This window comes from Heloderma suspectum, chromosome Z (assembly GCF_057233095.1).
Source record: "Heloderma suspectum isolate Gila_16-S chromosome Z, 16-S_ref, whole genome shotgun sequence".
Lineage (NCBI taxonomy): Eukaryota > Metazoa > Chordata > Lepidosauria > Squamata > Helodermatidae > Heloderma > Heloderma suspectum.
In genome coordinates this window covers 3,561,072-3,624,701 of record NC_139476.1, presented here as the reverse complement: position 1 = coordinate 3,624,701, position 63,630 = coordinate 3,561,072, and the positions used below count along the sequence as shown (strand labels likewise).

General features: G+C 48.5%; 1 protein-coding gene across 2 annotated transcripts; it reads left to right on the top strand.

Moving 5' to 3' along the window:
* The first annotated feature begins 13,152 nt into the window (after nt 1-13,152).
* Nucleotides 13,153-63,057, top strand: UHRF1 (ubiquitin like with PHD and ring finger domains 1). Of its 2 annotated transcripts, XM_084826202.1 has the most exons (17): nt 13,153-13,245; nt 40,810-40,975; nt 47,027-47,290; nt 47,657-47,832; nt 49,435-49,650; nt 50,177-50,286; nt 50,675-50,861; nt 52,292-52,415; nt 53,463-53,570; nt 54,065-54,169; nt 55,407-55,513; nt 57,110-57,272; nt 57,419-57,556; nt 58,365-58,470; nt 58,579-58,736; nt 60,525-60,623; nt 61,332-63,057. In XM_084826202.1, the coding sequence occupies exons 2-17, from the start codon at nt 40,823-40,825 to the stop codon at nt 61,476-61,478; spliced, it is 2,361 nt and encodes a 786-aa protein (XP_084682328.1). In that variant the 5' UTR covers nt 13,153-13,245; nt 40,810-40,822; the 3' UTR covers nt 61,479-63,057. The 2 variants fall into 2 exon arrangements, with proteins under 2 accessions (XP_084682328.1, XP_084682329.1); XM_084826203.1 differs by lacking the exon at nt 47,027-47,290.
* The last annotated feature ends 573 nt before the right edge of the window (nt 63,058-63,630 follow it).

Sequence of the window (63,630 nt, the reverse complement as noted above, 5' to 3'; positions counted from 1 at the left end):
CAGTCTCCTCCCCTCCCTGGGACCTCCCCGTTCCCCGTCTCCGTGCTCAGTTTCCGAGCATGGAGACATAGCCGGCATGGAGAGAACCGTGCCGGCTCCCAGGGGTGGGGAGCGCGGTTTCTGGGCTCCAAGGTTGATGTTGACAAGGTGTTACGCCAGCCTTCCCCCAGCTGGTTCTGTCCAGATGTATCGAACTGCGTTCCCCAGCGTTCCCAGGAGTTGTAGCCCCTACACATCTGGATGGCAGCAGGTTGGGGGAGGCTGCGTTGAGCAGACAACCTAAGAGAACAGGCACAGGCAGGAGTGCCCGAGCATAGGGTATTTTTCTTTCGCCTTCGGCAAGGGTCTGCGAGGTTGTCAGGAATAAGCTGCAAGGGTCCTTAGGGTCGTCGGGAAAGCCAACGGTTTCCAGCAGAGACAAGGCGATTCTTCGCGAGGCGAGCGTTCATTTGGCTAAGCAAGGCGCCGTTCCTCATTACGCACCGAGCTCCCCCCCCCCCCCGAAGCGCGGGGAAGGGGGCGGGATGGCAATTGAGCCACGCCCCCTTCCCCAATTCCCGCCACCGCCGGCCAATCAGGGGGCTCCGAGCGCCACACTGCCAATTTCCCCGCCAAACTCCAAAGCCGGGAGGCGTAAGAGAGAAAGAACTCGCTTTTGGCGCGGGCTGCCCTCGGAGCAGGACGCCTCTCCTCGCCAGCTTAATAATAATAATAATAATAATAATAATTATATATATATATAAAATAATATAAATATATATTTTGCCTGATCGCCAAATCAGATCTGCATTGATTAGCCAGAAGCCCCTGGAACTGATTAAGTGCAATTTTATTTTAGTAGCAGTATTTTCCCCCCGAAAGGCGCGCTTTTTCCGCCTTCTCATTTGCAGGAGACCCGGGAGAGAGAAAGAAAGAAAGAAAGAAAGAACAAAGTTGGTTTTGTACAAGGTGAGTGTCTTTCGATACCCCACCCCGCTCCGGAAATCCCGTGAGTGCCGTCTTAATTGCATGCCTTTACTCAGAAGTAAGCCTTATGGAGTATAATGGGATTTACACCCAGGTAAGGGTTGGATATACAGGGCTGCAACGTTTGGGGGCGGGTGGCGGCGGCCACGTTGGATCTGGGGGGGAAATGCCCCCGCCCCAAGAGTGCAGAAGAAATAGCTAAATAAATAAAAAAGTGTGTTTATTGCAATTTCCTGTTAATTCCTCCAGCTTCTATTTTTCAGGTTTCAAAAATGTTATGTTTGTTGGCGCCATTCTGTGCACATTTACTCAGAAGTCAGCCCCATTGAACTGAATTGGGTTTACTGCCGGGTAAGTGGGCATAGGATCCCACTTTCATAGTGCAATCCTATCCATTTCTACCCAGAATTACTACCAGAAAAGCATGTTTTTGGGTCGCAGCCTGAAGCCTATGTATATCCAGCCCTTCAGTTGGAGTGTGGATATTTGTAGTGGAATCCCTTTGAGCGTCTACTCAGAACTAAGCCCCATTGAGTTCAGTGGGTTTTTACTCCCAGGTAAGTGGGTATAGGTTGGCAGCCTCAGAGCAGGTAACAACAAATACTTTAATAAATAAATAAATTACAAAATCCGTAAAACATCAGCTATACAATAGAAATTGTTCCTTGGAAGTATGTTCACTTACTTCCAAGTAAGTCCTATGGAACAGGATGGGTGGATCTGCTTCATATTTATTCAGAAGGAAACCCACCTGGGTTCAGTGGGGCCTACTTCTGAGTCAGAGTGCATTGGATCGGCACCTTTCCAAAGCTTGATCCTAAGAAATATTAAAGATTGCTAATACCCCTTTGAAATTCCCCGAAATTCTCTTTCGCTTTACTCTGCTTCGGATGTGACCTCTGAAGAAATAGGACAAGTAACCTTGTGCTGCCTGAAAGATACAAGGTTTAAAGTGCAATCCTATGCATGTTTGCTCAGAAGTAAGTCCCATTGGGTTTAATGGGACTTACTCCCAGGTAAGTGCATATAGGATTTCAGCCTCCAAGTGTAATCCCACACATGTTTTCTTGGGATAAGTCCCAGTGGGTTCAGAAAAAAATCCTCCAACTCCCAGCATGGCTGGCTGGGGAATGCTGGGAGTTGTAGGATTTTTTTCTGTCTAAATGTGCATACGATTGTGCTGTGAGTTAAGTACAGTACACTGAATGCCGTGGGACTTGATTCTGGGTAAATATACATACGATGTACTCTTCACCAGGCTCCTCCCTCAACTGTCGCCACAGGAAGAAAAGTGTTTTCCCCCACTCTTCCCTCCCTACCCCTTTTTTCTTTTGTGTCATGTCTTTTTAGATTGTAAGCCTATGGGCAGAGACTGTCTTGTTTTTACTTGATTTTTACTCGAAATAAATAATAGGTTGCAGTCCTATGCAGACTTAGACTGCGTCTTATACTCACTTGGGAATAAGCCCCACTGAACTGAGGGGACTTACTTCGGAGTAGACGTCTGCAGGATGGAACTGTTATTTATCTATTAAAAAAAATTATATCTGTATCCAAACGGCTCACAGAGTGCTTCACAGTGATATACATACAGTAATAATCCAAGCAATGAAATCAATGCAGTACAGCAGAGCAAACAAATAAAAATGAAACCAGCAAAAAAGCAGCTGTTAAAATAAGTTAGGGCACAATCCTATGTATATTTAGACAGAAGAAAAGTCCTACAACTCCCAGCATGGCTGGCTGGGGAATACTGGGAGTTGTAGGACTTTTGTTCTGTCTAAACATGCATAGGATTGTGTCCTTAAAGAATTATTGGCTCTGTAGTACAGTACAGGCTTTACATGCAAGACGTCCGAGGGCGTCTCCAGGTTGTAGGGCTGGGAAAGACCCCTCTCTGAAACCCTGGAGTGCTGCTGGTCACTGCTGCCCCTTCTGCATCCCCCCCTCCGAATTGTTTAACGGTTTTCCCGCTTTTGTGCAGTTTCCCCCCATTCTAAAAGGTTGACAGTCCTGTCCTAAAGCTTAGATACCGGCAGTAAGAGTATTAAGCTAAGATAGACTGGTATTATTTTGTATTTTGGGCCACAAACTTCAGCCCCGCCTACCACTGTAATGTTCCCCCCTCCCCCGGCTTCTCTGAAACTGAATCCAGCTCTTAGGCTGAAAGAGATTCTTTATCCTTGAGCTAGTTGGACCAGAGAGCATCCTGTGTTCTTGTTCGCATTATCTCTTGATTTTTGAACTATGAGGACTAGAAACTTACTTTATTTTTAGGGGAAGGGCCATAGCTCAGTGGTTACATACATGCTTCGCAGGCAAAGCATATACAAGTTCAGTCCCCGGCTTCTTCAGACAGAGTTGGGAAAGACCCCTGCCTGAAACCCTGGAGTGCCGCTGCCGGTCACTACAGTCAATATTGACTGGTCTACTTGGCCTGACCTAACAAAAGGCAACTTCCAGCATTCCTTGCCCCATTCAATTCTGTGAGGCTCTCTTCTGAGGAGTCCATACGTGTTGGGTTGCTCTGTTGTGGGCAGACGTTTTCGGGGATATTTTAGCAGGAGGACACGATTCTACAGGTGAGGGAGGGTAGGTTGGTCTGTGTGCGCATGTATTTGGTGTTTGTTGGGCCAAAGAAGCTGCCATTCGGTCCTGCAGATGTGTGTTGGTTGCATGTTTATTAGTCCTATCCCTGCCTTTCTCGCTTCCAATTTCTGTACAGCTCCAGGACGTTGGAACGAATGAATCTCGCATGCCAATAATGGTTCTGAATGCGATTTAAGATAGGGCACAATGAATATATGCTGTTTCCATGTCCGGGGCAGCCTACCTCGCAAGCAAGGCCTTGTACCACCAGCCTTTCCCTTCCGTCTGGTAGTTCGAGGTAGACCGCCACTGAAGAGGGAGGTTCCCTTCAGAGCAATCATAGCTGATGACTGCTAATGTGCTTCCCTTCTATGAATTATTATTGTTAATTACATTTCTATACTGCTGAATAGCCAAAGCTCTCTGGGCAGTGTACAAAAGATGAGAACTTAAAAAAAATACAAAACATAATATAAAAACCAAAACAATTCAAAACCTGATTATGAATCTGTCTAACCTAGCCTTCCCCAGCCTGGCACCCTGCAGATGTGTTGGACTACAACTCCCATAATTCTGGGAGTGATGGGAGTTGCAGTCCAACACATCTGAACACTGGTCTAATCTTTTATGTCATAGTTTTAAGCGTTTGCATTTTATATTATATTTTATGATGCATTTTGTGGTCTTAATTGTTGTGATCCACACAGAGAGCTTCGGCTATTGGGTGGTATAGAAATGCAATAAATAAAATAAAATAATCCTTTCTTTAACAGTGCAACCCTAGGCAAATTTACCCAGAGAGAAATCCCACCATGTTTAGTGGGACTTACTCCGCTAAGGGCGCATAGCATTGCAGTTCTCTAAACTAGATCCAAGAACGTTGGGTAAATTTTACTCCTGGCACACTATGTTGCAGAACTTTCACAAAAGTAGACTGTCACATTGTCCTCCTAGGACCTTTTTCTGGCTGCATGCTAGTGGAGACCTGGTTTGGAGGTCACAACAACCGGGGGGGGGGGGGGGGGGCCTGAAGCAGGAGAGAGCCGACCTGCTGGTTCCCGCCACCCGGTCTTTCCCGCCATGGGTAAACAGTGTCGCTGGTTTGTTTTGCTTCATCTGCTTGCAGTGGAAGCAATCCAGGCGCGGGAACCAGCCCACCCTCTTGCTCACGCTCAGTTTATGACAAGCCAAGATCCTGGTCATGTGCAAACCTGGTCAGTGTCTCCAAATTTCAGTCGCTTAGAGTTTTCTGTCCCTACACAAAAACACCTGGAGCAAAAAAATGTCCTGCCTAAACCCCCAATGGAGTGAGTGCCTGGTTGCTGGATTTTTTGTTGTTGTCTCAGCTGGTATAACGTGTTGGGATAAGATTTTTCCCACAAAAGCTCATCCAGGGAGGCGGATTTCAGTGTCGGCTGAGTTTTCGTTGGGAAAACCACAAAGAGACTGTGGCCAAAAAATCCCCCAAGAAATTGATAGATTTCTGCTATTGGCGGGCTTTTTTGTCCCAGCCAATGTTCAAAGAATGGGTTTAAAAAATGTCCCATAGCATTTTTCAATTAAAACCAGCAGAGGGAAGCAGATTTCTTCTACCATACCCTTTGCTTCGGTTTTGGGACATTTTATACACTGTAAAAGATACACTTGAATGTGGCTTGGGGTAGTAAAATATGCCCTGCCCGACCAATCCGGTTTCTTTGCTTGGGGTGTCCATGAGGGCTAATGACCATGGCATGGTGTCAGCCAATTTTATGTTTTTGTTTGTTTTAAGCTTTAATTCAGGGGCAGGCTGAAGGTACTGGGAATGAAGTCCAAAACATCTGGAGATCTACTTTCTAGCCATCCCTGCTTTAAATTTAAATGCTGCCTTTTTGTATAAATGGCACTTTGAAAGAACTGAGATTAAAAAAACCCAACCTAATGCAGAAAGCAAAGTAACGACACAAAATTGAAAGCATGCAGAGTAGACTCATTGAAATGAATGGGACTTAAGTTAGTTGTGACTAACTTGCCTCATTCATTTCAGTGATTCTTCTCTACGTAGGACTAACATTAGGTACTAACCAATCTTAACAGACTCAGCGTGCCTTTCTGCTTACTAGTCGTTGGGGCCTATGCATGCTCTTCCTTTTTGCTCTGGAAGGAAGCAGTTCCCTTTCCTGAGGCCACCTCTGGGCTGTAGGCCCCGATCCAAGATGTATAGGACTGATGGTGATTGCTCAGCCGGGCTGTGCTTAGAAACTGCATTCAGAGATTCCCCAATTGCAGAGAAATGGCATGTTATTTACATTTATGTAGAAGAGGAGGCCTCCTTGCCAAGTGCACAAAGATATACTCTTGATTAGGCCCAACGTTATCTCCATTAGGTCTTTGTTCGGGGGAACCGCAAGACAAAAATGCTCTCTTTTCTCTAGTGTGTTGACCCTCTGGTAGCCCAAACTGTGCTGTACAAGCACAGGAGGGTGGTCTGAGCAGGCTGGGGAACCCCAAGATTTACAAAAGGGGGGACCCTTTAGGGGAAACAAACAAGTGGAAACCAAAATCATCCCAAAGAGGATGGCATGCTGGCCTACAGCTGGAAGGGAAGAACTGGAAACCTGTGGTGAGGGGAAGTGTGCTGGCTGGAACCCTGAACAGGAGCACGCCATGCCGGAATGCTTTACTGAAGGTCTCTCGTACAGAGAGTTCTTGCCTTATGCTGCCGCTGATGACGATCTAAGCGCCGACGAAACTCCTCATGTTCCTGCACAGGCAGTTCCCCCCTGCCATGTTCTTCTCTTGCGTTTACAAACCACAAATCGCTCATGATGTCTTTCAGATTTCTCTTGAATCCTCTCGCTCTCCCCAAGTACTGCAGACATAGGGGATCTGGTGGCTCTCCAGATGCTTTTGGGACTACAACTCCCAACACCCCTGGCCATTGGCTTTACTGACTGGGGCTGCTGGGAGTTGTACGCCATCAACATCTGGGCAGCCGCTGGTTTCTCAGGGAAAGAGCCATAAAGCTCCCTGTGCATGCTCCCTCTCTCTTTCTTGGCCCAACCTACCTTGCAGGGCTCTTGTGGGGATAAAATATGATAAGATTCCAAATTGCTGTCTGTACTACTTGGAGGAATGGTAAGTCACTAGAGAGGCACACCATCATGGAGAGGATGTGTTTTGCATACTTATCTACAAGTTTTCAACATGTAACTTTGCCAGTCCGATGTCTCCCACATGTGTCCTTATTCTTTAGATTACTGAAGCTGGGAGCGGCTAGCAGACGAACTGGTCCTTCAAGGTTGCCTTTTGCAGGCGCCAACAGAACAAAGAGGCATTGAGGTGGCAAGTCCCACCGCTGATAAATCTGTAACCTGGGTTGGGTTTTGGAGCATCAATCCTGGGAAACATTTAATTTCAATACACACGTGAGATTCCTTTGCTGGCTAGCAGAGGTGTTGCTAGGCACTTAAAAGGTTCCGGGGCCACACCCAGAGGATGTAAATCTGCATAAGATTTGCATATGCTAATCTCTGCGTATGAAAATTTAGAAATAATTAGTAGGATTTATTTAAGTTTCGCAGAAGGCAAAGCCAGCAAATTATTTTCACATCCAGATCACCTCAAATGAATCCAGTTCTTCAGTTAACTTGCACTGCATCCCAGACAATTCCAAATCAGTAGTTCCTCTTCAGTTGTGATTAATTTGCAATATCTCACTTCTCCCATTCCCCCACCCTTTCACTGTCTTCCCCCCCAAAGGAAAATTGCCCCCACCTCATGCAATTAAGCTTAGAAGAAAAGCTTCCATTAACACCAATTGAAATAACACCACTTACCATATTGGGTGCGATTTCAGATTTTTCTGAAATAAACTGACAGTACTTTTCCCCACACCCCCCTATAATGTAGACTGCTGTTAATTTGTGATGATGAAAGAACTATGTGTGATGCCTTTATTTTCCTCTCTTATTTATGATAGTTGTGTTAAGTAGATGCTGATCTACTTTTAATATTTTGTAAGTTCATTTATATTTGGGCAACTAAAGGCGCAATCCTATGCATGATTAGTGTGTTTATGGTGGGAATTGTAGGGCTTCTTTCAGTTTAAACATGCACAGGATCGCACCTTAAATATTATTAATAATAATAATGGAGGGGTGGGAACAAATTGACAGTACCCTAGAGCAGACCTCAAACGTTTTAGATTTGGGACCCTCCTCTAGACCAAAGATACGTTTTGAGAACCTGCTTCTTAAATTTTTATCATATATTGGCATGGTTGGAGTGAGTCTGTCCACCCTTGCTGTACATTGATGGTGTAATAATTAATCTGCAGCTAATACAATGGGAAGTTTGGATTTGAGAATCTGACATCAGTACTGACATCATTATATTAGGGGAGAGCCATGGAAAACACATCACTGGCTGAGTCTTGATACTTAAAATAAATTTGCTTGATTGCTCCGATTTGGCTCCTCCTGGAAGCGGGAGTAGCTGACCAAATCGCAGACCTTCTTCATCATGGCGTGTGGACCAGGAACCGTGGTTGTATCTCCTTAGACAAGTCAGAATTATAAACCGTGATTTGTTCTTGTTAAGGACTTTGGCTTGTCTGGGAAGAGATGTGATGATAAACCAACCACGGATGGCAGTCTGGGGTTTGTTTAGCTACTCCCACTTGCATGAGCACACTGGTTCATTCACAATACACCAGAATTCTTTAGAATGCAGCCAGTGCGGGGAAGCTTTCATCAAGAGGACTAGAAACCTATTTGCAATATGTGGCAAAGAGTCTGTTTGGAGAAGCAGGAGAGTTTTTCCCATACAGTGCAAAGTTAGAGTGTTGAGCTATGAATGGAGAGACCCAGATTCAAATCCCTCGCACTTAGCCCTGAAGCTCACTCGATGATCTTGGGCCAGTTGTTGTCTCCCAGTCTAACCTACTTCACAGGGTTCCTGGGAAGAAAAAAATGTAGAGGGAATCCCACATACGTTGCCTAGATCGCTGTGGAGGAAAAGGTGAGACAGAAATAAATAGGGGCAATTGTTTGTTGAGAGTGAAGCGTAGTGCAGTGGTTAGAGTCTTGGACTAGGAAGATCTGGGCTCAAGTCTCTACTTGGCTGTGAAGCTCACTGGGTAGCTTGGGGCCAGGCCCTGGCTCTCAGTCTAACCCACCTCGCCGTGTTGTGAGGATAAAACTGAGGAAGACCATGTAAGGGGTCCCTTACAAGACCCCGTGGGTCCCTTGCAAGAGGAAAATCATAGTAACTGTGGTAATAAATAAATAAATTCAAACAAGTGAAGCAAGTTTGGTTTGGAGGCTTCATATATGAAAAGCTTCTGCTTGCAGCTGAAAGATTTTTGAGGGGGAGGAGGTAAAACAGCAACATGAACAGCCCAGTTTATATAAGCTGCAATTTACAATGACACACAGGAATAAAGCTGTAATTACCGCTTGATGTCATTGGTGCCTCAAACCCAGAAACCTATTTTTAATGTCAGGGTTCTGCCAGAGAGGTACATCATGCGCATATCTGGGCCGCTTCTCCTAAGATGACGAGCCATGATGACCCACTGTATTTGCTGGACCTCAAAATCGAAGATTCCCACTGCATTTGGCTTGCCACCCCGTCCCCATCCATGTGCAGACTTAAGAACACAAGTTTTATGGCTTTATTGGAGAGACTGGAGACTTAATAAATCTTTAGAGGAAGGGCTGTAGTTCAGTAGTAGTGCTTTATTTGCAAAAATAATCTAACATAAAACTGCCAAGATCATGCTCCCCTTATAGAAGCGTATTGTGTGATCATGCTTGGAATGCTGTGTACAGGTGTGGTCACCACACCTAAAAAAGGATATTGTAGACTTGGAAAAAGTGCAGAAAAGAGCAACTAGAATGATCAAGGGGCTGGAGCATCTCCCCTATGAGGGAAGCTTACAATAGTTGGGATCGTTTAGCTTAGAGAAAAAGTGAGTGAGGGAGATATGATAGAGGTGTCCAAAATTATGCATGGTATGGAGTAAGTGGACAGGGAGGAAAACTCTCAATACTACAATGCAATGGGATCATCTCAAGAATCTGAACGGTGGGAGATTCAGGACAGATAAAAGGAAGGACCTCTTCACAAACTATGGAATTTGTTACCCCATGACGTAATGATGGTATTCTGATCTTCTCGCACTCGTGTTGTATGGGAGGGGAGAGTGCATAAGCCCGAAGCTCATGCACGTAACACTAAACTGGAGTTGAGCATTACATCAGAACATGGCAATTGAGTCTATTGGTTTTTGTTTTGTTTTTACTTTCAGTCTTGTCGCACCTTTTAAGATAAACAAATTTATTAGAGTTTGAGTTTTTGTAGGCTATATTCTACATCTCCCAGAATTCCTGGCCGTTAGCCGTTCTGGCTCGGCCTGATGGGAGCTGAATTCCAAAACATCTGGAGAGCACCAAGTTGGGAAAAGCTGATCTACATCCTCAGATTCATCAAATGCTGACAGTGGAAAAAATGCTAGCAGTGAGATCAGGGGGAAATGCAAAACGATATAGACTCCAATAATTATATGAAAGCGTAAATGTATGTAAAATGGCCGCATATTTTTTGCACTTAACTTCCCTCTGACCTCGCTGCTTACATTCCTCCTGCCCTGCATCTTTACACCCATACCTGCATCTGAAGAAGTGGAATCTAGTCCATGAAAGCTTATGCCTTAATAAACGCTTGTTGGTTTTTCAGGCATGACAAGACCCTTTGTTATATATAGTTGGTTGTTTTTCTTAAAACAAAGTGGGAGCTGGAAGGCTAAGCAATGGAAAAGATCCAAGGATTCTTTCACAGATCGCAAAATGAGTGTATAATCCAATCCAATGAGTACTTGACCTCATCAGGTGGCTGTGACCCATTCCCACTAGTCAGGAACCTGTAGAGCAAGATAGGTGGTGTAATATTAAACCCCTAAAGAGGGATACTTAACTTTAGTTTGCTAGCTGTGGGATTTGGTCCCAGTTCTGGGAATTCCCTGGTTTACTACACTATTATGTTTGATCCTATTCATTTGCATCTGAATAGAGACAATGGCTTGCTGTCCTGTTCCAGATGTTAATTTACTGAGGAACGCTGAGATGGGTGTGTTTTATCTCCAATTACTGCTCTTGAAAAGGGTTCAAGCTCTGTTTGAATTGTCACAGATTGTGGGTTTTGTTTTGTTTTTGCATTTCATTGCTATTCAGTTTCTAATCCCATCTCCCTCTACATTGCCAAGTCAGATTGCGCTTCATATTAGACCCCCAAAGGTTAAGTCACAATGAATGGTTTAGTCTGGAAGATGCCACAAGATTCTTGTTGTTGTTTCTCAGTAAAGCAATTGCTCCTCCTTAAGTGATTGCACTGCTGATCTCACTATTTCTGTTCATTCCTATTCAGCACCAGTCAGGATTGGGTCACGACCCTGTTAATTAGATTCTGTACTCCTTCCTGGTCTGCCTAGGAATGCAAGACACCGCCTGATATCATTTGCCTTGGGCAAGGCACCCTCCGTTGGCCCCCTGGCAATGAGACTTCTTTCTCACTGCCATTGTCACCCGCTGAGAGCCAGGGAGCAAGCAGGCCTCTTGCCACTCTGGGCCGGAGCGAGAGGCAGGGGAACAAGCAGGCTGCAATGCTGAAGAGGAGGAGTAGCTCTTGTCGGTGGGCCCCTGCTGGGGTGTGGGCCTTTGACAAATGCCCAACCATGCCCAGCCTGACGCTGGCCCTGTTAATAATCCCCCACAACCATATACGTGTGTGTGTGTAACATATCTCTGTAACTCAGGATAACATTTCTTGCATCCAGTGAAATGGACTTCAGTCCGTAAAAGCTTATGCCATAATACAGTTGTTAGTCTTTAAGGTGTCATAAGACTCTTTGTTTTTGCTGCAACAGGCTAACACAGCTGGTATCCCTCTGGAAGCTGTAAAGCTGCAATCCCATGCTCATTTGGGAGTAAGCTTCGTTTATTTTTTAAAATTATTTCCAGTGTTTTTTATCCTACACCACAGCCAAAAACGGTTCCCAGAATGGCTTACAGATAATCATTGAAACCAGATAGCCCACAGGCTTGCGATCTAAAAAGACACCACACTAAAGGAAAAAGGGGTGGGGAGGGAAGAGGAAAAACGCAAGTAGTCTTTCACCAGGGCTGGTGAGATGATCTTTTCTCTCTCTGATCTCCCTGGTGGAATGAGCTCAGTGGGGTTACTTCTGAGTAAATGTGCTGGAACATTTTTTTTTGGGGGGGGTAAATGTTCCTCTCTGTCTTGATCTGTGGGCATGATCCAACTAAAATTAAGCAATTAAAGTTAAGCTGGTGTTAACATTCAGAGCCCTTAACGGCTTGGGGCCAGGTTACCTGAAGGATGGCCTCCTCCCATATGAGCCTGCCCGGACCTTAAGATCATCGTCAGCGGCCCTTCTCCGTGAGCCCCTGCCAAAGGAAGTGAGGAGGGTGGCTACTAGGAGGAGGGCTTTTTCTGCTGTGGCACCCCGGCTCTGGAATGAGCTCCCTAGTGAGGTTCGCCTGGCGCCTACATTGTACTCCTTTCGGCGCCAGGTGAAGACCTTTTTGTTTTCCCAGGCATTTTAGCTTTCTAAATTTTTAGCTTTGCTGTTTTAAATCTGTATTTTAAACTCCTGCACTGCTGCTAGGTTTTATTGTGGTTGTATTGTCATGTTGTGGTTTTAATGTTCTATATATTTTAAATTGTTTTATTGTGTGTTGTTTGGTTTTAGTTTTTGTGAACCGCCCAGAGAGCTTCGGCTATTGGGCGGTATAGAAATGAAATTAAATAAATAAATAAATAAATAAATATTTTAGGGCAGAAGACCTAAACTGAATTGAAATTGCCTGGACTAACAATATGCTTGCTTGCTTGCTCAGAAGTAAATCCTATTAGGGATCAGTAAGTCCCACTCCCAAGAAAAGTTCATACAGGACTGTAGCCTTTTTTTCCTGTGGGGGAGTGGGGAGCAGGTATTTAATAACGACGATGATGATCAATTATTTCCTCCAGATCCATGGGACTTAAAGCACTTCTAACTGTGGCCGGACTGCAGGTCTCAGTAGAAACAATTAAAAGTGCTTTAAATGCTAAATGCAAAGACATGTGATTTTGGAAAAGGCATTTTTAGGTGTCTGCTACTGCAGCTGAAATACTGTAATTCCCTGCCTCCGTGTTGCAGAAAGTGCTTCGCGAGCTTGGGGGCGGCTTGCTTGTTTTTAGATGCAAAGACCCGCAATTTGGCGCCTGTCGCTTTAAATCCTTTTTTTTTCCCTATCGCTTTCCCCCCTTTTCCTCCTCCTCCGCGACGGCCCCGCCCCTCAGGTTTCCCTGAATATCGCGAGAGCTCCGCCTCCCGATCCTCGCGCCAGGGCGGTTTTTTTCAATTTGTGGCGCGCGCCGCGAAGTCCGCGAGGAGAGGAAACTTTTCCTCGGGAGGAGGGGCGCAGGCTAACCTGCTCAGCGGGACCTGAAGGGTTTGGGGGAGGCGGCCAATGGGCGCCGCCGCCGCGCTCGCGACGCCGCCAATGGGGAAGCAGGAGCCGGGAAGGGGGCGGCGCCAAGGGAGAAAAACGGGGAGGGGAGGCGGGGAAGTTAGGCTGAGCGGTCACGCTCTGCGGCGTCTCGCCCGCCGACCGGCTTTGAGGGGGGAGTTGCGGCTCGGCTGAGGTGCGGCGGGAAGGGAAAGGGGCCCCCCAGGGGCTTTGTTCCGGGGAGGCGGGAGGGGGAAGGGGGGTCGTTGAAAAGGGGGGGTCTTCCACTAGGGAGTGGTTGTGGGAAAAGGAAACTGGGGGGTCTTCCACTAGGGAGAGGTTGTGGGAAAAGGAAACTGGGGGGTCTTCAGCTACAGAGAGGTTGTGGGAAAAGGAAACTGGGGGGTCTTCAGCTACGGAGAGGTTGTGGGAAAAGGAAAACTGGGGGGTCTTCCACTAGGGAGAGGTTGTGGGAAAAGGAAAACTGGGGGGTCTTCAGCTACGGAGAGGTTGTGGGAAAAGGAAAACTGGGGGGTCTTCCACTAGGGAGAGGTTGTGGGAAAAGGAAAACTGGGGGGTCTTCAGCTACAGAGAGGTTGTGGGAAAAGGAAACTGGGGGGTCTTCAGCTACGGAGAGGTTGTGGGAAAAGGAAAACTGGGGGGTCTTCCACTAGGGAGAGGTTGTGGGAAAAGGAAACTGGGGGGTCTTCAGCTACGGAGAGGTTGTGGGAAAAGGAAAACTGGGGGGTCTTCCACTAGGGAGAGGTTGTGGGAAAAGGAAACTGGGGGGTCTTCAGCTACGGAGAGGTTGTGGGAAAAGGAAAACTGGGGGGTCTTCCACTAGGGAGAGGTTGTGGGAAAAGGAAAACTGGGGGGTCTTCCACTAGGGAGAGGTTGTGGGAAAAGGAAACTGGGGGGTCTTCCACTAGGGAGAGGTTGTGGGAAAAGGAAACTGGGGGGTCTTCAGCTACGGAGAGGTTGTGGGAAAAGGAAACTGGGGGGTCTTCCACTAGGGATAGGTTGTGGGAAAAGGAAACTGGGGGGTCTTCCACTAGGGATAGGTTGTGGGAAAAGGAAACTGGGGGGTCTTCCACTAGGGATAGGTTGTGGGAAAAGGAAACTGGGGGGGTCTTCAGCTACAGAGAGGTTGTGGGAAAAGGAAACTGGGGGGTCTTCCACTAGGGATAGGTTGTGGGAAAAGGAAACTGGGGGGTCTTCCACTAGACAGAGGTTGTGGGAAAAGGAAACTGGGGGGTCTTCAGCTACAGAGAGGTTGTGGGAAAAGGAAACTGGGGGGTCTTCAGCTACGGAGAGGTTGTGGGAAAAGGAAAACTGGGGGGTCTTCAGCTACGGAGAGGTTGTGGGAAAAGGAAACTGGGGGGTCTTCCACTAGGGAGAGGTTGTGGGAAAAGGAAACTGGGGGGTCTTCCACTAGGGAGAGGTTGTGGGAAAAGGAAACTGGGGGGTCTTCCACTAGGGAGAGGTTGTGGGAAAAGGAAACTGGGGGGTCTTCAGCTACGGAGAGGTTGTGGGAAAAGGAAACTGGGGGGTCTTCCACTAGGGATAGGTTGTGGGAAAAGGAAACTGGGGGGTCTTCCACTAGGGATAGGTTGTGGGAAAAGGAAACTGGGGGGTCTTCCACTAGGGATAGGTTGTGGGAAAAGGAAACTGGGGGGGTCTTCAGCTACAGAGAGGTTGTGGGAAAAGGAAACTGGGGGGTCTTCCACTAGGGAGAGGTTGTGGGAAAAGGAAAATTGGGGGGTCTTCCACTAGGGAGAGGTTGTGGGAAAAGGAAAACTGGGGGGTCTTCCACTAGGGAGAGGTTGTGGGAAAAGGAAAACTGGGGGGTCTTCCACTAGGGAGAGGTTGTGGGAAAAGGAAACTGGGGGGTCTTCCACTAGGGAGAGGTTGTGGGAAAAGGAAACTGGGGGGTCTTCCACTAGGGAGAGGTTGTGGGAAAAGGAAACTGGGGGGTCTTCAGCTACGGAGAGGTTGTGGGAAAAGGAAACTGGGGGGTCTTCAGCTACGGAGAGGTTGTGGGAAAAGGAAACTGGGGGGTCTTCCACTAGGGAGAGGTTGTGGGAAAAGGAAAACTGGGGGGTCTTCCACTAGGGAGAGGTTGTGGGAAAAGGAAAACTGGGGGGTCTTCCACTAGGGAGAGGTTGTGGGAAAAGGAAACTGGGGGGTCTTCCACTAGGGAGAGGTTGTGGGAAAAGGAAACTGGGGGGTCTTCCACTAGGGAGAGGTTGTGGGAAAAGGAAACTGGGGGGTCTTCAGCTACGGAGAGGTTGTGGGAAAAGGAAACTGGGGGGTCTTCCACTAGGGAGAGGTTGTGGGAAAAGGAAACTGGGGGGTCTTCCACTAGGGAGAGGTTGTGGGAAAAGGAAAACTGGGGGGTCTTCCACTAGGGAGAGGTTGTGGGAAAAGGAAAACTGGGGGGTCTTCCACTAGGGAGAGGTTGTGGGAAAAGGAAACTGGGGGGTCTTCCACTAGGGAGAGGTTGTGGGAAAAGGAAACTGGGGGGTCTTCCACTAGGGAGAGGTTGTGGGAAAAGGAAACTGGGGGGTCTTCAGCTACGGAGAGGTTGTGGGAAAAGGAAACTGGGGGGTCTTCCACTAGGGATAGGTTGTGGGAAAAGGAAACTGGGGGGTCTTCCACTAGACAGAGGTTGTGGGAAAAGGAAACTGGGGGGTCTTCAGCTACAGAGAGGTTGTGGGAAAAGGAAACTGGGGGGTCTTCAGCTACGGAGAGGTTGTGGGAAAAGGAAAACTGGGGGGTCTTCAGCTACGGAGAGGTTGTGGGAAAAGGAAACTGGGGGGTCTTCCACTAGGGAGAGGTTGTGGGAAAAGGAAACTGGGGGGTCTTCCACTAGGGAGAGGTTGTGGGAAAAGGAAACTGGGGGGTCTTCCACTAGGGAGAGGTTGTGGGAAAAGGAAACTGGGGGGTCTTCAGCTACGGAGAGGTTGTGGGAAAAGGAAACTGGGGGGTCTTCCACTAGGGATAGGTTGTGGGAAAAGGAAACTGGGGGGTCTTCCACTAGGGATAGGTTGTGGGAAAAGGAAACTGGGGGGTCTTCCACTAGGGATAGGTTGTGGGAAAAGGAAACTGGGGGGGTCTTCAGCTACAGAGAGGTTGTGGGAAAAGGAAACTGGGGGGTCTTCCACTAGGGAGAGGTTGTGGGAAAAGGAAACTGGGGGGTCTTCCACTAGGGAGAGGTTGTGAGAAAAGGAAACTGGGGGGTCTTCCACTAGGGAGAGGTTGTGGGAAAAGGAAACTGGGGGGTCTTCAGCTACAGAGAGGTTGTGGGAAAAGGAAACTGGGGGGTCTTCAGCTACAGAGAGGTTGTGGGAAAAGGAAACTGGGGGGTCTTCAGCTACAGAGAGGTTGTGGGAAAAGGAAACTGGGGGGTCTTCAGCTACAGAGAGGTTGTGGGAAAAGGAAACTGGGGGGTCTTCCACTAGGGAGAGGTTGTGGGAAAAGGAAAACTGGGGGGGTCTTCCACTAGGGAGAGGTTGTGGGAAAAGGAAAACTGGGGGGGTCTTCCACTAGGGAGAGGTTGTGGGAAAAGGAAACTGGGGGGTCTTCCACTAGGGAGAGGTTGTGGGAAAAGGAAAACTGGGGGGTCTTCCACTAGGGAGAGGTTGTGGGAAAAGGAAACTGGAGGGTCTTCAGCTACGGAGAGGTTGTGGGAAAAGGAAACTGGAGGGTCTTCAGCTACGGAGAGGTTGTGGGAAAAGGAAACTGGGGGGTCTTCCACTAGGGAGAGGTTGTGGGAAAAGGAAACTGGGGGGTCTTCAGCTACGGAGAGGTTGTGGGAAAAGGAAAACTGGGGGGGTCTTCCACTAGGGAGAGGTTGTGGGAAAAGGAAACTGGGGGGTCTTCCACTAGGGAGAGGTTGTGGGAAAAGGAAAACTGGGGGGTCTTCCACTAGGGAGAGGTTGTGGGAAAAGGAAACTGGAGGGTCTTCAGCTACGGAGAGGTTGTGGGAAAAGGAAAACTGGGGGGGTCTTCCACTAGGGAGAGGTTGTGGGAAAAGGAAACTGGGGGGTCTTCAGCTACAGAGAGGTTGTGGGAAAAGGAAACTGGGGGTCTTCCACTAGGGAGAGGTTGTGGGAAAAGGAAACTGGGGGGTCTTCAGCTACGGAGAGGTTGTGGGAAAAGGAAAACTGGGGGGGTCTTCCACTAGGGAGAGGTTGTGGGAAAAGGAAACTGGGGGGTCTTCCACTAGGGAGAGGTTGTGGGAAAAGGAAAACTGGGGGGTCTTCCACTAGGGAGAGGTTGTGGGAAAAGGAAACTGGGGGGTCTTCAGCTACGGAGAGGTTGTGGGAAAAGGAAAACTGGGGGGGTCTTCCACTAGGGAGAGGTTGTGGGAAAAGGAAACTGGGGGGTCTTCCACTAGGGAGAGGTTGTGGGAAAAGGAAAACTGGGGGGTCTTCCACTAGGGAGAGGTTGTGGGAAAAGGAAACTGGGGGGTCTTCAGCTACGGAGAGGTTGTGGGAAAAGGAAACTGGGGGGTCTTCCACTAGGGAGAGGTTGTGGGAAAAGGAAACTGGGGGGTCTTCCACTAGGGAGAGGTTGTGGGAAAAGGAAACTGGGGGGTCTTCAGCTACGGAGAGGTGGTGGGAAAAGGAAAACTGGGGGGGTCTTCCACTAGGGAGAGGTTGTGGGAAAAGGAAACTGGGGGGTCTTCAGCTACAGAGAGGTTGTGGGAAAAGGAAACTGGGGGGTCTTCAGCTACAGAGAGGTTGTGGGAAAAGGAAACTGGGGGGTCTTCCACTAGGGAGAGGTTGTGGGAAAAGGAAACTGGGGGGTCTTCCACTAGGGAGAGGTTGTGGGAAAAGGAAACTGGGGGGTCTTCCACTAGGGAGAGGTTGTGGGAAAAGGAAAACTGGGGGGTCTTCCACTAGGGAGAGGTTGTGGGAAAAGGAAACTGGGGGGTCTTCAGCTACGGAGAGGTTGTGGGAAAAGGAAAACTGGGGGGGTCTTCCACTAGGGAGAGGTTGTGGGAAAAGGAAACTGGGGGGTCTTCCACTAGGGAGAGGTTGTGGGAAAAGGAAAACTGGGGGGTCTTCCACTAGGGAGAGGTTGTGGGAAAAGGAAACTGGGGGGTCTTCCACTAGACAGAGGTTGTGGGAAAAGGAAAACTGGGGGGGTCTTCCACTAGGGAGAGGTTGTGGGAAAAGGAAACTGGGGGGTCTTCCACTAGGGAGAGGTTGTGGGAAAAGGAAACTGGGGGGTGTTCCACTAGGGAGAGGTTGTGGGAAAAGGAAACTGGGGGGTCTTCCACTAGGGAGAGGTTGTGGGAAAAGGAAAACTGGGGGGTCTTCCACTAGGGAGAGGTTGTGGGAAAAGGAAACTGGGGGGTCTTCAGCTACGGAGAGGTTGTGGGAAAAGGAAAACTGGGGGGGTCTTCCACTAGGGAGAGGTTGTGGGAAAAGGAAACTGGGGGGTCTTCCACTAGGGAGAGGTTGTGGGAAAAGGAAAACTGGGGGGTCTTCAGCTACAGAGAGGTTGTGGGAAAAGGAAACTGGGGGGTCTTCAGCTACGGAGAGGTTGTGGGAAAAGGAAAACTGGGGGGGTCTTCAGCTACGGAGAGGTTGTGGGAAAAGGAAACTGGGGGGTCTTCCACTAGGGAGAGGTTGTGGGAAAAGGAAACTGGGGGGTCTTCCACTAGGGAGAGGTTGTGGGAAAAGGAAACTGGGGGGTCTTCAGCTACGGAGAGGTTGTGGGAAAAGGAAAACTGGGGGGGTCTTCCACTAGGGAGAGGTTGTGGGAAAAGGAAAACTGGGGGGGTCTTCCACTAGGGAGAGGTTGTGGGAAAAGGAAACTGGGGGGTCTTCCACTAGGGAGAGGTTGTGGGAAAAGGAAACTGGGGGGTCTTCCACTAGGGAGAGGTTGTGGGAAAAGGAAACTGGGGGGTCTTCCACTAGGGAGAGGTTGTGGGAAAAGGAAACTGGGGGGTCTTCCACTAGGGAGAGGTTGTGGGAAAAGGAAACTGGGGGGTCTTCCACTAGGGAGAGGTTGTGGGAAAAGGAAACTGGGGGGTCTTCCACTAGGGAGAGGTTGTGGGAAAAGGAAACTGGGGGGTCTTCCACTAGGGAGAGGTTGTGGGAAAAGGAAACTGGGGGGTCTTCAGCTACAGAGAGGTTGTGGGAAAAGGAAACTGGGGGGTCTTCAGCTACAGAGAGGTTGTGGGAAAAGGAAACTGGGGGGTCTTCCACTAGGGAGAGGTTGTGGGAAAAGGAAACTGGGGGGGTCTTCCACTAGGGAGAGGTTGTGGGAAAAGGAAACTGGGGGGGTCTTCCACTAGGGAGAGGTTGTGGGAAAAGGAAAACTGGGGGGTCTTCCACTAGGGAGAGGTTGTGGGAAAAGGAAAACTGGGGGGTCTTCCACTAGGGAGAGGTTGTGGGAAAAGGAAAACTGGGGGGTCTTCCACTAGGGAGAGGTTGTGGGAAAGGGAAACTGGGGGGTCTTCCACTAGGGAGAGGTTGTGGGAAAGGGAAACTGGGGGGTCTTCCACTAGGGAGAGGTTGTGGGAAAGGGAAACTGGGGGGTCTTCCACTAGGGAGAGGTTGTGGGAAAAGGAAACTGGGGGGTCTTCAGCTACGGAGAGGTTGTGGGAAAAGGAAACTGGGGGGTCTTCAGCTACGGAGAGGTTGTGGGAAAAGGAAAACTGGGGGGGTCTTCCACTAGGGAGAGGTTGTGGGAAAAGGAAACTGGGGGGTCTTCCACTAGGGAGAGGATGTGGGAAAAGGAAAACTGGGGGGTCTTCCACTAGGGAGAGGTTGTGGGAAAAGGAAACTGGGGGGTCTTCAGCTACAGAGAGGTTGTGGGAAAAGGAAACTGGGGGTCTTCCACTAGGGAGAGGTTGTGGGAAAAGGAAACTGGGGGGTCTTCAGCTACGGAGAGGTTGTGGGAAAAGGAAAACTGGGGGGTCTTCCACTAGGGAGAGGTTGTGGGAAAAGGAAACTGGGGGGTCTTCCACTAGGGAGAGGTTGTGGGAAAAGGAAACTGGGGGGTCTTCAGCTACAGAGAGGTTGTGGGAAAAGGAAACTGGGGGGTCTTCCACTAGGGAGAGGTTGTGGGAAAAGGAAACTGGGGGGTCTTCCACTAGGGAGAGGTTGTGAGAAAAGGAAACTGGGGGGGTCTTCCACTAGGGAGAGGTTGTGGGAAAAGGAAAACTGGGGGGTCTTCAGCTACAGAGAGGTTGTGGGAAAAGGAAACTGGGGGGTCTTCCACTAGGGAGAGGTTGTGGGAAAAGGAAAACTGGGGGGTCTTCCACTAGGGAGAGGTTGTGGGAAAAGGAAAACTGGGGGGTCTTCCACTAGGGAGTGGTTGTGGGAAAGGGAAACTGGGGGGTCTTCCACTAGGGAGAGGTTGTGGGAAAAGGAAACTGGGGGGTCTTCCACTAGGGAGAGGTTGTGGGAAAAGGAAACTGGGGGGTCTTCAGCTACAGAGAGGTTGTGGGAAAAGGAAACTGGGGGGTCTTCAGCTACGGAGAGGTTGTGGGAAAAGGAAAACTGGGGGGGTCTTCCACTAGGGAGAGGTTGTGGGAAAAGGAAACTGGGGGGTCTTCCACTAGGGAGAGGTTGTGGGAAAAGGAAAACTGGGGGGTCTTCCACTAGGGAGAGGTTGTGGGAAAAGGAAACTGGGGGGTCTTCAGCTACAGAGAGGTTGTGGGAAAAGGAAACTGGGGGTCTTCCACTAGGGAGAGGTTGTGGGAAAAGGAAACTGGGGGGTCTTCAGCTACGGAGAGGTTGTGGGAAAAGGAAAACTGGGGGGGTCTTCCACTAGGGAGAGGTTGTGGGAAAAGGAAACTGGGGGGTCTTCCACTAGGGAGAGGTTGTGGGAAAAGGAAAACTGGGGGGTCTTCCACTAGGGAGAGGTTGTGGGAAAAGGAAACTGGGGGGTCTTCAGCTACGGAGAGGTTGTGGGAAAAGGAAAACTGGGGGGGTCTTCCACTAGGGAGAGGTTGTGGGAAAAGGAAACTGGGGGGTCTTCCACTAGGGAGAGGTTGTGGGAAAAGGAAAACTGGGGGGTCTTCCACTAGGGAGAGGTTGTGGGAAAAGGAAACTGGGGGGTCTTCAGCTACGGAGAGGTTGTGGGAAAAGGAAACTGGGGGGTCTTCCACTAGGGAGAGGTTGTGGGAAAAGGAAACTGGGGGGTCTTCCACTAGGGAGAGGTTGTGGGAAAAGGAAACTGGGGGGTCTTCCACTAGGGAGAGGTTGTGGGAAAAGGAAACTGGGGGGTCTTCAGCTACAGAGAGGTTGTGGGAAAAGGAAAACTGGGGGGTCTTCCACTAGGGAGAGGTTGTGGGAAAAGGAAACTGGGGGGTCTTCCACTAGGGAGAGGTTGTGGGAAAAGGAAACTGGGGGGTCTTCAGCTACAGAGAGGTTGTGGGAAAAGGAAAACTGGGGGGTCTTCCACTAGGGAGAGGTTGTGGGAAAAGGAAACTGGGGGGTCTTCCACTAGGGAGAGGTTGTGGGAAAAGGAAACTGGGGGGTCTTCCACTAGGGAGAGGTTGTGGGAAAAGGAAACTGGGGGGTCTTCAGCTACAGAGAGGTTGTGGGAAAAGGAAAACTGGGGGGTCTTCCACTAGGGAGAGGTTGTGGGAAAAGGAAACTGGGGGGTCTTCCACTAGGGAGAGGTTGTGGGAAAAGGAAACTGGGGGGTCTTCCACTAGGGAGAGGTTGTGGGAAAAGGAAACTGGGGGGTCTTCCACTAGGGAGAGGTTGTGGGAAAAGGAAACTGGGGGGTCTTCAGCTACAGAGAGGTTGTGGGAAAAGGAAACTGGGGGGTCTTCCACTAGGGAGAGGTTGTGGGAAAAGGAAACTGGGGGGTCTTCCACTAGGGAGAGGTTGTGAGAAAAGGAAACTGGGGGGTCTTCAGCTACAGAGAGGTTGTGGGAAAAGGAAACTGGGGGGTCTTCAGCTACAGAGAGGTTGTGGGAAAAGGAAACTGGGGGGTCTTCAGCTACAGAGAGGTTGTGGGAAAAGGAAACTGGGGGGTCTTCCACTAGGGAGAGGTTGTGGGAAAAGGAAACTGGGGGGTCTTCCACTAGGGAGAGGTTGTGAGAAAAGGAAACTGGGGGGGTCTTCAGCTACAGAGAGGTTGTGGGAAAAGGAAAACTGGGGGGTCTTCAGCTACAGAGAGGTTGTGGGAAAAGGAAACTGGGGGGTCTTCCACTAGGGAGAGGTTGTGGGAAAAGGAAAACTGGGGGGTCTTCCACTAGGGAGAGGTTGTGGGAAAAGGAAAACTGGGGGGTCTTCCACTAGGGAGTGGTTGTGGGAAAGGGAAACTGGGGGGTCTTCCACTAGGGAGAGGTTGTGGGAAAAGGAAACTGGGGGGTCTTCCACTAGGGAGAGGTTGTGGGAAAAGGAAACTGGGGGGTCTTCAGCTACAGAGAGGTTGTGGGAAAAGGAAACTGGGGGGTCTTCAGCTACGGAGAGGTTGTGGGAAAAGGAAAACTGGGGGGGTCTTCCACTAGGGAGAGGTTGTGGGAAAAGGAAACTGGGGGGTCTTCCACTAGGGAGAGGTTGTGGGAAAAGGAAAACTGGGGGGTCTTCCACTAGGGAGAGGTTGTGGGAAAAGGAAACTGGGGGGTCTTCCACTAGGGAGAGGTTGTGGGAAAAGGAAACTGGGGGGTCTTCCACTAGGGAGAGGTTGTGGGAAAAGGAAACTGGGGGGTCTTCAGCTACGGAGAGGTTGTGGGAAAAGGAAACTGGGGGGTCTTCCACTAGGGATAGGTTGTGGGAAAAGGAAACTGGGGGGTCTTCCACTAGACAGAGGTTGTGGGAAAAGGAAACTGGGGGGTCTTCAGCTACAGAGAGGTTGTGGGAAAAGGAAACTGGGGGGTCTTCCACTAGGGAGAGGTTGTGGGAAAAGGAAACTGGGGGGTCTTCCACTAGGGAGAGGTTGTGGGAAAAGGAAACTGGGGGGTCTTCCACTAGGGAGAGGTTGTGGGAAAAGGAAACTGGGGGGTCTTCAGCTACAGAGAGGTTGTGGGAAAAGGAAACTGGGGGGTCTTCCACTAGGGAGAGGTTGTGGGAAAAGGAAACTGGGGGGTCTTCAGCTACGGAGAGGTTGTGGGAAAAGGAAACTGGGGGGTCTTCAGCTACGGAGAGGTTGTGGGAAAAGGAAACTGGGGGGTCTTCAGCTACGGAGAGGTTGTGGGAAAAGGAAAACTGGGGGGTCTTCCACTAGGGAGAGGTTGTGGGAAAAGGAAACTGGAGGGTCTTCAGCTACGGAGAGGTTGTGGGAAAAGGAAAACTGGGGGGGTCTTCCACTAGGGAGAGGTTGTGGGAAAAGGAAACTGGGGGGTCTTCAGCTACAGAGAGGTTGTGGGAAAAGGAAACTGGGGGTCTTCCACTAGGGAGAGGTTGTGGGAAAAGGAAACTGGGGGGTCTTCAGCTACGGAGAGGTTGTGGGAAAAGGAAAACTGGGGGGGTCTTCCACTAGGGAGAGGTTGTGGGAAAAGGAAACTGGGGGGTCTTCCACTAGGGAGAGGTTGTGGGAAAAGGAAAACTGGGGGGTCTTCCACTAGGGAGAGGTTGTGGGAAAAGGAAACTGGGGGGTCTTCAGCTACGGAGAGGTTGTGGGAAAAGGAAAACTGGGGGGGTCTTCCACTAGGGAGAGGTTGTGGGAAAAGGAAACTGGGGGGTCTTCCACTAGGGAGAGGTTGTGGGAAAAGGAAAACTGGGGGGTCTTCCACTAGGGAGAGGTTGTGGGAAAAGGAAACTGGGGGGTCTTCAGCTACGGAGAGGTTGTGGGAAAAGGAAACTGGGGGGTCTTCAGCTACGGAGAGGTTGTGGGAAAAGGAAACTGGGGGGTCTTCCACTAGGGAGAGGTTGTGGGAAAAGGAAACTGGGGGGTCTTCCACTAGGGAGAGGTTGTGGGAAAAGGAAACTGGGGGGTCTTCAGCTACGGAGAGGTTGTGGGAAAAGGAAAACTGGGGGGGTCTTCCACTAGGGAGAGGTTGTGGGAAAAGGAAACTGGGGGGTCTTCAGCTACAGAGAGGTTGTGGGAAAAGGAAACTGGGGGGTCTTCCACTAGGGAGAGGTTGTGGGAAAAGGAAACTGGGGGGTCTTCCACTAGGGAGAGGTTGTGGGAAAAGGAAACTGGGGGGTCTTCCACTAGGGAGAGGTTGTGGGAAAAGGAAACTGGGGGGTCTTCCACTAGGGAGAGGTTGTGGGAAAAGGAAAACTGGGGGGTCTTCCACTAGGGAGAGGTTGTGGGAAAAGGAAACTGGGGGGTCTTCAGCTACGGAGAGGTTGTGGGAAAAGGAAAACTGGGGGGGTCTTCCACTAGGGAGAGGTTGTGGGAAAAGGAAACTGGGGGGTCTTCCACTAGGGAGAGGTTGTGGGAAAAGGAAAACTGGGGGGTCTTCCACTAGGGAGAGGTTGTGGGAAAAGGAAACTGGGGGGTCTTCAGCTACGGAGAGGTTGTGGGAAAAGGAAAACTGGGGGGGTCTTCCACTAGGGAGAGGTTGTGGGAAAAGGAAACTGGGGGGTCTTCCACTAGGGAGAGGTTGTGGGAAAAGGAAACTGGGGGGTCTTCCACTAGGGAGAGGTTGTGGGAAAAGGAAACTGGGGGGTCTTCCACTAGGGAGAGGTTGTGGGAAAAGGAAAACTGGGGGGTCTTCCACTAGGGAGAGGTTGTGGGAAAAGGAAACTGGGGGGGTCTTCAGCTACGGAGAGGTTGTGGGAAAAGGAAAACTGGGGGGGTCTTCCACTAGGGAGAGGTTGTGGGAAAAGGAAACTGGGGGGTCTTCCACTAGGGAGAGGTTGTGGGAAAAGGAAAACTGGGGGGTCTTCCACTAGGGAGAGGTTGTGGGAAAAGGAAACTGGGGGGTCTTCAGCTACGGAGAGGTTGTGGGAAAAGGAAAACTGGGGGGGTCTTCCACTAGGGAGAGGTTGTGGGAAAAGGAAACTGGGGGGTCTTCCACTAGGGAGAGGTTGTGGGAAAAGGAAAACTGGGGGGTCTTCCACTAGGGAGAGGTTGTGGGAAAAGGAAACTGGGGGGTCTTCAGCTACGGAGAGGTTGTGGGAAAAGGAAAACTGGGGGGGTCTTCCACTAGGGAGAGGTTGTGGGAAAAGGAAACTGGGGGGTCTTCAGCTACAGAGAGGTTGTGGGAAAAGGAAACTGGGGGGTCTTCCACTAGGGAGAGGTTGTGGGAAAAGGAAACTGGGGGGTCTTCCACTAGGGAGAGGTTGTGGGAAAAGGAAACTGGGGGGTCTTCCACTAGGGAGAGGTTGTGGGAAAAGGAAAACTGGGGGGTCTTCCACTAGGGAGAGGTTGTGGGAAAAGGAAAACTGGGGGGTCTTCCACTAGGGAGAGGTTGTGGGAAAAGGAAACTGGGGGGTCTTCCACTAGGGAGAGGTTGTGGGAAAAGGAAACTGGGGGGTCTTCAGCTACAGAGAGGTTGTGGGAAAAGGAAACTGGGGGGTCTTCCACTAGGGAGAGGTTGTGGGAAAAGGAAACTGGGGGGTCTTCCACTAGGGAGAGGTTGTGAGAAAAGGAAACTGGGGGGGTCTTCCACTAGGGAGAGGTTGTGGGAAAAGGAAAACTGGGGGGTCTTCAGCTACAGAGAGGTTGTGGGAAAAGGAAACTGGGGGGTCTTCAGCTACGGAGAGGTTGTGGGAAAAGGAAAACTGGGGGGTCTTCCACTAGGGAGAGGTTGTGGGAAAAGGAAAACTGGGGGGTCTTCCACTAGGGAGTGGTTGTGGGAAAGGGAAACTGGGGGGTCTTCCACTAGGGAGAGGTTGTGGGAAAAGGAAACTGGGGGGTCTTCCACTAGGGAGAGGTTGTGGGAAAAGGAAACTGGGGGGTCTTCAGCTACAGAGAGGTTGTGGGAAAAGGAAACTGGGGGGTCTTCAGCTACGGAGAGGTTGTGGGAAAAGGAAAACTGGGGGGGTCTTCCACTAGGGAGAGGTTGTGGGAAAAGGAAACTGGGGGGTCTTCCACTAGGGAGAGGTTGTGGGAAAAGGAAAACTGGGGGGTCTTCCACTAGGGAGAGTTTGTGGGAAAAGGAAACTGGGGGGTCTTCAGCTACAGAGAGGTTGTGGGAAAAGGAAACTGGGGGTCTTCCACTAGGGAGAGGTTGTGGGAAAAGGAAACTGGGGGGTCTTCAGCTACGGAGAGGTTGTGGGAAAAGGAAAACTGGGGGGGTCTTCCACTAGGGAGAGGTTGTGGGAAAAGGAAACTGGGGGGTCTTCCACTAGGGAGAGGTTGTGGGAAAAGGAAAACTGGGGGGTCTTCCACTAGGGAGAGGTTGTGGGAAAAGGAAACTGGGGGGTCTTCCACTAGGGAGAGGTTGTGGGAAAAGGAAACTAGGGGGTCTTCCACTAGGGAGAGGTTGTGGGAAAAGGAAACTGGGGGGGTCTTCAGCTACGGAGAGGTTGTGGGAAAAGGAAACTGGGGGGGTCTTCAGCTACGGAGAGGTTGTGGGAAAAGGAAAACTGGGGGTCTTCCACTAGGGAGAGGTTGTGGGAAAAGGAAAACTGGGGGGGTCTTCCACTAGGGAGAGGTTGTTGGAAAAGGAAACTGGGGGTGTCTTCCACTAGGGAGGGGTTGTGGGAAAAGGAAACTGGGGGGGTCTTCCACTAGGGAGAGGTTGTGGGAAAAGGAAACTGGGGGGGTCTTCCACTAGGGAGAGGTTGTGGGAAAAGGAAACTGGGGGGTCTTCCACTAGGGAGAGGTTGCTGGAAAAGGAAACTGGGGGGTCTTCCACTAGGGAGAGGTTGTGGGAAAAGGAAACTGGGGGGGGTCTTCCACTAGGGAGAGGTTGTGGGAAAAGGAAATTGGGGGGGTCTTCAGCTACGGAGAGGTTGTGGGAAAAGGAAACTGGGGGGTCTTCCACTAGGGATAGGTTGTGGGAAAAGGAAACTGGGGGGGTCTTCCGCTAGGGAGAGGTTGTGGGAAAAGGAAAACTGAGGGATCTTCAGCTACAGAGAGGTTGTGGGAAAAGGAAAACTGAGGGGTCTTCCACTAGGGAGAGGTTGTGGGAAAAGGAAACTGGGGGGGTCTTCAGCTACAGAGAGGTTGTGGGAAAAGGAAAACTGAGGGGCCTTCCACTAGGGAGAAGTTGTGGGAAAAGGAAAACTGGGGGGTCTTCAGCTACAGAGAGGTTGTGGGAAAAGGAAACTGGGGGGTCTTCCACTAGGAAGAGGCTGTGGGAAAAGGAAACTGCGGGGGTCTTCAGCTACAGAGAGGTTGTGGGAAAAGGAAACTGGGGGGTCTTCCACTAGGGAGAGGTTGTGGGAAAAGGAAACTGGGGGGTCTTCCACTAGGGAGAGGTTGTGGGAAAAGGAAACTGGGGGGGTCTTCCACTAGGGAGAGGTTGTGGGAAAAGGAAAACTGAGTGGTCTTCCACTAGGGAGAGGTTGTGGGAAAAGGAAACTGGGGGGTCTTCCACTAGGGAGAGGTTGTGGGAAAAGGAAACTGGGGGGTCTTCCACTAGGGAGAGGTTGTGGGAAAAGGAAACTGGGGGGTCTTCCACTGGAGAGAGGTTGTGGGAAAAGGAAACTGGGGGGTGTTCCACTAGGGAGAGGTTGTGGGAAAAGGAAACTGGGGGGTCTCCAGCTACGGAGAGGTTGTGGGAAAAGGAAATTGGGGCGTCTTCCACTAGGGAGAGGTTGTGGGAAAAGGAAACTGGGGGGTCTTCCACTAGGGAGAGGTTGTGGGAAAAGGAAACTGGGGGGTGTTCCACTAGGGAGAGGTTGTGGGAAAAGGAAACTGGGGGGTCTTCCACTAGGGAGAGGTTGTGGGAAAAGGAAAACTGGGGGGTCTTCCACTAGGGAGAGGTTGTGGGAAAAGGAAACTGGGGGGTCTTCAGCTACGGAGAGGTTGTGGGAAAAGGAAAACTGGGGGGGTCTTCCACTAGGGAGAGGTTGTGGGAAAAGGAAACTGGGGGGTCTTCCACTAGGGAGAGGTTGTGGGAAAAGGAAAACTGGGGGGTCTTCAGCTACAGAGAGGTTGTGGGAAAAGGAAACTGGGGGGTCTTCAGCTACGGAGAGGTTGTGGGAAAAGGAAAACTGGGGGGGTCTTCAGCTACGGAGAGGTTGTGGGAAAAGGAAACTGGGGGGTCTTCCACTAGGGAGAGGTTGTGGGAAAAGGAAACTGGGGGGTCTTCCACTAGGGAGAGGTTGTGGGAAAAGGAAACTGGGGGGTCTTCAGCTACGGAGAGGTTGTGGGAAAAGGAAAACTGGGGGGGTCTTCCACTAGGGAGAGGTTGTGGGAAAAGGAAAACTGGGGGGGTCTTCCACTAGGGAGAGGTTGTGGGAAAAGGAAACTGGGGGGTCTTCCACTAGGGAGAGGTTGTGGGAAAAGGAAACTGGGGGGTCTTCCACTAGGGAGAGGTTGTGGGAAAAGGAAACTGGGGGGTCTTCCACTAGGGAGAGGTTGTGGGAAAAGGAAACTGGGGGGTCTTCCACTAGGGAGAGGTTGTGGGAAAAGGAAACTGGGGGGTCTTCCACTAGGGAGAGGTTGTGGGAAAAGGAAACTGGGGGGTCTTCCACTAGGGAGAGGTTGTGGGAAAAGGAAACTGGGGGGTCTTCCACTAGGGAGAGGTTGTGGGAAAAGGAAACTGGGGGGTCTTCAGCTACAGAGAGGTTGTGGGAAAAGGAAACTGGGGGGTCTTCAGCTACAGAGAGGTTGTGGGAAAAGGAAACTGGGGGGTCTTCCACTAGGGAGAGGTTGTGGGAAAAGGAAACTGGGGGGGTCTTCCACTAGGGAGAGGTTGTGGGAAAAGGAAACTGGGGGGGTCTTCCACTAGGGAGAGGTTGTGGGAAAAGGAAAACTGGGGGGTCTTCCACTAGGGAGAGGTTGTGGGAAAAGGAAAACTGGGGGGTCTTCCACTAGGGAGAGGTTGTGGGAAAAGGAAAACTGGGGGGTCTTCCACTAGGGAGAGGTTGTGGGAAAGGGAAACTGGGGGGTCTTCCACTAGGGAGAGGTTGTGGGAAAGGGAAACTGGGGGGTCTTCCACTAGGGAGAGGTTGTGGGAAAGGGAAACTGGGGGGTCTTCCACTAGGGAGAGGTTGTGGGAAAAGGAAACTGGGGGGTCTTCAGCTACGGAGAGGTTGTGGGAAAAGGAAACTGGGGGGTCTTCAGCTACGGAGAGGTTGTGGGAAAAGGAAAACTGGGGGGGTCTTCCACTAGGGAGAGGTTGTGGGAAAAGGAAACTGGGGGGTCTTCCACTAGGGAGAGGATGTGGGAAAAGGAAAACTGGGGGGTCTTCCACTAGGGAGAGGTTGTGGGAAAAGGAAACTGGGGGGTCTTCAGCTACAGAGAGGTTGTGGGAAAAGGAAACTGGGGGTCTTCCACTAGGGAGAGGTTGTGGGAAAAGGAAACTGGGGGGTCTTCAGCTACGGAGAGGTTGTGGGAAAAGGAAAACTGGGGGGTCTTCCACTAGGGAGAGGTTGTGGGAAAAGGAAACTGGGGGGTCTTCCACTAGGGAGAGGTTGTGGGAAAAGGAAACTGGGGGGTCTTCAGCTACAGAGAGGTTGTGGGAAAAGGAAACTGGGGGGTCTTCCACTAGGGAGAGGTTGTGGGAAAAGGAAACTGGGGGGTCTTCCACTAGGGAGAGGTTGTGAGAAAAGGAAACTGGGGGGGTCTTCCACTAGGGAGAGGTTGTGGGAAAAGGAAAACTGGGGGGTCTTCAGCTACAGAGAGGTTGTGGGAAAAGGAAACTGGGGGGTCTTCCACTAGGGAGAGGTTGTGGGAAAAGGAAAACTGGGGGGTCTTCCACTAGGGAGAGGTTGTGGGAAAAGGAAAACTGGGGGGTCTTCCACTAGGGAGTGGTTGTGGGAAAGGGAAACTGGGGGGTCTTCCACTAGGGAGAGGTTGTGGGAAAAGGAAACTGGGGGGTCTTCCACTAGGGAGAGGTTGTGGGAAAAGGAAACTGGGGGGTCTTCCACTAGGGAGAGGTTGTGGGAAAAGGAAACTGGGGGGTCTTCAGCTACGGAGAGGTTGTGGGAAAAGGAAAACTGGGGGGGTCTTCCACTAGGGAGAGGTTGTGGGAAAAGGAAACTGGGGGGTCTTCCACTAGGGAGAGGTTGTGGGAAAAGGAAAACTGGGGGGTCTTCCACTAGGGAGAGGTTGTGGGAAAAGGAAACTGGGGGGTCTTCAGCTACAGAGAGGTTGTGGGAAAAGGAAACTGGGGGTCTTCCACTAGGGAGAGGTTGTGGGAAAAGGAAACTGGGGGGTCTTCAGCTACGGAGAGGTTGTGGGAAAAGGAAAACTGGGGGGGTCTTCCACTAGGGAGAGGTTGTGGGAAAAGGAAACTGGGGGGTCTTCCACTAGGGAGAGGTTGTGGGAAAAGGAAAACTGGGGGGTCTTCCACTAGGGAGAGGTTGTGGGAAAAGGAAACTGGGGGGTCTTCAGCTACGGAGAGGTTGTGGGAAAAGGAAAACTGGGGGGGTCTTCCACTAGGGAGAGGTTGTGGGAAAAGGAAACTGGGGGGTCTTCCACTAGGGAGAGGTTGTGGGAAAAGGAAAACTGGGGGGTCTTCCACTAGGGAGAGGTTGTGGGAAAAGGAAACTGGGGGGTCTTCAGCTACGGAGAGGTTGTGGGAAAAGGAAACTGGGGGGTCTTCAGCTACGGAGAGGTTGTGGGAAAAGGAAACTGGGGGGTCTTCCACTAGGGAGAGGTTGTGGGAAAAGGAAACTGGGGGGTCTTCCACTAGGGAGAGGTTGTGGGAAAAGGAAACTGGGGGGTCTTCAGCTACAGAGAGGTTGTGGGAAAAGGAAAACTGGGGGGTCTTCAGCTACAGAGAGGTTGTGGGAAAAGGAAAACTGGGGGGTCTTCCACTAGGGAGAGGTTGTGGGAAAAGGAAACTGGGGGGTCTTCCACTAGGGAGAGGTTGTGGGAAAAGGAAACTGGGGGGTCTTCCACTAGGGAGAGGTTGTGGGAAAAGGAAAACTGGGGGGTCTTCCACTAGGGAGAGGTTGTGGGAAAAGGAAACTGGGGGGTCTTCCACTAGGGAGAGGTTGTGGGAAAAGGAAACTGGGGGGTCTTCCACTAGGGAGAGGTTGTGGGAAAAGGAAACTGGGGGGTCTTCAGCTACAGAGAGGTTGTGGGAAAAGGAAAACTGGGGGGTCTTCCACTAGGGAGAGGTTGTGGGAAAAGGAAACTGGGGGGTCTTCCACTAGGGAGAGGTTGTGGGAAAAGGAAACTGGGGGGTCTTCCACTAGGGAGAGGTTGTGGGAAAAGGAAACTGGGGGGTCTTCCACTAGGGAGAGGTTGTGGGAAAAGGAAACTGGGGGGTCTTCAGCTACAGAGAGGTTGTGGGAAAAGGAAACTGGGGGGTCTTCCACTAGGGAGAGGTTGTGGGAAAAGGAAACTGGGGGGTCTTCCACTAGGGAGAGGTTGTGGGAAAAGGAAACTGGGGGGTCTTCAGCTACAGAGAGGTTGTGGGAAAAGGAAACTGGGGGGTCTTCAGCTACAGAGAGGTTGTGGGAAAAGGAAACTGGGGGGTCTTCCACTAGGGAGAGGTTGTGGGAAAAGGAAACTGGGGGGTCTTCCACTAGGGAGAGGTTGTGGGAAAAGGAAACTGGGGGGTCTTCCACTAGGGAGAGGTTGTGAGAAAAGGAAACTGGGGGGTCTTCAGCTACAGAGAGGTTGTGGGAAAAGGAAAACTGGGGGGTCTTCAGCTACAGAGAGGTTGTGGGAAAAGGAAACTGGGGGGTCTTCCACTAGGGAGAGGTTGTGGGAAAAGGAAAACTGGGGGGTCTTCCACTAGGGAGAGGTTGTGGGAAAAGGAAAACTGGGGGGTCTTCCACTAGGGAGTGGTTGTGGGAAAGGGAAACTGGGGGGTCTTCCACTAGGGAGAGGTTGTGGGAAAAGGAAACTGGGGGGTCTTCCACTAGGGAGAGGTTGTGGGAAAAGGAAACTGGGGGGTCTTCAGCTACAGAGAGGTTGTGGGAAAAGGAAACTGGGGGGTCTTCAGCTACGGAGAGGTTGTGGGAAAAGGAAAACTGGGGGGGTCTTCCACTAGGGAGAGGTTGTGGGAAAAGGAAACTGGGGGGTCTTCCACTAGGGAGAGGTTGTGGGAAAAGGAAAACTGGGGGGTCTTCCACTAGGGAGAGGTTGTGGGAAAAGGAAACTGGGGGGTCTTCCACTAGGGAGAGGTTGTGGGAAAAGGAAACTGGGGGGTCTTCCACTAGGGAGAGGTTGTGGGAAAAGGAAACTGGGGGGTCTTCAGCTACGGAGAGGTTGTGGGAAAAGGAAACTGGGGGGTCTTCCACTAGGGATAGGTTGTGGGAAAAGGAAACTGGGGGGTCTTCCACTAGACAGAGGTTGTGGGAAAAGGAAACTGGGGGGTCTTCAGCTACAGAGAGGTTGTGGGAAAAGGAAACTGGGGGGTCTTCCACTAGGGAGAGGTTGTGGGAAAAGGAAACTGGGGGGTCTTCCACTAGGGAGAGGTTGTGGGAAAAGGAAACTGGGGGGTCTTCAGCTACAGAGAGGTTGTGGGAAAAGGAAACTGGGGGGTCTTCAGCTACAGAGAGGTTGTGGGAAAAGGAAACTGGGGGGTCTTCCACTAGGGAGAGGTTGTGGGAAAAGGAAACTGGGGGGTCTTCAGCTACGGAGAGGTTGTGGGAAAAGGAAACTGGGGGGTCTTCAGCTACGGAGAGGTTGTGGGAAAAGGAAACTGGGGGGTCTTCAGCTACGGAGAGGTTGTGGGAAAAGGAAAACTGGGGGGTCTTCCACTAGGGAGAGGTTGTGGGAAAAGGAAACTGGAGGGTCTTCAGCTACGGAGAGGTTGTGGGAAAAGGAAAACTGGGGGGGTCTTCCACTAGGGAGAGGTTGTGGGAAAAGGAAACTGGGGGGTCTTCAGCTACAGAGAGGTTGTGGGAAAAGGAAACTGGGGGTCTTCCACTAGGGAGAGGTTGTGGGAAAAGGAAACTGGGGGGTCTTCAGCTACGGAGAGGTTGTGGGAAAAGGAAAACTGGGGGGGTCTTCCACTAGGGAGAGGTTGTGGGAAAAGGAAACTGGGGGGTCTTCCACTAGGGAGAGGTTGTGGGAAAAGGAAAACTGGGGGGTCTTCCACTAGGGAGAGGTTGTGGGAAAAGGAAACTGGGGGGTCTTCAGCTACGGAGAGGTTGTGGGAAAAGGAAAACTGGGGGGGTCTTCCACTAGGGAGAGGTTGTGGGAAAAGGAAACTGGGGGGTCTTCCACTAGGGAGAGGTTGTGGGAAAAGGAAAACTGGGGGGTCTTCCACTAGGGAGAGGTTGTGGGAAAAGGAAACTGGGGGGTCTTCAGCTACGGAGAGGTTGTGGGAAAAGGAAACTGGGGGGTCTTCAGCTACGGAGAGGTTGTGGGAAAAGGAAACTGGGGGGTCTTCCACTAGGGAGAGGTTGTGGGAAAAGGAAACTGGGGGGTCTTCCACTAGGGAGAGGTTGTGGGAAAAGGAAACTGGGAGGTCTTCAGCTACGGAGAGGTTGTGGGAAAAGGAAAACTGGGGGGGTCTTCCACTAGGGAGAGGTTGTGGGAAAAGGAAACTGGGGGGTCTTCAGCTACAGAGAGGTTGTGGGAAAAGGAAACTGGGGGGTCTTCCACTAGGGAGAGGTTGTGGGAAAAGGAAACTGGGGGGTCTTCCACTAGGGAGAGGTTGTGGGAAAAGGAAACTGGGGGGTCTTCCACTAGGGAGAGGTTGTGGGAAAAGGAAACTGGGGGGTCTTCCACTAGGGAGAGGTTGTGGGAAAAGGAAAACTGGGGGGTCTTCCACTAGGGAGAGGTTGTGGGAAAAGGAAACTGGGGGGTCTTCAGCTACGGAGAGGTTGTGGGAAAAGGAAAACTGGGGGGGTCTTCCACTAGGGAGAGGTTGTGGGAAAAGGAAACTGGGGGGTCTTCCACTAGGGAGAGGTTGTGGGAAAAGGAAAACTGGGGGGTCTTCCACTAGGGAGAGGTTGTGGGAAAAGGAAACTGGGGGGTCTTCAGCTACGGAGAGGTTGTGGGAAAAGGAAAACTGGGGGGGTCTTCCACTAGGGAGAGGTTGTGGGAAAAGGAAACTGGGGGGTCTTCCACTAGGGAGAGGTTGTGGGAAAAGGAAACTGGGGGGTCTTCCACTAGGGAGAGGTTGTGGGAAAAGGAAACTGGGGGGTCTTCCACTAGGGAGAGGTTGTGGGAAAAGGAAAACTGGGGGGTCTTCCACTAGGGAGAGGTTGTGGGAAAAGGAAACTGGGGGGGTCTTCAGCTACGGAGAGGTTGTGGGAAAAGGAAAACTGGGGGGGTCTTCCACTAGGGAGAGGTTGTGGGAAAAGGAAACTGGGGGGTCTTCCACTAGGGAGAGGTTGTGGGAAAAGGAAAACTGGGGGGTCTTCCACTAGGGAGAGGTTGTGGGAAAAGGAAACTGGGGGGTCTTCAGCTACGGAGAGGTTGTGGGAAAAGGAAAACTGGGGGGGTCTTCCACTAGGGAGAGGTTGTGGGAAAAGGAAACTGGGGGGTCTTCCACTAGGGAGAGGTTGTGGGAAAAGGAAAACTGGGGGGTCTTCCACTAGGGAGAGGTTGTGGGAAAAGGAAACTGGGGGGTCTTCAGCTACGGAGAGGTTGTGGGAAAAGGAAAACTGGGGGGGTCTTCCACTAGGGAGAGGTTGTGGGAAAAGGAAACTGGGGGGTCTTCAGCTACAGAGAGGTTGTGGGAAAAGGAAACTGGGGGGTCTTCCACTAGGGAGAGGTTGTGGGAAAAGGAAACTGGGGGGTCTTCCACTAGGGAGAGGTTGTGGGAAAAGGAAACTGGGGGGTCTTCCACTAGGGAGAGGTTGTGGGAAAAGGAAAACTGGGGGGTCTTCCACTAGGGAGAGGTTGTGGGAAAAGGAAAACTGGGGGGTCTTCCACTAGGGAGAGGTTGTGGGAAAAAGAAACTGGGGGGTCTTCCACTAGGGAGAGGTTGTGGGAAAAGGAAACTGGGGGGTCTTCAGCTACAGAGAGGTTGTGGGAAAAGGAAACTGGGGGGTCTTCCACTAGGGAGAGGTTGTGGGAAAAGGAAACTGGGGGGTCTTCCACTAGGGAGAGGTTGTGAGAAAAGGAAACTGGGGGGGTCTTCCACTAGGGAGAGGTTGTGGGAAAAGGAAAACTGGGGGGTCTTCAGCTACAGAGAGGTTGTGGGAAAAGGAAACTGGGGGGTCTTCAGCTACGGAGAGGTTGTGGGAAAAGGAAAACTGGGGGGTCTTCCACTAGGGAGAGGTTGTGGGAAAAGGAAAACTGGGGGGTCTTCCACTAGGGAGTGGTTGTGGGAAAGGGAAACTGGGGGGTCTTCCACTAGGGAGAGGTTGTGGGAAAAGGAAACTGGGGGGTCTTCCACTAGGGAGAGGTTGTGGGAAAAGGAAACTGGGGGGTCTTCAGCTACAGAGAGGTTGTGGGAAAAGGAAACTGGGGGGTCTTCAGCTACGGAGAGGTTGTGGGAAAAGGAAAACTGGGGGGGTCTTCCACTAGGGAGAGGTTGTGGGAAAAGGAAACTGGGGGGTCTTCCACTAGGGAGAGGTTGTGGGAAAAGGAAAACTGGGGGGTCTTCCACTAGGGAGAGTTTGTGGGAAAAGGAAACTGGGGGGTCTTCAGCTACAGAGAGGTTGTGGGAAAAGGAAACTGGGGGTCTTCCACTAGGGAGAGGTTGTGGGAAAAGGAAACTGGGGGGTCTTCAGCTACGGAGAGGTTGTGGGAAAAGGAAAACTGGGGGGGTCTTCCACTAGGGAGAGGTTGTGGGAAAAGGAAACTGGGGGGTCTTCCACTAGGGAGAGGTTGTGGGAAAAGGAAAACTGGGGGGTCTTCCACTAGGGAGAGGTTGTGGGAAAAGGAAACTGGGGGGTCTTCCACTAGGGAGAGGTTGTGGGAAAAGGAAACTAGGGGGTCTTCCACTAGGGAGAGGTTGTGGGAAAAGGAAACTGGGGGGGTCTTCAGCTACGGAGAGGTTGTGGGAAAAGGAAACTGGGGGGGTCTTCAGCTACGGAGAGGTTGTGGGAAAAGGAAAACTGGGGGTCTTCCACTAGGGAGAGGTTGTGGGAAAAGGAAAACTGGGGGGGTCTTCCACTAGGGAGAGGTTGTTGGAAAAGGAAACTGGGGGTGTCTTCCACTAGGGAGGGGTTGTGGGAAAAGGAAACTGGGGGGGTCTTCCACTAGGGAGAGGTTGTGGGAAAAGGAAACTGGGGGGGTCTTCCACTAGGGAGAGGTTGTGGGAAAAGGAAACTGGGGGGTCTTCCACTAGGGAGAGGTTGCTGGAAAAGGAAACTGGGGGGTCTTCCACTAGGGAGAGGTTGTGGGAAAAGGAAACTGGGGGGGGTCTTCCACTAGGGAGAGGTTGTGGGAAAAGGAAATTGGGGGGGTCTTCAGCTACGGAGAGGTTGTGGGAAAAGGAAACTGGGGGGTCTTCCACTAGGGATAGGTTGTGGGAAAAGGAAACTGGGGGGGTCTTCCGCTAGGGAGAGGTTGTGGGAAAAGGAAAACTGAGGGATCTTCAGCTACAGAGAGGTTGTGGGAAAAGGAAAACTGAGGGGTCTTCCACTAGGGAGAGGTTGTGGGAAAAGGAAACTGGGGGGGTCTTCAGCTACAGAGAGGTTGTGGGAAAAGGAAAACTGAGGGGCCTTCCACTAGGGAGAAGTTGTGGGAAAAGGAAAACTGGGGGGTCTTCAGCTACAGAGAGGTTGTGGGAAAAGGAAACTGGGGGGTCTTCCACTAGGAAGAGGCTGTGGGAAAAGGAAACTGCGGGGGTCTTCAGCTACAGAGAGGTTGTGGGAAAAGGAAACTGGGGGGTCTTCCACTAGGGAGAGGTTGTGGGAAAAGGAAACTGGGGGGTCTTCCACTAGGGAGAGGTTGTGGGAAAAGGAAACTGGGGGGGTCTTCCACTAGGGAGAGGTTGTGGGAAAAGGAAAACTGAGTGGTCTTCCACTAGGGAGAGGTTGTGGGAAAAGGAAACTGGGGGGTCTTCCACTAGGGAGAGGTTGTGGGAAAAGGAAACTGGGGGGTCTTCCACTAGGGAGAGGTTGTGGGAAAAGGAAACTGGGGGGTCTTCCACTGGAGAGAGGTTGTGGGAAAAGGAAACTGGGGGGTGTTCCACTAGGGAGAGGTTGTGGGAAAAGGAAACTGGGGGGTCTCCAGCTACGGAGAGGTTGTGGGAAAAGGAAATTGGGGCGTCTTCCACTAGGGAGAGGTTGTGGGAAAAGGAAACTGGGGGGTCTTCCACTAGACAGAGGTTGTGGGAAAAGGAAACTGGGGGGTCTTCCACTAGAGAGAGGTTGTGGGAAAAGGAAACTGGGGGGTCTTCCACTAGGGAGAGGTTGTGGGAAAAGGAAACTTGGGGGTCTTCCACTAGGGAGAGGTTGTGGGAAAAGGAAACTGGGGGGTCTTCCACTACGGAGAGGTTGTGGGAAAAGGAAAACTGGGGGGTCTTCAGCTACAGAGAGGTTGTGGGAAAAGGAAACTGGGGGGCGTCTTCCACTAGCGAGAGGTTGTGGGAAAAGGAAAACTGGGGGGGGTCTTCTGCTACAGAGTGGTTGTGGGAAAAGGAAACTGGGGGGTCTTCCACTGGGGAGAGATGGGAAAAGGAAACTGTGGGGGGTCTTCCACTAGGGAGAGGTTGTGGGAAAAGGAAACTGGGGGGTCTTCCACTAGGGAGAGTTTGTGGGAAAAGGAAACTGGGGGGTCTTCCACTAGGGAGAGGTTGTGGGAAAAGGAAACTGGGGGGTCTTCCACTAGGGAGAGGTTGTGGGAAAAGGAAACTGGGGGGGTCTTCAGCTACAGAGAGTTTGTGGGTAAAGGAAAACTGGAGGGGGTCTTCAGCTACAGAGTGGTTTATTTATTAATTTATTTATTAAATTTATTAATCGCCCATCTGACTGGTCACACAGCCACTCTGGGCGATGTACAACCCACCATAAAACAATTTAAAACAATAAAATTTAACCATAATTTTTTTTTAAAAAAAAAATACCCTAACCCACCCCAAATGCCTGCCTGAACAACCACGTTTTTAATGCACGACGGAAGCTCATTAAAGAGGGGGCATGACGGAGTTCCCTAGGGAGGGAGTTCCACAGAGTGGGGGCCACCACAGAGAAGGCCCTCTCCCTCGTCCCCACCAGTCTAGCTGTCCTGGCTGATGGGACAGAGAGAAGGCCATCCGAGGCTGATCTTGTTAAGCGGCCTGTCTGGTGTTGCTGGAGGCGCTCCTTAAGATACCCTGGGCCGGAACCATATAGGGTTTTAAAGGTCAAAATCAACACCTTGAATTTGGCCCGGAAAACAACTGGTAACCAGTGCAACTCCTTCAGCACTGGAGTGATGTGATCTCGCGATCAGGCGAGCCGCCACGTTCTGTACCAGCTGCAGCTTCCGAACCGTCTTCAAGGGTAACCCCACGTAGAGCGCGTTACAGTAGTCTAAACGAGAGGAGACCAGGGCATGTACTACCGATGGGAGCAGATGGTCGGGAAGGAAGGGGCCCAGCCGCCAAATCAGATGGAGTTGATACAGCGCTGTCCGGCTCACAGCTGACACCTGAGCCTCCATGGACAGCTGGGAGTTCAAAATGACCCCCAGGCTGCGGACCTGGTCTTTCAAGGGTAGCCGTACCCCATTCAACACCAGGTCAGCATCCCCCAGCCTCCTCTTGTCTCCCACCAAAAGGACCTCGGTCTTGTCAGGGTTCAGCTTCAGCTTATTCCTCCCCATCCAGCCACTCACCGTCTCCAGACATTTGGACAGGGATTCTACGGCCAACCTTGGTGAAGATTTGAATGAGAGGTAGAGCTGCGGGTCATCCGCATATTGATGACACTGCACCCCAAACCTCCTGATGATAGCCCCCAGTGGCTTCACATAGATGTTAAATAGCATCGGGGAGAGGATGGAACCCTGTGGCACCCCACAATTGAGTGGCCACGGGTCCGAAACCTCGTCTCCCAGTGCTACCCTCTGGTACCTGCCGGAGAGGAAGGACCGGAACCACCGCAATACAGGGTCTCCAATGCCCAACCCCTCCAGGCGGTCCAGGAGGATACCGTGGTCAACGGTATGAAAAGCCGCTGAGAGGTCGAGGAGAACAAGGAAGGAGCATTCACCCCTATCCAGAGGTTGTGGGAAAAGGAAACTGGGGGGTCTTCCACTAGGGAGAGGTTGTGGGAAAAGGAAAATGGGGGGCCTTCAGCTACGGAGAGTTTGTGTGGTAGAGGGGGACTCATTAATTAGGAGGGGCAGGTGGGTGATGGGGAGAGAATGGGGACGCAAGCCCTGGAGCTGGGCATGTTGGCGGGATGGTGAGAAACGTTGGGGAGGGGAGAAGGGATTGGGGGCAGGAAGAGATCCTTGGGGGCTTGGATGAGAACATTGTGTGTGTGGAGACACAGTGTAAGTGTATGAGGGGGAGCCTGGGGGGCTCAGGAATGGGTGGGGTTGATGGCCGGGGGGGGGGCTCATGGGGAGAATTGTGGGACCAGTTAGGGTATTTCAGAGGGGGAGCTTTGAGGGCTCAGGAAGTGGGGTAAGAGGCTTGGTGGAAGTGAGGTCTTGTGGGGCTCATAGGGGAGAAAATGCGGGGCAGGGAGGATGAGCTGGCAGGCAGTGTGTGGGAAGGGGGAGGCCTTTAAATAGCAGAATACATTAGACCCGGACCATTTCTTTGCTAGATGATGAGTATGAGAATTGGCCTTTTTACTCGTCACCTGGAGCTTTAAAAACCTGGTATGATACTTTAAGGATTCTGCTTTAATTTAATTTTCCTTGTATTAATATCATGTACATCTGAAAAGTTATGACAAAGTTTTAAAAATCTGAAAAAACTTTTGTGGGAATAGACTAACGTGTATTCTAGCACCATGAAAATTTAATTAAGTATACACACATAGATGGCAACACTTCCATATTGAGATAAAAAGAGAAGTAAAAATAGTATACAGGAAATGGGGGAAAACTGATGACAAGAAAAAGGGGCTGTTAATTGTTGAAATGCCAACTAATTCATTTTGACACAGAATACCATGAACTAATCTTGACCTATCTGCTTGTTGGCATATGTACCCTACCCTTCCATAAAAAAAAAAAAAAAAAAAATCCAAGCTTGCACAAAAAGGATGTGGTGGTCCAGGATTAATTTGGCTGGTGGAGGTTGGCAGAGTTGAGGGAGGTCATGGGTGTAGGGACCTTTTTAGATTGGAATTCCTGGAACTGGAACACTGGATTGGGGTAGTGGGTACCAAGAAAAGGGGATCTTTATGGGACCTTGCTGGATATGTATCAGGACACTGTTTCTCTTGGGACTATCAAGGATTATGTTGGGGAAATGAGAGGGTTGTGTTTTTTTTTTGCTGTATGGGTTTGGGATTGGGGCTGGGATGGCATTCGTACAGGGTGATTATATTCCTGGAGTTGGGATGGGAATAAATGGTAGTGTGCCTTTCACTGAGAGGGGATAGGAAAGTGGTATTAGGGTTAGGGTGATGAAGTTGCAGAGTTAAATTTTCTTTTAAACTGGGTGGGTTAAAGTGTGTTGAGAGGCAAAGTAAGGTGCAAATGGTGGCTTGAAATTGTGTTTCAGTATATATGTGAGGAAGACCTGGGTGGAGATGGGTTGATAAATGAGAGGTGGCAAGGAAAGGGTACCCTTAAAGATGGCCTAAAAATTATTGAAAGTAGAGTTTGTGCTTTGTAGTATTTGGGCTTTTTGTATGGAAATATGATTGGAGACCATGTTGTAGGGAGGAGTGGTATATCTCCTTCCCCTCCGCCCCAGCATCCTTCCCATGTTTGTAATCCGTTGGCTGTACTTCTCCTTTGACAGAACAACCACCACAATGTGGATCCAAGTGCGCACCATGGATGGGAAGGAGACCCATCGGGTGGACTCTCTTTCCAAGCTCACTAAGGTGGAAGAGCTCCGGCAGAAGATACATGAAGTGTTCAGGGTGGAACCTGATAGACAAAGGCTCTTCTACAGGGGCAAACAGGTAGCTGTCCCATCTCTTGTCCTTCTCCCCAACCCTAGTGTTTTCTATATCGTTTCCCCCCACTGGAGTGTTGTGCCTTGTGTGAAACAAGGAAATGCATATTTCATGTCTCAGTTGAGAAAACAAGGAGTGACTTTAAAAGTGGGTCTGTGTCTCGCTCCAGCATTTTGAAAACTATAATATATTAGTGACTTTTAAGTTGAGGTCAAAATGGAGTTGAAATGAACAGCAGTATTCTGAAGATGCACGTTGTATTGCAAAGCAAATCCCACCTGCTGCTGGATATTGTGACCAGTTGTATTGCAAAGCAAATCCCACCTGCTGCTGGATATTGTGACCAGCACATTTGCTTCTTGACACAGAATGCGCGGAATGTTGTGACACTCCTGTGGCCCAGGGTGGAAGTAAAGCAGGGTTTCATTCTGGTGCTGTCTGTAGCAGCTGCTTGGTTTGGGGATGTTAATGGTGGCTGAGGATTTGAAAGAAAGAGAAACCAGAGGTTTGTGTGATTTGCCTGAATTTAGAACTCAGTTTGTCAGTTTAAAAAGGAAAAATAACCCTGAATTGCACTGCCATCTAGTGACCTTGTTCCAATAATGCTTTGTGTTGGCACATGCTCTTTCAGTTGGTTCTTGGCCTTGTTCTAGAAGTATCTTAAGTACCTGTTGCCTCTGCTGTCCTTCTGAAATTAATGTTCTGATATTAGCTTGGAATTATAGACCATTCTTGCTGTTTCAGTCCTAGTAAATGAGATTCGAAATGATAGTTATCGACTATCATTAAATAATTATGTTGCGTTTAGTTTTCTTTCCATTATGCTTGCTGGTATGTTCTGTGAAATGTAAGATCTTCATGCCCCTTCAGATGTTAAAAAGTTCATTTAAACTCTCTTGCATCTAAAGTGTTAGCGTAGCAATTTGCGGTGTGTGCTGGGTGCCATTTTGAATATTCAGTCCCTAATGGGGTTGCTGTGTGTTGTCTGAACCCGGCCATTGGGGGTTATACGAAGGTTGCTTAACCCTTGCATAACACCTGATTGCCAGGTTTGGAGGACACGCTGCAACCTCATTGTAGGTTGCATATTCAAAATGACTCATCGTGTTTTAAATAACACACAGTAAGTCTGGCGTGTCGTGCAGACCAGGTCAACTCTTTCTGGGTTATTCATGGTTAATAAATCATTGTTTATTAGTATAGCTGGATTCATACAATATGGCAAGCCAGAGTTCAACAACCCATACCATGGGTTAGTGTTATGTGAGAACCCAGCCAGTGTCATGCCTGTTGTTAGTGTTCAGAACTCAGGGTATTGTTCTTTATGCAGTGGTTTAGCCCTTGCCTACCTAGGCAACCGCTATTTCCTTAAAGATCAGGAGTGTTATCTGGATATTACAATCTATGTGCCATCAAGGCTGGTGAGGAATTGAGTGAGGTGTGCAACTGAGATTGTTTACAACTGTTGCAAGACCTTTAAAATGTGGAATGTTAATGTCTTAATGATCTGCTTTTGGGGTAGTTTACATTTATTCTTAAGTCTTTTTTTACTGTATTTATATTCTGCTTTGCAGACAGTTATTGTCTCCCATCAATAAAAGAGAGATGCCCTGCAATCAGGCTTACAAAGTAAAAAGAAAAGATGCACAAGGGAAGTGGAGGGAAAAGAAAGAGGAGGGAGATCAGCAAGGTAGACCTATAAGCAGATATTTATATCCTGTTCAGGCCAGGCTGATCTTCCCTTGTCTGTGTTCTTGCTCTTGTTCCTTTGGCCAATGGATGGGGTGAGAGCACTCTTTCCTCTTCTGCAGTCCCTGGGCAACTGCCAGTTGGACCTGAGTGTTCTTTCTACCAGGGAGGGGGAAGTGAGCTCCCTGTAACTTGCTCCTTCTCTGGGTGATGGGTGGGCCAGGTTGGTTTCCTCCTTGACTTGTTTCTGAGAAGCAGGGGATGCAGCCTCCCAGTAGTGCTTGGTCCCCAGCTGATGACAGCTAACCTTGAGATCAAGATTTAGTGTGTGATATTACCTGTGCTAAAACATACATGAGGATTTGAAACTTGGCTAGTCTTATTTAAAGAGGTAATTGAGTAAAGTGGCTTATTTTTTCCTGTAACCTTTTGCTTTGCATAGATCTTTTATTGCGAATACAATACTAAAACATTTTCTGTTTAGAACTGTGGGCAACTTCTGCTTTGGGAAGAACTAGGTGCTCCTCAGGGAGGCTGCTTGGGCCCCCCAGAACCCACCTGTGGCCATTATGTCACTACTTCCTTTCCCCAGACAGCTTGTACTGAGAAACTCTGGCTTGCCAGGCAGAAAAATCTCACAGGTGCCTCTTCTGTTGAGAAATGAGAGGCAAGATATCTATCACTTTTGCCTTGGTGAACACTGATTCTCAAGCAAATTTGCTCTTGGAGTCCTGCCATGTCCCAGCATGCACTGGTTCTTCACTGGCAGGAGCTCTTCACATTGGGATATGAGCTCACCCTTGAGCTGCTTTGGTGCAGGGGCTTCTTGCTTCCTGACATGAGGCGTGGACACCAGTGAAGAAGTTGTGATTTGTGCTCCTCAAATTAGTGTGGGGAAAGGTGCAGGGTCTCAAAAAAAAAAATAAAAAAAAAATCCTGAGCATATAATGCATCCTATAGCCTCATCTGTTGACTATGGCTGCTTTAGGGGAGGTGGTGGGAAGCTCTATTTTGAAAAAGGTCTTTTAAAACTTGTGATGTGAAGGAAGTCTCAGATATGATCCTAAACACACTGAGTATGGAATATAACCTATTGAACATGACAGGCTTTTGTGAAATTAATCATAGGATTGTGCTGAATAGGATTTTTCTTGTCATAAAAAGAAGCAGAGATGCAGCTTACAAAAGATAAGACAATGTTAAGATTCAAATTGGGTCCAATAAACGATGGCTTATTGGTCCGAGAATGATAATTGTTCTGGTGGGGGCTACTTCCAAATCAGAAAACTGATTCAATCTCTGGCTACAAACCAGGATATTGCATTTCATATTCTGATTTGTAGTCTGACATTAAGCCATAGTTTTTCCTTTTGGAAATAATAGGAAACTGGTTAAACTCCACAAACTAGTCTTGTGTTATTGCATGTGAAGAGGGTGCACACAGTCGCAACGCTTCTTTTTGGTCCAGTAACCCATGGTTTATTGGATCAAGATAATCTGGTCTGAACTGGGTAAATATCTTTAGAAGTTAATAGTGTTCCAAAGCTTAGCTTTGGATTCACTTAGACCTTGGAGTGTTTCCCCCTCAGCAATTCAGAACAGAAGAAAATAAATTACAGTATCCTGCCTATCTCTCCCAGGGTTGTGAGGATGAATGGAGATTTTAGGCTGAAGTATCATTGGCATGCTCCTGATACCCAGCTTTGTTTCTTTGATCAGATTTCTATGAGGGGTGTGGAAACCTTGAACCAATGTTTTGGGGTTATAAGGTAGAGGCTATGATTGACCTCAGCCACTGGAGATACCCTGCTAGTCTGCTAGTGTTATCTGAGGGGATAACACTAGGCAACTTGCATTACATCTGCATTACACATGGTCGTTATAAGAACCTTATAACATTAAGAATTGGTGCCTGAGTTTTCATTCTTCCTTTTCCCTCTCCATCCTGTTTTCCTTTTGTGTAGTGTCATTTTTAGATTGTAAGTGTGAGGGACAGGGGACTATCTCATTTTTATAGATTTTGAAGCCTTTTTAGCTGAAGGGTGCGGTATAAAAACTTTAAACTTTTAAAAATCTCACTCTTGGGATAGGAATTTTAGGCAGGCATCAGTGAAAGAATATTGCCTTGATGTGCTATGAAAACAGTGGAAGCAGGGCCATTCCACCCACTCTGCTTAAAAGACCACGCACAGGAAATCTTCTCCCTCAGTTGTCACCACTAGCACCCATTCCAGCAGGCTGCAACAGAGGGAGGTGAGATGGGCAAGCAGGCCATTCCATCAGCCCTACTGAAAGACCATTTGCATCTTCCCTCTTCCCTCCCTCTCCCTTTTCCTTTTGTGATATGCGTTTTTAGATTATAAGCTTGCAGGCAGGGACTATTTTATGTTTGATTGATTGTGTGTATGCTTCTCCAGGAGTCTTTTTGGCTGAGAAGGGAATAAAACTACTTTAAATACATAATACATAGTTGATATACCAGGTGTTCTTCCATGGGGTTGTGTAGGCATCTGGACTTTCCTCTGGGGGAGGGATTGGGAAACAATTTGCACAAACTTAGAAAAAATGTATCATGGAACAGAAAGGGAGAAGTCTAGATGCAAACAGAGACACACACACACACACAGACATCTTAGAATTTTTAAAATAGCGGCATTGTCTTGCTGTCTGGTTAATGGTATATTGTCTTGCAAGAGAAAGGAGATGCTTCCCCCCCCCCCCCCCGGTAATTCAGGTACAAATGAGGTAATAATTGATCTTGGTCTGGAGAGTGTTTGAGACACTAAAGTTAATGTCTGAATATTTTCCCAGTTCCTGTTTTATCATGCAGAAATGAGCAGAGCCTTCTGGAGCTTTTGGTGATAGGAGATGCATTTTAAGATGAAGGAAATCCTTTCCAAGGAATGCCACTAGTTGCCACTTCAGTAGTCTCTGTGGCTCTTCATTTCAGTGCTTTCAATGTTCTTCTGTTGTTCACCAAGTGCTGGCCAAGATGATTGCGGGACAGTTAAGCATTAGTGCTATGTACATTGCCTAAATAATGAAATATTGATTGTATAAGAAAAACGAGGAGAAATGGATGCTTGGTATCACAGGCTTAGGAACTTACACCACCAGTACAAAATGGTGTCTTAATCGAAGAGCATTAGTTTAATTTCTCTCCATTGAGAGCATCTCTCTGAGACTCACTGTTGTGTGACAAATGTATGTCCAAAAATGTGTACTGTAAGATGCTGGACCAATTGAAAACTAGGTTGCAAACTAACTACAATTGGCTACCTACTAGGGGGGTAGTATAAGTAAAAGAATTTAAATTGTTGGTGAGGACCTATAGATAGATTTGTGGGGGGGGTGGAGCAGAGGACATATGTAAACTTGCCGTACTCTTGATTTTGCTAAAACAGACCAACATTTTTATCTCTCTGAAAGTTAAAAGAAATACAGAAAGCCTTTAAATTCTTTTATTTCTTTGTTCATGAAGAAAACTTATTTGCAGCTGCATGTCACAAAGTTGCATGCCAAAGGCTCTGGATCATGAGCTCTTATGTTACAATAAGTTTGTAGCTTTTCAGGTGCCACAAGACCTCTTTTGTGTTTTTACTTGTATTTACATTCCTTTTTGGGGTGTTCCACCTTGAACAATTTCCACGGTGCTTGATGTACATTACCTATACAGCAAACCTGTAAGGTAGACTGCTATTACAATTCCCATATTCCCCATGCAAGGCTGAGGCTGAGAAAATAACTTTCATAAGGTTGCTGCAGCTGAGATATGAACCAGTGGTGGTAGTTCTGGCTTGTCCTTTGAGCTGTATAATCAGTGGGTTGAATGTATGCTTGCTGTGTGTCCATGTCTCCCCCCCCCCCCCCCCGGCGCAAGTACAGATAGTGTTGAAAAGAAATGAAGCAAATTGTGGGTGATATATTTTTAAGTTAGTAATAATAGTTATGGAGCGTGAGTTGAATTCTGTGGGAAAGCTTGTTAAGGGTTATTCCCAGGGGGTTGAAAAGAGGGCAGTTGTGTAGAGAAGTTTTTTAGGTGTATGATGGACTTATTCTTTGAGCATTGATTATGTATTGAAAGCTTTTTGTTGTTCACAGGAATGGAATTGAGCATCTCAGGCTTAGTACAACCAACAGTGAACAACATTTTAACTTTATTTAGCCTGTTTAGAGAAACGCTGGCATGAAAATAAAACTGGTGTCAAATCTAACAATTAAAACTGAGCCGACCAAAACATTCGACCACAATAGTTTGGTGTTTTCTCTTTCTGGAGTGTGTGAAGCACAGCAAGTTGCTACATAGTTTTGACAGCTGTTGAAAGCCTTAATGAGACTAGTGGTCTTCTCCCAACTCTTATTTTACAGATGGAAGATGGTCATTCCCTTTTTGATTACAGTGTTGGCTTGAATGATATTGTTCAGCTGCTAGTGAGGCAAAGCCCTACCCTCCTGCCTCTGGCTAACAAAGAAAAGGACTCTGAACTTTCGGACACGGACTCTGGCTGTGGCTCAGGCCAAAGTGAATCTGACAAAAGCTCCAATAATGGGGAGGGGGCTGTGGAGATGGAGGGGCACCCCAGCACAACAGCTCAGGTTGACTTGGTGGACCCAGGCTTTGGATTCTACAAGGTGAGGTGGTTTGAGTTTAAAGTGCAATGCTCTTTTTCAGTGGATGAGTCTGTAATCTGGAAGCTCCAGACAAAACTGTTGTAAAAAAAGGTGTAAGCTTTTATATTTGGATAGATAAATTGAGGACATATCTGTAGTACTAGAAATTGAGGGCTCATCTGTCCCTGTGGTTTCTTATGGTGCCACAAGATGGTTGCCTGTACCAGCGATGCTGTGGGCTGGCCGCCTATGATGTAACAGAGTTCAGTTGCCCAATTCTCTTCCGTTCTTCTACTTGAAGAAACAAACACAGTTTACCTTTTGAAACCGCTCAATTCCAGGCCAGGCTTGTTGAAAGCAACTTAATGGCTTGACTTTCTGTTTTAGATCAATGAGCTGGTAGATGCTCGTGATACGAGCATGGGCGCCTGGTTTGAAGCTCAAGTTGTCAATGTGACCCAGAAAGGAAAAGCAGCCAGCAAGGCAAGTGAGAGTGATGAGGAATCTGATCTGCAAGAAGCCATCCTTGACGAGGACATAATATATCATGTGAAATACGAGGAGTGAGTGGCTTTGTTTTTCCCTAGTGTCTTTACAACAGCAGCACTTGTTTGGCAAGCAGCTGGCTCTTGGCATAGCTAATGCTGCTTGAGTTTAGATGTGGAGCCAGGCTTCCACATGTTCGTCTGCTATGGTGAGTGGGCTGCCACCGTTGTCTCACAAGCCCTGGCTGCCTTTCCAAGCATGGAGCTACAGAGGTAGGTGGGGGTTGTCCTGAAACTCCTCGGGAGATCCCTGCCCCCTCCCGAGCTCCAAGGTTGGAAGGAAGCTGCATGTTGTTCGTTGGATTGCCGAGGCACGTAGCGTGTCTCGACTGTGCTGGGCCAAACAGGCAAGCCACCTGCCATGCTTTCCTGCTGTGTAGTAGGAAAAAATGGTAGGGATCTTCCTGGGTTACAGCTCAACTGAGGCAAGCTCCATGACTCTCTTTCCCATGGAAAGGCTCAGCTGCCATGAAATGATAACTTGGGGGGGGGGTGCTATTGTGCCCCATTATTGCTGTTTGCATGCTGCTATTTGAGTTCCTTGCAGGAATGGTTTGTTCCAGGTTTTTCCTGCACTCTTCCTCAGAAGAGGATTGCATGCTGGAACATGGTTGCCTCTGTGCTGTCACTCAAGCTACCAAAGCCATGACAGTCTGGTCAAGGTGACACAAGTAACTGATTGCTATTTTAGTCTGGGCTGGTGTTTATAATGCGGAAATACTTCCAGCACTAGTTGAGGATGATTTCGGCATGTTTTCTATTAGGGTCCAGCACCTGGAATTCAATCCAGCCCCCTAAGAGCCTCTCCTAAGGCTTAGTGACTGGTGGTAAGAGCTTTAAAAGATAGTATGCAGGTATTTTTTGAGTTTTGGGCCTCACCCCTTTTGCCTTTGGCCCTGCCCACCACTGGAAGGTGGTCCCCAAGAGCTTCTCTGAAATGGAATTTTGCTATTGGGCTGAAAGAGGTTCCCCAGCCCTGTGCTTGAGCAAAAGCTACCACTGGATGCAACCCTGTAAATGCAGCTTATCTGAGATTATCTGTGGGAGTAACACCAGCTGCAGAGGACTTGCTCCTGCACTCTTCCACAGGGAACCTGTACTAAGGTTCCAGTTGACAACCATCCCTTTTTAGTACCACCTCTAAGCCATTCCAGGGCACTATGGGAGAGGACCTATTTCCTGCCTTTCGTGAGTGGAGCTGAGGGCAGGTTTGTGCCACCAATAAATGTTTTTGTAGTTTCTTGTGTGTGTGCACATGCTCTTGAACACTGATCATGACAAATTTCAAGAACCTCCAGTTTCAAAACACTCTGAACTTGCAGCTTTTGGGAAATGGTTTGGAATTTGGACTTGGATTCTTGTCACTTCAAGAATGAACCTGAATTTGTTAGCTTTCCTTTTCCCTCTCCATTTTTCAGTTGCCTTTCGTATCTATTAGAGTGAGCCTGTGAGCATGGACTGTCTTTTAATATCTGTACAGTGATTAGAAATCGTTAGACACTTTATTATTACTATTATTAATAATAATATACTTTATGAGTTGGGTTGTTGAGGGAGAGCGGGGCTGCATTATTTTTGTTTGTTGGACTGATTCCTCATCTCTTCCCACCACTCTTCAAGCTATCCAGAGAATGGTGTCATCCAGCTGAGCTCCAAAGACGTGCGTGCTCGTGCCAGGACCACCCTGAAGTGGGAGGAGCTAGAAATAGGAGACATTGTCATGCTGAATTACAATCCCGATGATCCAAAGGAGAGGGGATTTTGGTATGATGCAGAGATCCTACATAAGCGAGAAACTAGGACGTACAAGGAATTATATGCCAAGATAGTTCTTGGGTAAGTGATGAGCATTAGTGGACTCCATCTGCCAAGCCTCCCAGAATTACTACTCCATGCCACCCTATCCTTCCTTGTCACAGTCTGTGATGATCTCAGCCCGTGGGAACTCAGATGGGGAGAGGCACAAGGTTTTATTGTAACAATTTCAGGAGTGGTAGCAGTGTTATTTATCCTGTTGCAGCAAAAACAACAAAGGATCTTGTGACACCTTAAAGAATTAAAAATGATTTTGCCATCAGCTTTCGTGGATACGTCGACTTCATGAAAGCTTGTAGTAAAATAAATCCATTTTTTGAGATGCCACAAGACTCTTTGAAGCTTTTATTGTATTTTGCTACAGAGTTGGAAAGGGACAGATAGGACCATCCATCAGGCAATCTCTCTTCTGACCATGCCTAAAGGGTTGCATATATCTGGCCTAACTTGTTCTGTGTAGCACTGGGGATAAGGGGATTATGGTATGTGTTACATCTCCAGCTTTGTCTCTTTTGTATGGCTTGTTCTGATATGCTTCCCTTCTTAGGGATGCTGGGGATACCTTAAATGATTGCCGAATTACTCTTGTGGATGAGATTTACAAGATTGAAGAACCTGGGTGCGCTGTTCCACTTACTGCTGAAAGCCCACTAAAAAGTGAGTCCTATCAATTCCATTCACAGTGAGGCCCCCCTCCCCCCCCCCATTTCACATTGGGGGATAGCTCCTGCTGGAGAAACATGCCACGCTGGGTTAGGACAATGTAGTCTCTGAAGCTTGTTGACAGCAAGCTGTTCTCTGCCCCCAGCAGATGACACTTGGAGCTACACTACCTCTGAATGTGGAAGTTCCATTTAGCTATCATAACTAAGAAGTGTTGATAGGTTATCCCCTGTGAGGTCGTCTAATCCTTTTTAAAAAGCCATCTAAGGTGGTGCCCACTGTCACATCTTTTGGAAGTGAGTTGGAAGTACAGAACCAACACATCTTATGGCTTGCTCTTGGCTCAGCCTGGGAGTGTTTGTGTGTGTTTTAATTTCTTCAGGGCAGAGTGGGCCAGTTTGTAAGCACTGCAAAGACAACCCTAGCAAGACCTGCCGGATGTGTGCCTGTCATGTGTGTGGCGGGAAAGAGGCTCCTGAGAAGCAGCTGATGTGCGATGAGTGTGACATGGCTTTCCATATCTACTGTCTCAGCCCCCCTCTTAGCGGTATACCTGATGATGAGGACTGGTAAGTCACCATGAATGCCTACACTGAGCCTTAAGAGCATGTGGCCCACAACAGGGCCTAGGAGCCACAGCTGAGCTGAAAGTTATCTGGACTGGCTTTTAGGCTTAACAGTAATAATCTTGCGGGTGGGGATCAACTCCGCCTTGGAAAAAACTCTTTATCCTACTCTTTTCATGGTTGACTACATCTCTCCCTCCACCCCCAGCCCTGAGGTTTTGGTGACTACTTCTTTCACTGTTTCATTCCTCCTCCAGTGATCCCAGCCAAACAAAGATCATGCACTGGAGGGGATGACATGACACTATGTATCAATCAGACCTGGGTATTTCCTGATGCCTCTAAAGGCAAATGGAGTGCATTTATAGTAGGGATGGAAAACATGTGATCCTTCAGATGCTGTTGGATTGTAACTCGCATCTCCCTTAGCCAGGCAAAGCTAGTGGTGAAGGATGATGGGAGTTGCAGTCCAACAGCATCTGGAGGGCCACATGTTACCCATTCTTGATGTAGAGTCAAAGCAGTGCTTCCTATAAAGGTCATTCTAGCCAATTGTGAATCACGAACTATCAGGGAATTCAAAACGAATGCTTCCATAACACTTCTGCAATGATCCTGAAAAAAATGCCCCAGAGGAGGGGCTTTCAGTTCTGACAATTTTTTTGTAATAACCCCCCCTCCCTTGCTGCACTGCCTTGCCACACCTCTACAGTATGTCTCTAAGCAGGGATGTTTTCCTGTCCTGTTATCTAGGAAATGCCAGGGCTTCAGCTTGCCATCTTTCACATGATTCCCATGGACCATGTAGGTTGAGGGCTCCAGCCTGGTTCTGTCTCCCTTTCCTCTCACCTCAAGTGAGCTATTGGGGTGGGGTGCGGTAAGGAAACATATGTTTCCCATCAGAGGTTCTAGCTTCAGTCCCAGGAACATCCCAACTACCAGACCTGTGAAATGGGACCCCTGCCTGGAGAGCTGTGGCCGGTTGGAAAAGACAGTCTTGGGTTAGATGGACCAATAGTTTGAGGAAGCAGAAGGTGGCTTTATATATGTTCTTTGTAAGCCCCTGTTCTGGGTAAGAATTTAGTAGCTGCAGATGCAGCATTGGGCTACTGAGCTGTGTCTGACTCTTTAGTCTGCCAGTTTTGTGTGGCGTATATATACTTAAAACTGCCAGGTTTACAAAGGCAAATTGTAGGTGGAAGGCTTCTCTCAGTTTCACTGTGCACTAGCATTGACTCTCTCTGATCCAGGTACCGCTTGGTACGCTTTGAGTCTTAGGGAACTTCTAACCCATTGTAAATATGATTTGAAACTATGGTAGTTCCTTTGAACAGAATTGTTTCTTCCACTGTGGATAAAAAGCAGCTGTGAAACCAAATGCCCCTTAAAAAGTAAACGATGTCAAATTTCTGTTCAATCTTTCAATGTCTCAGGTATTGCCCTGAATGTCGCAATGATGCAAGTGAGGTAGTTTTGGCTGGTGAGAAGCTGAAAGAAAGTAAAAAGAAATCTAAGATGGCATCCGCTAACTCATCCTCTCAGCGGGACTGGGGCAAGGTAGGTGTACCTACTACGAAAGTCCAAGGAGAGTGACAGCCGCTGTAGCCTCATTATCTGAAGGCGTGCCTTGACGACTGTCTTCTGCTGGTGGTCCGTTGGGGAGCTCAGAGGACAGATGCCCATTGGAAGTGCCCTGCTCTGGAAACATCCGTCTCTGAACAACATAGGGCCAGGTGTGGGCAGCAGGTTTGCCTCTCCCATCATGGAATGTGCAGCTGGGAGGACCTGTGGGCTGAATCTCTACTATCTTTAGAGATGGGGTTGCTTTATTAGGGTTTCATAAAGGGGATAGGGGTGGGATATAGCCAGTGAACGTGGCTGCCTTTAGAACAGTGGTTGCCAACCTTTTTGGCACCAGGGACTGGTTTCGTGGAAGACAATTTTTCCACGGACCAGGGGGGATGGTTAAATGTAAGCGCATTACATTTATTCTGTACTTTATTTCTATTATTATTACTACCCCCCGCCACACCCCGAAATCCCCCCAGGATGGAACATACCTGGTGGCTGCTTCCGGGTTCATCTGCTGCTGTCCACTCACTGTGCCCGGACTGTTTTTGCAAGGCGCCCGCCATAGCCGACGCCATTTATGTCCCTGTTCTTTGCAGTAATGGGCTATGTAAAGATTTACATAGACTATTACTTGAAGAACAGGGACGCTCGCCCACTGCTCACCTCCTGCTGTACGGCCTGGTCTGTGGTCCGGGGGTTGGGGACCCCTGCTTTAGAATGTAACTGTTCCCCTATGCACAGCACAATGGCCCGCTCTACACACAATACTTTTTGTTCTTGGGTTACAACTCTGGCTTGTTGGAGGAGAAACCAGCCAGAGTTCTGGGTTTGGATGTAATGCTAATAGAGCATCCCGGCTCATTTATCGGCACCTGCTGGCAGGAAGAGCCAAGCGGGAGTGATTGAGCTCTGTGCACTAGCATGCTGGCTCACTGACAGCAACACCTGGGTTACTGTTGCGTGTGAACTGGGTCAGTGGATCTGTGGCCTAATTTGTGGCAGTTTCTCTTTAACTTGTGGCTTTTTTTAAAGGGCATGGCATGTGTGGGCCGCACTAGGGAATGTACCATTGTCCCATCGAATCATTATGGACCGATCCCTGGGATTCTAGTTGGAACCATGTGGAAATTCAGAGTCCAGGTGAGATGCCACATCCCATGCTTGTTCCAGTGTTGGGTGGGTGGGTGGGTGAGCAGGATGCAGATATGCAAAAAGTTCCATAAATCTGGAGGGAGAGAGAACAGAACCTATTCAGAAGGGGGTGAGAAGTTGCTTCTCTTGTAATGGCAAGTGTGTGTTCTGCTCTTGTTCTTTGTTCTTGTGGTCCCTGCACCATTAGGCTGTTACCTCTTAGCCAGCTGAAACATAAAGGGCTGTCACCCCTATATTGGGTGCTTGTTTGTTGTGCATTTTATTGTGTACTTGTGGAGCATACTGTCCGGGCCTCCAAAAGCAAGGGTATGGGTATAGCTGGAGGAACAGATAGAACTAAGCCCATTATCAGTAAAAGCTTTCTGTCCCTCCTTCTCTTCTGGTCCCTCAGCCACTGAATATTTCCATGTGATTTGCCTGTGCAAATTGCCTGGAGCCAAAGACAAACTCTTGATCTGTGTGATTGGTATTTCTTCATTCAGGTGAGCGAGTCTGGTGTCCACAGGCCCCATGTTGCAGGCATTCATGGCAGAAGCAATGATGGGGCCTATTCCTTGGTCCTGGCAGGAGGCTATGAAGATGATGTAGTAAGTGATGTCTGTGTGGTTCCTTCTTGTTGTCCCCTCTCTTTCCCAGAAGGCCCAACAGTAAACTGGGCATTTGTGTTCTAAGTGGACACTTCTTAAAGAAGTAGAGAGATTTACCCCACATTTTTCCCCTGCCGCCATTCAAACTATTCTTCCTTAGAACCTAATTCCACAGCAAACCATTTCCTTAACCATCCTGGTCTCCGGTTATCTGCTGCTCTGCTGCTGTCTTTTCCTCTTGTCACCTTTCCTCATTTAACAGCCCGTGTCTTTTCCCCACAGCCCTGTACATCTGGCTAAGGTACACTGAAAGTCAGTAATTCTCAAACTTTTGCTGTGCAAGGGAAATCAGTTGAATAACTAAAAGGCAGTTGTGAGCACAAAACACCCATTAATGAAGGAGGCTGCCCACTTTATCTCTGCATGTTCTGCTCTTGCCTCCATCCAACATTCCTTGAGTGCATGAATTGTGAATTAATTGTCCAGTATCTCCTGATGCACAAAAATAAGCAGAATTGCTTCCCCTTGGAGGAGGATGCCAGTGCTTTTTAAGTTGCTCCTCTGGGCTTGCTGGCTTTGAATTACAAGTCAGGTCAGTGACTCATGGAGAAATGTGGGATGTGGGGCAGTAGGATTCTTTTACACTTTACAGGGAATTGTTTGGAGTATAAAAATGAGTGTGTTTCTAGTTTTAACTTGGGGTATATATGGAGAAATGTGCACTGGATATTGGTCTGATGGTCTGAGCTCTCTGAGTGCGGGAAATAAGTCACTTCTGTCTGTATGATGCATGGCACAATGTTGGTGGTTGGTGAATGCAGGTATCAGTTCTTCTACAGTAGATACAGTCTACTATATATGCTGGCTCTGAGAGATGGTAATAAGAGGCAAGACCAAGAGCTTTTAGGGTTATCACTGCCTCTTTATATATTGGTAAAGCCAGAGTGGGGCAGAGACAGAACTAAAAATTCTCTCTTCAAATGTTGCCTGTTTGGGACAACATTGTATCAGCATCAGAGCAGTGTTTGAGGTAGGTCATATACGGGACTGAAACGGGGCTGGAGAACTATTTCAGAATTCCTTGGGTGCCATAATAAAAACCTTAAGCATAAATTGGTTAAGGTAGGCAAACATCAAAGTGTTTAAGTGCCAACATCGATTTATTCAGGTGCCTGAGTGGTGACCAGGTGATTGGGATCTTTCCGGCCCTGGATTGAATTATGTGAATATATTCCAGGATCACGGGAATTCATTTACTTACACGGGAAGTGGAGGCCGTGACCTTTCTGGGAACAAACGTACAGCTGAACAGTCTTGTGATCAAAAGCTTACGAACATGAACAGGTGAGGAGAACAGCAGTCCCGCTTCCCAGGAATTTGCAGACTGTGGGGAACAGTCAAAGCCCAATAAATAAGTCTGTCTTCTGTGAGCACATGTCTTTTTAAATAGTATTTTCATACAGTTTATGTATAGTGATTTGTACCGCGGTGGCTTGTGCCTTATTGGTCACTTTCTAGTTTGCGTGTCTTCTGCAGAACATCGCTGTTATCCTTTCTATATGGCTATCACATTGAAAAGGTGCCTTGAGCAACTGCTTCCCACTCCAGCAGATTATTCTCTCTTCTTGGTTACAACTGTTATTCTTCCATTATTTGAAAGTCCTATTGTGGTCATTTGAACTGTGAAGAGACAAGGTGCCTTCCATTTTGTTTTAGATATTATACAGAGAAGCTGCTTGCCTCCTTCAGGATGTAGTGGCAGCATCTAAACTTAACTTCTGGTTCTGTGTGTCTCTCTCCCCCCACCCCTTACTTTCATATGGTCTCAGTGATCACTTGAAACAAAGTTCTGATCACCTGGCACAGTTAAGAACCACAATAAAGTTATCCTGCAGTTTGGCATTCAATGAATGAAATGGCAATTCGAAATCATTGAGCCTCTGCTCTCTTCCCTTCTTCCACCGACCCAAGCTCTAGGTCAGCCTTTGACTTACATCTCTCCTTAAATTCCAGTTGTTACAGTATCAGAATTGCTATCTCTGGGTGAGCAGAGTTAATTTCACTGGAGAAATAGCAATTGGACCTGAGCTGATAAGCAAAGGGCTGATGTTCAGTCTTACTGGCCATATAGAAAGGGTAACGTGTTCTGCAGAAGAAACCCTGAGACATCCACCTCTAATACTTGGTACACAGCTCATCTCCTCTGTTTTATTCTTGGTATGTTGAGGTGTGTGTATTCCATGCTAGATCATAGTATTTCTGCATCGAGATGAGGTTTTAAAAATGACATAATTACACATGACTAGAAATTACAAAACTTATTGACCAAGAAGAGACATCAGAAAATGAGATCTATTTCTGAATACCTGTTGCTGGGGAGAAACCCTGGGAGAAGATGGTTGCCTTCATATTTTGCTTGTAGGTTTCCTAAAGGCATGTGGCTAGGCCACTGAAGAACAGGATGCTTGTCTAGATGGACTTTTGATCTGATCCAGCAGGGTTTCTTTTGTCTTTGACCGTACTAGCACTCCCCCGTTGCATGAGAGGAAGAATCATGAAGTGGAGAATCAGAATTCATCGGGGGGGGGATGTTGTCAGGGTGCAGGCCCCCACCTGACATCATTGGGTCCCCAGCTTTGCTCCTCCTTTGATCCTCTTTCACCTTCTGTACATGTGGAAGGCAGTCTTCACAGCCAGCGTTTTCAGGAGCTGGCTGAGTTCTGACCTCCGGATTCAGCCAGCTTCTTGAAGTTCCAGCTGAGTGTGCAGCCGGGTTTGCTCCTCCTGCCCCCTTGCTCTTCTGAGGAGTCGGGGCCTTACCGAAAGTTCCATGAACCGGCCTGTGGGCCAGAGGTTCCTCATCTCTGATCTACCCCATTCAAGGGTTAAGTTTTTCATGCAGCCCCACCAACATATCCTTCTTTTGTTTAATTTCTGCAGGGCTTTGGCACTGAACTGTAGTGCTCCAATCAATGATAAAGATGGTGCAGAGGCAAAGGACTGGAGAGCTGGAAAGCCAGTTAGGGTGGTGCGGAGCATGAAGGGGGGCAGGCACAGCAAATATGCCCCCAAAGATGGGAACCGATACGATGGCATATATAAGGTAAGGGAGCATGTGTTGGTTTATACAAGTGGAACATAACGCGGTCTCAAAGCTTAGAGAAAGGAAGGGAATTATTTCCCCTGTCAAGCAACTGTGAGAAAAACCATGTTTGGCATTTAAATCTCTCTTCCCATTTCTTTTTAAAGGTGGCTAAATATTGGCCTGAAACAGGGAAGTCTGGCTTCTTAGTGTGGCGCTACCTGCTCAGGAGAGATGATGAGGAGCCAGCCCCCTGGACCAAGGAAGGGAAGGACAGGGTGAAGAAACATGGGCTGACGATGCAGGTGAGCCACGTTGTGAGGGCTGGACAGTATTGCTCTTTGAAGGGCCATGGCAAGCAGCTTCTGTGTGGGGCAGCCCTAGTAAGAGGAGTAGTGGAGAACAGTGATGCTGGCATGTGTACTAATATCTAGGCATTCTGCCTATCTGGTATGCAGACCGTTTCAAGAATGCAGGATTACACAGTGTCTTGTGTCACTTAAAATGGCTTTGTTTCATCTTACACAAGTGCCCACACTGAGGTGCGCATTTTGTTGTCCTGTAAATAGCTGTTTTAATGTGCTTTCAATACCCTAAGCTGAAACCTTAGCTTTTGAGTAGGACATCTTCTCCCATGCAGTCTTTAAGCAAGCTAGAAACCGGCCCAATAGTTACTTTTGTTTAATAGCTATTGTGTTAAAAGAATTACAGAAGCATCTGCCAGTTTTACTTTTACCACAACAGCTACAGTGGAACATGGCTAGGTTTTGCTGGAAGATGGTTTGCACTGGTAATGTTTCAATAGGCAGTGTATGGCTTCATAGGGTACTTGGTGGCTTCCTTGACAATACACTTGCCCTGTACCCCTATATCACCCATTGATGTAAACATGCACAGTGCCAAGTGTTAGTTCTTGATGCTGGTGGCAGCAAGAGCAATGCTGTGATCAATGGATTAGGTCATGCGCCCCAACAATTTGTGGCAGGAGAAAAGGAACTTGAGAGCACCCCTGCTAGATCACACTAAAGATCTATCTAATGCAGCATTCTGTTGCAATAGTGATGTGTTTTTGGAGGGTTAAGCCAGGCCAACCTTTTTGTATCCCCAATTTAGTATCCTGAAGGGTATCTGGAGGCTGTTGCAAACAAAGATAAAGAGAACAGCAAGAAAACAGAAGAGGCTGAAACTCCAGGAAAAGGGAAGAGGAAAAGGAAATCTGGTAGGTTTCCCTAGTTGAATGGATTTACTTGCAGTTTTCCTCTTATTTTTATTCTCCACCCCCACTTCCCCCAGGGAAAAAATCCTGTATGATCATTCTTTTTCCCAGGAAATGAAAGTGACCGCACTGTCTCTCCTGCTGGCACACCAAAGAGGACTAAAGTGGCGGTCTACAAGCTCACACCCCAGCAGAAGTCTCTTATTAAAGATGACGAAGCCAATGTGAAGCTGTGGAATGAAGCACTAGAAGCCCTTAAGGATGGACCGGTAAGTGTGGGGTGGGTCATACTCATCGTAATAAAGAGCTGTGATGGACTGACTACTGGGGTTTGGTTTGGTTTGCTTTGCTCTGAATGAGTCTTGGTCTGAATATACAGCAGAATTGCGTGGTTGAGTTCTTAAGGGAATAGATGTGTCTGTACCACTCTAGATTGTAGCAGGGGGATAGTATTTTTGAAAAGAGTCCGACATTTAAAAAAAAACACAATGCAAGCTCCATAGTCCCTGGGCGTAGGCCAAAGGCACATGAGGCAGCCACCTTGCTGAACCTAGCCAGGGCTGGGTCTGGTCAGTGCCTGGAGGAGAGACCACATGTAGCCACCTTGAGTTCCACAGTGGAAGACAAGTGAGATACAAATGTAATAAGTAAATACAATAAGGGGAAATCTAGTACAGCAGGAAGGACTGTAGCAAAGAGTTGCCCATTCTGTACAACTTTTATATTTGCAAGCAGTTATTTTGCATAGGGGAAGATTCTGTCACTCCCTGCTATGCTCCTCCATCCTGCACCTGGTCCACCTTTGTTTTTCTCCTCCTCTCATATCCACACTTGGTGCTGCCTTTGCTTGGAATGGCTTTGCTTGCTGTTCTGCCAAACTACTTCTGTCCCTTCTGAGTCCTCCTTCAAGGCCCACTTTTTCAGCATGGCTTTTTCTGAACTGTCAGTGTAGCCTTACCTGTTTTTTCCATTGTTCCCGCACTCTCTCTTACCCTGCCTGCCCTCTTCATGTGATCATCCTAAACCACTCTCCTTTCCCCATGTCTCACAATCCCATCTTGAGACTCTAATGTAGCTAATTTGGAAATTGAAAAAACACCTGGCCTTTTGAAGTTGTAACTTTCTGAACAGTCTAGCTGCATACAGTTTATGTGTATTTATTTGTATCTTGCCTTTCCTTAGTCTAAGACAGCTAGCAAATATACTATAAAATACAATAAAATCTTAACGGCAACAGCAGATAAAAATAATTAAAAACAGCAGCTACAATACTAAGCCTATCAAGGAGACTCATGCAATAACATACTCTATTGATATAGTTTCCACTAAAACAAATTTAAACTAAAAACACTCTGTAGAGTCTTACTTTAAAATCCAGGTGGCTCAAATCAAACCCCTAAAGGCCTCAAAGCCTTCCTATAAAGCAGAGCTGGGTAACTTGTGGCCCTCTAGATGTTTTAGCCTTCAAGTCCCCTCAGCCCTCAGCACTGGCTGTGCTGGCTATGGCTAATGGGAGTTGTAGGGCCACAAACATCTGGAGGGCCACAACTTCCCCATTCTTGCTATAAAGGATGTGGTTGTGCTATAAGGGATGTGGTCCTTACGCTGTGGCGGAAGGCCATCAAAGAAGAGCCAAGGCAGGCTTCTCTGGGCAAGAGGCCCCAGAATATAGGCATCGTCGCAGAAGAGGCCCCCTCTTATTCCATTGAAACATCAGTTTAGGATAGACAAGAGGGCCCCTGTTGATCTTTATATGTAGGCAGGCGCATGTGGGGAAAAAGCAGTATTTCAGGTATCCCAGTCCTGAATTGTACAGGGCTTTAAAGGTTGTGAATAGTGCTTGAGTTGGCTCTAGTAAGTTGAAGTATCTGGGCACTCTTCCAAGGCAGCCCATGTGGAGTGCATTGTAGTAGTACAGTTGTGATGTAACTAAGGCGTGCAGCACCACAGCCAGATCTGCCTTCTCAGGGACCTGGCATTCGATGTTTCTGGCAGTGGGAATAAGTGGAGAACAGGAATAGCAGTACCGTGACTACTCTAATTCTATCTCATGGCAGAAATTCCTGAACAAAGTCGAAGAAGCCTTTCTGTGCATTTGCTGTCAGGAGGTGGTGTTTCAGCCAGTCACAACAGTGTGCCAGCACAACGTATGTAAGGTGAGTACTTTTGTCTATCTTCATTTCTGTGCCTATTTTAGAATGTCTGCTTTTCTAGAATTGTAAGTGCTTCAAACCTGCTGAGTGGATTTGGGTGGTGGGGGATGTCTGGGAGAAGACCTGATGCAGAGCTAGACTACAAGTTTCACTGCAGTAAGAATGCAGCACATAAATGGTGTATTTTAACTGCTTCAGTTTACTAGAGACACTCAAAAGAGCTTCAGCAGAAATGTTAATGGCTGGCCTAACAGATCTAATAGGCATCTCCTGTCTCCTATAAGTATCTTTAAGATCAAATGGGATCTTTTGGGAAGGCCCTACCATGGATGTGCCAAGCTTAAGCTTGCTTGTTGGTTTGCTGTTTTTATTTGATGGTCATATTTGTAATGATATAATTTTAAATTGAGTTTGTAGCAAGCCACATTGAACTCTGGGGAGGTAGGATAGTGGAGTATTAGCGTTTCAGATAGGTAAGTACTTGTGCCTTAATGTTGTGTTCCCTCACCCCCTAGTTCTTCTGCAAAGATTAGTCTGCCAGTACCTCACTGTTTCCTAGCAAAATCAGGCATTTCAAGAGTTTCAAAAGCGATGGCTTTTTGGATTTCCTGCATGTGAGGGGAATCATTGCAGTTAAACCTTAAGCGGATGGGTTATGTCACTGTCACATATGCTAGCGCCATTGTAAGACTTTTGTCTGTTTTCTTCCAGGCCTGCTTGGATCGGTCCTTCCGAGCAGAAGTATACAGCTGCCCAGCATGCCGTTACGATCTTGGCAAAACCTATATGATGCAAGTGAACCAACCTCTACAGAGTCTTCTAAATCAGCTCTTCCCAGGCTACGGCAATGGACGGTGATTCCAAAAAGCACTTCTAATTTCCTTAAAAATTGTTGTTGCCTCCAAAAAAAAAAAAAACTTTATGGGGTTTTGGTGGGGCTTTATTTAAATAAATAGCCTTTCAGAAAAGCTTCTGTCCCTGTTGTCCCCCTTCTCCCTGCTCCTCTGAAAACTATGGCCCTGTTCGCATGTAATGACAACCCATGGGTCATTGGAGCAGCGTGGAAGTGAATGAGCTGCCGCTGCTTGCTGCTTATGCTTTGCATCTGGTTTAGAAAACAACCCAGGAACACCTGTTCCTGTGTTCTTTGGTGTGACATGTGAACCCAGAATTCTGTGTTGTTGAGGTGACCCAACCCAGAGTTTGAACCGATGGTTTGTTGTTGGGTTAAAACCCTCCACAACCCAAAAGCTTTCCCCCCTCTACAGTCCAGAGTTCCAGGTTCGCATGTCACAGAGAACAACCCAGGAATGGTGTTCCTGGACTGTTTTCTAAATTGGATACAAAACTGAAGCGACAAGTGGGCTGCAGGCAGTTTACTCGCTCCTGCATGGCCCTGACCAACCGTAGTTGGTCATTATGTGCAAACCTGGTCTTTTGAGGAACCTGCTTATATATTTTTGAGGTAGTGCTTGCATTTTTAATTGAACAAACCTAACAAAAAACCTTGACAAGAGCACAGGTTGTAAGAATTATAAGTTGCTTATTGTAAATGCGCTACCAAATTTGGCTGAATTTCAGTTCCCAGTGGAGTGGTATTGTTTTTTCAAAACAAAAAAACCTACTCTATGGGTTGGTTGCTAGAACAATCTCCTGAAGGTTGATTTGGGTCATAAGTGTGATGCGTTTTAATTTTTGTTGCAGCATTTTTAATGCTCATATACAATGGTATTCTCTGCTTAGGAGCTGCCACCCAGATTTGAGATCCTTGGTTCTTGGTCTTGTCAATTCTGATGAAAGCCTCTCCTTATCAGTTGCTTGCTTTAAGGACCCATGTATAAAGTTACTACCTCAGTCTCTGCATTTGCCAGCCAGGTGCTGCCTCCTACTTGTAGTGCCATATGGGAAAAATAAATAAATAAGCCATTTGGAAGTGCCTTTTTGGCCTTTTATTTTTTTGCTGAAAGACTGAGCTTTGTACCATTTTTAAGTGCTGAATTTTCTGAAAACTGCCAGGGGAATTTTGTTCTGGGGATTATAAAATGTAACACTGCTATTCTAGGTCATTAGCTTTAGATCATCCTGCTGTGTGCTCTTTTGCTAATTCTGAATCTTCCGTTTGTTGTACTTGGAATGGAAAATGAGACATGTTAACTAGCTTTTAAAGGAAAGGCTTGGTTGTATATTCAGTGTTGGTTGGTTCTTGCCTCAACAGTACCAAAACTCTACAGTTCAATACCTCAGTGTAAAACAGGGTTGATGATAAAAAAAAAAAAATCACTCTTCACAATGGACAGACTGGAACAAATGTGCTTGTTATTAGCCGCTTTATAAATGTATAATATTATTTGGGGAAAGTAGCTTTTTTTGTCTTTCTGAATTATGCCACAACTTTGTACAAACAGAAGTTCTCAAAATAAAATACCTTTTTGTATCAAAGAGAGCATGTGCCTTTTTAAACATTGACGTTCAGCTTTAAATTAGGAGATTTTTAGATCAGTGTGGCTGGAAGTCATGTAGATAACTTCCAACCTGGCTATGGCTTTTCTTTTCTCACCTCTTCCCCACCCCAGATCAAGGAGTTGGCAATCTGTCTAGCAATAGCTGGCTGTATGTGTGTTTGTGTTTGGAGAGTATGAAACAAATCCTGGTGACAAACTGGGGAAAACTGCTAGTGACTGTGTATTTTCAGAGGAAGGGAGATGCTTTGGCTCTTGATTGCGTGGCTTGTTCTGGAAGAAACTACCACAGAAGTGGCCTCTCATCCTGAACCCATTCATAAATGTCTGGAAGGATAACAGGGCTAGGCAGTAGCAACAGAATCAGTATGGGTGTGTTGTATTCCAAAGGCCAGGATTTGAAAGCTTGAGATATACTATCAAGTGTTGAGGAAAGGTGGCAGTCTCATGTACTGGGGAAGAAACCCCATTGAACTCAGTGGGACTTATCACTGAGTGTGGATGCACAGGAGCGCAAGGTGCAAGAGTTTTACTGGTACTTGAGCTTCTGT

Bases quoted from the DNA above. Each gene is read 5' to 3' on its own strand.
- UHRF1 (XM_084826202.1), top strand. From the start codon at position 40,823: ATGTGGATCCAAGTGCGCACCATGGATGGGAAGGAGACCCATCGGGTG. The intron at 47,833-49,434 runs GTGAGTGGCTTT...CCACTCTTCAAG, and splicing joins TATCATGTGAAATACGAGGA to CTATCCAGAGAATGGTGTCA. The intron at 52,416-53,462 runs GTAGGTGTACCT...CTTTTTTTAAAG, and splicing joins CTCAGCGGGACTGGGGCAAG to GGCATGGCATGTGTGGGCCG.